This window comes from Pelecanus crispus, chromosome 5 (genome assembly GCF_030463565.1).
Source record: "Pelecanus crispus isolate bPelCri1 chromosome 5, bPelCri1.pri, whole genome shotgun sequence".
NCBI lineage: Eukaryota > Metazoa > Chordata > Aves > Pelecaniformes > Pelecanidae > Pelecanus > Pelecanus crispus.
Genome location: NC_134647.1, coordinates 18,603,144 through 18,670,609, shown reverse-complemented (window position 1 = coordinate 18,670,609; position 67,466 = coordinate 18,603,144). Strand labels below are relative to the sequence as shown.

Here is a 67,466-nt window from a genome sequence, read left to right as displayed (position 1 = left end):
GATGAGTGTACGTGGCATGAGAGGTGTCCATAGGGTATGGAGAGAGCGTGCACGGTGTGGGGTGTGTGGGGAGTAAGTGTGCATGCAGAGGGTAGATACATGGGGCATGGCGTGGGTGAGCATAGCATGGGATATATGGGGGGTATGAGGAGTGGGGATGAGTGTGCCCATGGTGTGGGGCATGCACAGGGTGCTGGGGGTGTGCAGGGGTATCAGGGTACGTGCATGGGGACTGGGGGTGCCTGGCACGAGCTGGGGGTTTGCAGGAAAGTGTCCCTGCCGGTGTGAGGCACGTGGGTGCCTGTCTGCGTGCACAGGGGTGTCAGCATGAATGGCAGGTGCTGGGGGTGTGAATCTGGGTGTGCGGGCACAGAGCATGGCCGTGTACAGCCCATGGAGGCACTAGGCCTGTTTTGGGCTCCCCCAACCCAGTGCCAGGGCCGGGAAAGCAGCGCTGCGGGGCTGATGCCTCGGGAGGAGCTGCGCCTGTAGCTCTGGCTTCCCTCAGTGGGGCTGCTGAGCGCTCCCTGTCTCGTTTTCCCTGCAAGCCCTCCCAGGCTGGGTACCCCAGTTGTGCCTGTCTCCTTGGTACCATCACCCCAACGCTTGGGTACCCCTCTCCCTCCTGGGGTCCCACTGGGCAGGGTGTCTCCCATCTGGAAGCTGTGCGGTGGCCTTGCAGGCTGTCCCTGTGTCCTGCTGCTGCTCCCGTGGAGATAGGAGGGTGTCCCTGGGAAAGCCCGGGGTAACTCAGCAAACACCATCTGCCCCAATGCAGCCCCTTCCTAGCTATGGGGACACTTGGTGTCCCCTGAGTTTGAGTCCCCACCCTGGGGCTAGGGGGGCTCTTCTTGGGCGCTGGTGGCTGGGGGGCAGCAGGCAGTGCCCCCGCAGCTCCCCGGTGTCCCCAGCCACTGCGGCCCACGCCACGCTGGCGTTCGCGCTGTAAACAGCCAGGCGGCAGCTGGCAAAGTGCTCTCCCCCTGGGCGGGCACCGCGCATCTCCGCGCCGGCACAGCAGCGCTGGCGGGGGCTGCCAGCACTGCTTGCATGTCGGTTCCTGTTTGCACTGGGGAGGAAAATGCATTTCCTTTGGGAAATGAGTTGCAGTCTGGGGTTGGGCCCGAAGGCTGTGCTGTGCCCCCTGAGGACTCTGGGTGCAGGGGGGTGGCATCCCCACTGAGGTCCCTTTTGCAGTCCTGGGGGTGCTGGCTGTTCTCCTGCCCGCAGCTCCGCTCCAGAACTGTGGGCAGGTGGGAGAACTGGCATGGGGCTGGCATCTACCCTTCAACTTCCCTGCCCACGCAGCTTGGCAGGAGGGGGGTTGCAGATTCTTCTGTCCCTAAGTGCACAGAGAGGTCCCTTGCACAGCATCCCCTCAGCACCACTGCTCCCTTCTGAATCCCCCCCAGCACCCAGCGGGTGGTGTGGGGTGTCCCACAGGAGTTTGGTAGTGATGTCAGGACCCACCCCAGCCACCCTGCCACCATAGGATGCTTGTCCCCTTGCTGTGGACTTTGGCTGACGGGAGGTGCGGTGTCAGGGCTGGACAGAGCACACCGAGGGACTTAGAGGGGTGGCACTCACTGGACCCCAATGTAGGGGCCACTGCTCCTGCCCTCCCCACCTCCTCCCACCCAAGACCCAGCTCCCGTGCTCTGTTTCCCCTCCGCATCCTGGTACAGGCTGGCTGGACCCTCCCCTTAGCAGGTGGGGGGAGGCAGGGGAGCAGCCCCCTCTGCCAGGCAGCATGCTGGCTCGGGGGTCCCTAGCAGGTCATCACCACCCCCTGCTTTCCCAGGCCACCCCAGGGGTTACACCCAGGCATGCACTGCCCTTGACCTGGACCCACTGGAGGGTGTCCTGGGGGCTCCTTTTGGGTGTTCCCTGGCAAGAGCAGGGCTCCTTCCCACCGGAAGGCAACTCCTGTGGCTCCAGGGACCCTGGCGCCCGGGCTCCGTGAGCACAGATGTTTGTGTGTTCATTAGGATCTTGCGCACAAATAAATGCCAAGGCAAATCAGAGGGGAAACGCTTTCATCCTCCTCCAGCCCTTAATGACATAATCGCTTCCAAGAGCGGGTGTCTCACTCACACACTCCTGCTGACTTGGGGAGGAGGCCGGCCGCTGCGTCCCACCATCTCAGCGCTCACAGCGGGGACAGGCGGGGGAGGACCTGTTTCCTCATGTCCCAGCAATGTCCTGGGGCTGAAGAAGAGCCAGGTGAGCCCTTGCACCAGCCTTTCTTCTGCGTCACACCGGCAAAGCCCTTAAGCACAAGATTAAGCATCTGTTGTGGCCTGGGTAAGTGGGGACCTACGGGACAGGATCTGGCCCCTCCGAGCAGGGGTGGGTGCAGGCAGGCATGCAAGGCTGGCAGAGGATGCTGTGGTCCTGATGGGAGCATCAAGGCTCAGGGCAAAAGCTGGGCCTTCTGTGAGCACCACATCAGCCTTTGTCACTGCTGCAGCCCCCTGGTTGGGCACACAGGGCCACGGGGCGGTGGGACCTGCCACCTCCCAGCTTCTCTCCTATCTCCAGCACCACCCAGCAGCCCCACGCTCTGCAGAAGCCAGCCAGGGATGTGGGAAGCGCTCAGAGCTGGCATGAAGGGTGTTGCTTGCCAGGGCCAGGGGGTCCCTGGCACAGGGCACCGTGGGGACACCCCTTGGAGCTCCCCTGCCCAGGCCAAAGCACCCAGGCAGTTCCCATCCTTCAGCAGCTTACGTGGTGCCCCAGCATGCGCTTTGTGCAGGGGGCTGGGGAGGCATCCATCCCTCTTCCTCTCCATGCTCCCTTCCCTCCATCCTTCTATCCCTCTGTCCCCCCCTCCCTCCTATCATCCCTCTGTCCCTCCATCCCTCTTGCCATCCCTTCATCTCTACACCCCACATCCTCCTGCCCAGCCCCCAGGCTGCCTGCACTTTCCCTGCTCCTTTCCCCATCCCTTGTGCAGGAGCGGGGCTTGCCAGCACCCCACGCTGCAGGCTCCACACCCCCAGGAGAATGGGTCTGGCTCTTCTGTTGTTTTCTGCATCAGGACCCCTTTCCAGCACCTCTCTACACAGCCCATGGCTCGCTGGCTCCATTCCCCCTTCCCTCCTGGCAGGTGCCCTCCTTTAGCCCCTTCTGCCTTGGGATAAGCAACCTCCAAGCCCTGTGCCCTGGACAATCACGCAGTGGTTTTCACAGGCACTGGATGGAGGGTCTCTGGCATCTCCTTGGAGCCATGGGTCATCTCTCTGGGACTTTGGCATGTCCAAGGAAGACCCCTTAGAGACCCACGGCAGGGAAGGGCAGGGGTCAAGGTCTCTGTGCTGTATCATGCTGCTCCGACTTGATCTCACAGACTGGCTGCAGTCCCAGGGATGGGACCAGGGGACAGCATGGGGAGAGACCAGCCTGCTCCAGCCAAGCATAGTCCTGGCCATGCCACAGCCTTGGAGGGGCTGATGGCCCCTGGGACCACCAGGTCCAACCAGTCTGTGCAGGATGGGGTGGCTCTCCTAACACAGAGCAGGGGTGCAGGGAGAAGCACTCGGGGACCCCAAAGCATGGTGGAAAAGGAGGATGGAGAGAGATGGAGAAGACCAGGAGAGACAGCCTGATGCCACCAGGACCTGGAGGCCAGAGGGGAAGGGTGCTGGGAGCTGCGTGGCTTGCAGTCTACAGCAGGGCATGCAAGCTGGTGAGGAGGAGGAGGGAGAGGTTCTCTGGGAGCCCATGCAGCTGGCCACTCACCCAGCCTTCACCATCCTGTGGCATGGCTCTCCTCACTCCCCTGCCCAGCAGCACCCATGGGACCGGAGCGACGGCTGCGTGAGTCAGGGCTGGGCGTGGGGTCGGGGCGACCCTGCCTTTTGCGGCAGCGTTAGTCACCGTGCCAAGCTGCCCCAGCCAGGCAGCACCAGAGCCCCCAGCATCGCTGCCCTCCCGCTGGCTCACACCCCGTGACCTGCCCGAGTCTGCTCGCCGTGACTCAGGAGCCAACCGCACGGCCACCTGGCCGGCCCGGCCAGTCCTCCTGGCTGCCTGGGGCTGGGGCGCTGGCAGTGCCCAGGGCAGCGGGTGCACGCCAGCCCCAACACCGGCACCCAGCCACGCTACCCCTCGCATCGGGGCGGAGAGGCAGGATCCGGCCGCCTCCAGCCATCCCTGGGAGCATCCTTGCAGTGAGGCAGAGCTCCCTTCCTCATTCTCCTCCCAGCACCCGGCAGTGGGTGACACCGTGGCAGCAGGGTGCAGGGAATGGGTTGAAGCCCCGCTGTGGGTAGCATCACATGGGACCCTCGAATGTTGGGGCTGGGGCAGGCCCCCACGCACGCTGCCTCCCCCACACCGCAGGGACTGGCTCTGCAGGGGGACAGCCCGTGGCAGAGCAGCTTCTGAGCTGGTTGGGGTGCTGGTATGACCGGGATGGGGGATCCCAGCCCTTGCACTGCCTCTGGCAAGGAGAGCGCATCCCCAAAGGGCCAAGCCGCCAGCTGGGGCGGTGGGGAGGTGGCTGGATTGGGTCTGGCCAAGCGCGTCTGTGCGGCGCTGCCACGGGCACCTCTCCCCCGCAGGGAGGGATGCACGGCCCTGGGGATGGGTGGAGGGTGCTGGTCCCCATGCAGGGTAAGCAGGTCATGGAGTCATCTCAGCAGCCCCTTCTCCCACGGCTCCCCCCTCCAGGGGTAGGCATAGTAAGAGCCCCCATCCCAGAGATGGAAGATGGCTTGCTGCCTTCATTACAGGATGAGTAACGAGGCTGTGGGAGTGGAGGGGATTTGGATAAGGTGAGATGTTGGTAGTTAAAAACAGAACCCAGGAGGGGGGGGGGGGGTGTCTCTGTGGTGCCCCTCTGCCAGGGGGGGCTGAGGGGTGCCCTGGGGGTGGCCCAGCTCTCTGTCAGCCTCCAGAACCCACCACCCTCGCAGGTGCTGCTGCTTCATGTGCACCATGCTGGCGTGACCAGCCCTGGCATGTCGGAGCTGCACGGACAGAGCAGGGGCCAGACACCAGAAAGGGTCAAGGAAGGGAAGGCTGGGGTACGCAGAGCCCTCGCATTCACAGGCAGCATCTCCAAACAGCATGCCTGGGGGTCCTTCACACCCCATCTCCTGCCTGTTGAGGGCTCATGCCCACTGTCTGCACCCTGCTTTGGGTGCCCCAGGTCCCAGCGCATCCCCTTGCCTGGGTGCTTGGAGATGCTGCAGCAGGGCTGGCCTGGACACCCTTCCCAGCACCCATCTCCGCCCTGCCAGATCCAGCCACCGCGCGCACCAGAGCCATCCCGGGAACAGGGCAGAGCTGGGAGCAGGGGGCTGGGGTGGGTCAGCAGAGCCCCCACGGCAGGCAGGGCTGAGCAGGACCCTCCTGGGCAGATCAGGGTGGATGTGACCCCGTGGCTGCATGGGTGACATCTGTCACTGGGAGCTGGCCATGGGGACAGAGGACAGTTGCAGGCAGCTCCCTGGAGGGAGCAGCAGAGCCTGGAGAAGGAGAGTTGGAGGCCTCTCGGGAGAGCAGGGCTGGGCGGGCAGCAGCCCTGGCCGGGACCCAGCTCTGCTGGCTGAGCAGCCCCCTGCTCAGCACCCAGCAATGAGCAGGCAGAGGGACCATGACCACAAGAATGGGGTTTGCTGGAGGTTTCAGGTGCTGCTGTCTGAGCCTTCCCTCGGCTGAACTGGTATCCGTTTTTCTCAGCCTCCCCCTCATAGGCCTAGCTGCGCTACTCCAAACTTTCCTAAAAAGCTGCTTTTTTTGGTAAAAATGTTCTATTTTTGGTCTCAGTCCAGAAGGGTTTTTTTTTTCAAGTTTGATTGAATTAATCTGTCTGTCTGTTTTCAACTTGGGCAATTGAAGGGAAAATTGTGCTCTTCCCATTTGAAAAAAAAAAAAAAATGAAGCCATTAATGTTACAGAGGTTTGGGATTCCTTTTTTTTTTTAACCCAAATATTATAAACTTCCTTTTTTTCCCTTGGGAAGATCCTGCAAGTTTTGCAATGTAAACTGCCCAGCACCAGGGATCTGGGCTACACACGCACATGTATGGCTACACCCCCAGACTCCGCAGCCACACGTGGCACCCGCATGGCCACCCTTGTGCACCCCTGGCTCACACCAGCCCCCCAGAGCTGGGCCCTGCCTGAGCACTGCCCCCAAGAGCATGGGGCCAAGAGTCTGGGAGGGAATCAGGGGGCTCATACCTGCTCACATGCACACTCCCATGCACTTTCTCCCAAGTACAACCCCACACACCCCCATATGCATACGCCCCCATACACTCAAGTCCCCATGTACAGCTCCCCAAACACAGCCTGCACATCCCCATGAACCTCTGCTAACCCCTGTGCACACCCCCATCCATGCAGCCCCACGCACATTCCCTCCTGCGCACCCCTATACGCTCCCCACCGTTCCCTCCCGTACACACCCCCATGCAAACTCCCCGGGCATGCCCATGCCCCCCACGCACACCCCCGTACACCCCCCCATGCCCTCCCCCACGCTTCCCACGCGCACACACCCCCCTCCACCCCCATGCCCACTCCCCACGTTCCCCGTGCACCTCTCCACCCCCCCATACCCACTCCCCCCGTTCCCCGTGCACCCCTCCGCCCCCCCATGCCCCCTCCCCGAGCCCCCCCGACCCCCCGCCCGGCCGGGCCGTGCCGCAGCTCCCCCTGGCGGCCGCCCGGCGCCGCGCCGGCCGCCCCGCCCCGCATCCCGGGTTGCCAGGGCGACGGCGGGGATGCTGCGCCCCCCTGGCTGGGGGCTGCGGGCTTTTGAGGGGGTCTCAGCGGGTTCCTAGGGGTCCTGGGGGACTTCTAGGCATGTGGGGGGCTCCCGGGGCATTGCTGGGGACCTGGGAGACTGCTAGGGGGATGAGAGGCTTCTGGGGACTGCTGGGATGCTTCTAGGAGATGGGGTTCTAGTGGATGGGGAGCTCTTGGGGAGCTCTGAGGAGCTGGGGGGACTGCTATGGGGGCTGGGGAGCTGGGAGATTGCTAGGGGGCTCTGACTGGCTGTTCAGCCCTCTCCAGACCACTGGGCCAGGCCCAGACCCTGCCTGGCTACCAGCATCACCTGCCTATGCCAGGGCCTCTCCTGGCTACCAAGGGAATGGATTTGGCTCTGCCAGCTCTGGGCCAGCAGGGAGAAGTCGCAGGGAGTTCGCAGCCCCCACAAGAGCTAACCCTCCTCCACAGCTGGGCAGGGCACTTGGACATATCCTGGAGGTGCAGAGGAGTCACCCCACAATCAGTAGCCATGTGCCTCTCTCCAAGTGAGAACCCTTGCCCCCGCACTAGCTCCATTTTCCAGCTTCTTCCACCTCCACATTTTTGGCTTTTGTGGTCTCCAGCCTTCAGAAGCTGTGATTTGGGACAATAGCAGAGAGGACACAGGTCAGGTCCCCTACTCACAAGAACTACCTGTCTTCCCCAGGTTTTATCCATGATCCAGACCTCCAGAGCCCTGCCCATGCGGCCAGGAGCATGAAAGTAGCCCGCTGTGGGGAAACTGAGGCAGAATCCAAAGAAGGAGCTTGCTGAAGGTCAGAGCTGGGATGGAGCTCTACTGGGCTCAACCCTTGCACTCTGACATCTCACAGAGAGATTCAGAATCACCTGGTATAACTGGCCTCAGCCTGGGATGGCTCTGGGGGAGAGCAGGGGTGGCCCAAAGTTTCACAGGACCTGCCTGAACTGAGCTCCCCTGATGGGCAGCCCAGGGCTTGAGGTGTGCTCCGGTGTTCCTAATTCAAAGGGACCTGCTCAGCTTACAAAATGGGTCCCCACGTCTCCCAGCACACAGACCCTGCATCTCTGCAGCTCCCATCCTGCAGGGCCCTCCTGCACCCACGCATGTCCTCCCTGTCCCAGACACACCTGCACAAACACAGTAAGACATGTGCAAACAAACACGCTCACACACAGGCACACACAGGAACAATGTCACCAGCACACACACGCTGACAATTTGCCATGTATTCATAGACGTGCATGAAGACACACAGGCCAACTTGTTTGCACACCTATGAGGGGCTCACACGCATGGTGATGGGTGTGCACACAAGCTCACATGCACACGTATGGTCGTGAACATGTGTAGACGTGTTATCTGTGCACGCACAAACATTCACATGGAGCTGCTTGCATGTGCAGGTACCTTCACCCGCACCCACCCAGCCCCGCTCACACCCATCCATGCATTCCCACGGGCAGGCACATGGCTGGGAGTTCCCGGGAGCCCCGTGTGCCTCCCCTCTCTCAGCGCCGCTGTGGGCAAGCCGGGAGGGAATTTCCAGCTGCAAAGCTGCAGCTGACAGATTTAGAGGCTCCCGCCCCAGCACTCGCTGGGCCAAGTTAATGGTTCACCAGCACCCTGCTTCCCCTGCCCTTCCCCACCGGCTGCCTGGGGGCAGGTGAGGAGGCACCCGCTGGTGGGCATCACCAGCACCCTGCTGCAGCTCCCCTTGCCCTGCAGTGTGCCCAGCGCTGCGCGCTCTGCTCCTGCCTTGCCTGGCAGTACCCAGTGCATGGGGCATTGCCCGCCTCAGCTGAGAGCCCCGGTAGCCCTTTTGCAGAGGGGTGGATGGCAAAGACCCCGTGCCCTGTGCTGCTATGGTGTGGAGGGCAGCCACAGTAGCCTGGACCTCTCTGGCCAGGCTCTGGCTCCACTGACATCCCTTGGGGGATCCTCTGCCCAGTGTGGCATTGCCAGCTGAGCAGGCACTGCGCACACACGTTCCCCTCTGCAGTTACCTAAACCCCCACACTGGGTAAGGCTGGAGAAACCACTTCCCACAAGCTCCTTGCAGCATGGGAGGGACCCCCTCAGAGATCCCCAGAACCTCTGGAGCAGAGGGATGGCAGCCTGCCCTGCTGGGCAGCCAGGCAGGCGGCTCCTTCCCTGTGTTTGCCCATGAGGGGCATGGGCTGATCAGGTTACCAAGACATGCCTGGCACCGTGCCGGCCAGGTGAGGCTGCACGTGGCCCACGGCATGCCAAGCAAATGCCTCGCATGCCACCAAGACAACAGTGTCAGCACCGCACAGGGCTTCTCCATGCCAGGCCCTGCCTCAGGGACTGCAGCGATGGTGGCTGAAGAGAGAGTGAAAAGAACAGAGGATACTGTCAAGAAACTCGCAGCCCATCACCATGGTGTCAGGGCAGCTAGCCGCACCTCCTGCATGAGAGGTGAGTGGAGGGACCGTGGACTGCAGGTCACCACAAACATCCCAGGTCAGGTGGTGGTGAGACACAAACTGGCATCCCCAAGCCGTGGTGGTCGCGGATGATGGGAGGAGAGCACCCACCCAGCCTGGGTGCTGCAGAGCAGGGCAGGGGAGCGCTTGCCTTCCCCCACACTCATCTCCTGGCTCTACAACCATGGAGAAAAGCAGACAGCAGATAAAAAAATTAGCTGGGCTCTGCCACAGGTCCCAGAATGACCAGCATGGCCAGCAGGAACAGGAGGCTGGAGGAAGTCCGGCTGATTGGGACTCATGGCCGGGGCAGGACAGCTCTCGGGCCTGTCCTGTCCCAGTACGGCGGTCAGCACTTCCCAGCCCTCCCCAGGAAGCGCTGTGGCACACCGGCTTTAAATAGCTTTATTAGTGGAAGCTCTGTGCCTGCAGCCCCCACCGTGGGAGCCATGGGGATGCCAGGCAGCCCCATGCCATCCCCTGGGGAAGCTGGGACTCCACAGGGCACAGAGCTGGGCTCACCCATGCTGTCGCTGCCACCGGCTCAACCTGTCTCTGTCCTGAGGGGGCTGCAGTGTGAGCCTAGGGGTGGCGCCCCAAATTGTCCTCACCCGATCCCAGGTCGTCAGACGCAGAGGCTGAGCTCCTGACGGACGGAGCACTTGCGGCACTGCACCACGCAGCACCAGTGGAAGCGGCAAAGGCAGTTCTCCTCCAGCACCACTGTCTCGTCCCGGTGCCCTCGCCCGCAGCACAGCAGGTCGCACCCGCTCGTGTCCATGGCCGTGCTGTTGCAGACGCGGCCCCGGGTGCCCAGCGAGCCCGTCTTACGGTTAGCCGAGCAGAAATCAGGCGAGTCGGCCGAGTAGATGAGGTCCTGTTTGTCGGGAGGCTTGATGTTGTCCCCCACAGGGATGAGGGTTTTCCCGTCATTGCCCCCCATCACCTTGAAAGCCCCGTTGAAGCGCTCGAGCAGGCGGTCCCCCACCTCGCGGAAATGGGGCATCTTCCGCCAGCAGGTCCGCAGGGTGCAGGAGCCCGACAGCCCGTGGCATTTGCACTCTGTCCTCATATAGCTGCGCACCGCCTGGGGAAGAGACAGCGAGGCTCAGTCCTCGGACCCCACCTCCCTGCCCAGCACCCCCAGCCAAAACCCTGCCTCTTGGTGCTGCCCTGGCCTGGGGAAGAGTGGGGGGGACGGAACACACAGGGGGTTTCCAAAGCACCTGCAAAGGGGTCCTGAAAGATATTGGGTCAATATTTCACCCAAAGTTGGTGCAGATACGTGGCTTGGGGGAGATAAAGGTGGAGGGATGAGCTGGGCAGGGGCACAGGGGGGTGATGCTTGTGGAGGGCAGGGAGTGTGGGGGCCTTACCAAGCGCCCGGCTTCGTTGTTGTGCAGGTCGATAAGAGCTCGGATGTCATTTTTGCCTTTCTTGCTCTTGGCATCCATAAACTGCTGGGATTTCTCGTAGCCGAACTGCACGTCATCCCCACAGCCCCCCCACTCCCAGGCTGTGCCCTCTGTGCCAGGACCTGCCGTGGGTGAGGGGGGAGCCCGGCTCCGCGTCAGCTCGCAGCCACACTGCAGCAGCTCGCCCATGCTGCAGGCCTGCGTGATGGCGTGGCTCACCCCGGCCGCCGTGATGGCATACACGAAGGCTGTCTCCCGGATATCTGCAGGGGAACAGCCAGGGCCGGGATGCGGGGTCAGCTCTGGCAAAGACTCTGCAAGCAAAGCATCCCCCCACCAACATCCCATGGGGGCTTGGACCTCCCCCTTCATCTGTGCTCGGTGCTGTTCCCTGGGTGATGCACCCACCCTGGAGCGGGCTGCCTGGGGCAGAAGCTGTGTCTTGCAAGCAGATATGCAGAATCTGGGGGATGGCCAAGCCCTGCTAGCATTCCTCCACCTCACCTGTAGGGTCCTAGGGGCAGCAAATCTCCTGCCTCCCCTTGCAAGGATGGGTGCTGCCCCACAGGAAAGAGGGGAGCTCGGAGAGCAGGGGGGTCCCGGGTGATCAGGTGGTACCCACAGCTTCCCCACACTACCCTCCAAGCAGTAAAAATCCCATCCCCAGCTGCAAGCTGGCACCTGGAGAGAAGTGCTGCAAGGAACACCACGGGTGCCACTCACCCCTCTACAGGGTGGCAGCAATGAAACTGTGTTGCCCGCTCTCCCCCCATACCCACTTTGCCACGGGGTGCTGCCTGCCCCCCTCCATCTGCCGGCGCAGCCTCCACCCTGCAGGATTATTTATTATTAGTATTTGCTCCTGTCTCTCTCTGCTCCGGGACATGAATTCCAAGCATCTTTCCCCTGCCCAGACCTGCCGCTCTCAGCCGCAGCCAGCGGGGGATTCTGGCAGCGGGGCCGTGGCGCCCTGCTTGGGGGGCTCCTGTGCTCCCCCCACCCCATGCCAGGTGAACCCCTGCCCACCCAAATGCCAGGGCAGGGCTGGCCCAAGGTTGTGACACACAGGGGATGCCTGGGGCATGGGGATGGAGGGGAAGGTGTGTGTTGGGGGGTGCCCCATCCCTCCGTCTCCAGCACTCCGACTTGGGGGGGCTGTGGGAAGAGGGGTTCCTGTGCACCGGCTCCATGAGCAGATCCTTCACAAGCCCACGCAGCACCTGATCCCCACTGGTGTTGGTAGGAACTGGGCACACTGGTGTCTTTCCAGCAGTGCCACCCTGGGGATGCGTGTCCCCTGCCCTAGCCCTTTTGCCCCCCCTAAGTCACACGACCACCCGCTTGCTCCTGCCTGGGGCTGGCAGATCCCTCGGCACGCAGCCCGCAGCTGGCAGCAGTTCCTGTGCCACCCTGCCAGCCGGGGCCCCGGGGGGATGCCGCTCCTCTGACAGCTCTTCCAGACACGTGGCTGCCCCCAAGCCAGCCTGCCCTGGCACAGCCTGCCCTAGCACGCCGGCACAGGCGGCAGGGAGGGAAGGGGGGACGACCGCGACTGTGCTGGGGAGGCCATGGCCAGGAACTGCTGCAGCATCCTTGGAAAGAAGAGGCTGTCAGATGGGAGGTGCCCAGCTGATGGCAGCAGGGAACCCCAAAAATGCTGGGATGGTTTATGCAGTCCCTGCAGGCTTACAGGGAGGCTGGTGGCTGCTGGCATCTCTCAGTGCAAGGCAAGCTGTCTGCTTCTGACACCCACAATGCAGCCCTGGGGACCTCCACACCTCTAGCTGGCATGTCCCATGTCCTCAGAGTGCCAGGGGCTCCCAAACTCACCACTGTCCCCAGGGCATTGCTCATCTCCGCTGCCCCAGCAGTGAGGCTGGGCCAAACGGAGCGTGGTGGCATCCCCATGCCTGATGCCCCTGCATCTCCTCCAACCCAAGCTGCCTCTGGGTACCCAACAGCTCATCCACCAGCATCACCCACTTACCACCCTGTCTGGCCCTGGCATCCTGGCACCACCCCACTTCCAGCCTGGAGCCCTGCCTGGCACAGATCCCACCTGCCTCGCTGCCAAGTTGGTATGAAAATAGGTGACTCCAGAGGCAGGAATGTCCTTGTGTGCCCTGGCTCTCTGCCACTCAACTGAATACACCTCCCTGTGTTGGGGGAACCCACAATGCAAATCAGCTTCTTAAATGAGCCTGCCCCCCCGCCATGGGCCGGTGTCTCCCTCGGGGCCCCAGCTCTGCCCCCCACTGCTACCCGCAGCCGTTGGGTGCCCAGGGCACTCTGCCCTTGCCAATGCCCCCAGGGAGGCTGCTCTGACCCCCCTGCAAGGCCCAAGAGCATGCCCACTCTGCCTTGGCACAGCAGATACTCCAGCAGAAGATGTGTTGGCCAAGGAGACTGAGGCTTGCTCCAGCACCTTCATCCGCCCCGGCACAGGGACCAACATGGGAACAGAGGCAGGACTAAACTCACCACCTACTAAGTGGCCCTACCAGCCCGAGGTGCTTTGAGCATCCCCCCCTTCCCTATTCACCCTCCAGCCTCTGTCCCTGGGGAGCGCGGCAGGGCTTTCCCATCCCTTACAGACTCAGGGGTGCCCCCTCGCTCTGCCCCTGCTCTGGCTTTGATGCAGCTGGGCTGGGCTTGCAGCACTGTACTCAACTGGCTGGGACCTGCCCATCCCTCCCTGCCACCCTGCCCCTGTCCCTCGGGGGAACATCAGGGTACCCACCCAGGGACACAGGGATGGGAGGGCAAGCACTTCTCTCCTCTGCTCCCTGCAAGGCCAGGAGGAGGGATCTGCAGGGCACCCATGGGGCGAGGGGCAGCTCCCAGTGGCTGCACGCTGCCTCCCACCCGGGCCCCTTCCCCCAGCACACCCCGGGGTCCTGGGGGAGCAGTAAATCACTGCCAGACGAGGGTGCATTCTTGGGCTTTGTGAAGCCCCGCGCTGTCTGGGAGCATCGGTAATTGCTTCATTACAACACGGGGAGACATGTCCCAGCAGTAAAACCTCAGTGTAACTGCACTGGGGAGCACTGAGCAACCCCCTACACACACACACACACACACTCCCCGAGGTTTGCACATCCAGACTCTGCTCCAGGAGTCCCGGGGAGGCACGTGACTGGGTGGCTGGAGGCTTTCTGGGAGATGGGAAGCCGAGGAAGTGCTGGCCTTACCCTGCTGCAGGATCTTGCCAAAGTACTTGCTGTGGCTGGTGCAGTTCCAGCGGCGGAAGCGGAATTGGTACTGGCACTCCCGGACACCGAGCTTGGTGCCTTTGGCCACCTCCTGCACGATCTCTGGCTCCAGCTGGCACAGCTCCGCCTGCTTCCCCGCCAGCCGCTTCGTCTTGCGGCAGATGCTGTTGGGGTCCATGACCAGGGGGCTCCCCACTGCCCTGCAGGAGGGACAGCGAGCAGAGCAAAACCAGCATCCAAGCCCGGGGGGGACCAGGGTGGGGATGGGAAATGGCCACAGCTGCTGCCAGGGAGAGAGCGGGGCCACGGGGCAGTGCTGGCTCAGTATTGAGCCTGGGTGACAAGGGGACAGGGAGAGGTATGCAGGGAGGGCAGGACAAAAGGTATGGGTGGCACCTGCATGGCAGCACCCAGCGGATACCTTGCCCTGTCCAGCCAGTCAGGGAATGGGGGAGATCCCCAACTGTGGGGCTGGCTAGACGATGGTGCTGGAACATGTCACTCCACACCCCGAAGACCTTGGGGACATCCCTGGGGGTGATGGCGGTGTCCCCAGTGGGAGGTGACAGAGACATTGTGCTGCTCAGCATCTGCTCTTCAGCTCTGGCGCTGAGCCGGCACAGCCCTGGCATCGTGGTGTGACCGATGCCCCGTGCGGCTGCAACTCTCAGAGCCCCGTGGGCACAGTGCGCAGCCCAGCCAGCGCTCTTGGTTGGCCTCCCCGTCTCTGGGGGGGCTTGCTGCTTTACCCTGTGGGAGACCAGCCGAGTGACCTTGTCGGCGATAAAGCCCCTTGGCTGCTGGCCAGGCTCCTATGCTCGCCTCCCCCTCCCCAGGCACCGGTCCCAGGGGAACAGAGCAGTGGGAGGGTGTGGGTGTGCGAGGGAGGGATGCAGGTGGCATCGCCAGCCCTGCCCATGCCAGCGCGGGAGGGCAAGTCTCAGCTGGGCCCGTGCCAGAGGCGGCTGCTCCTCGCCAGCACAGCTGGAGTGAGGTGCCTGGCTCTCCGGGCTGGGAGGCAAATTCTGAGCACCACGCTGCGCTCCCTGGTGTGCTGCTGGCTACAGAAACTCCTGTACTTTCCCCACACATTTTGCCTGGAGTGCCCTCCACGGCACGGCTCGTGCAGCTGCGCAGCCTGCCGGCGCCGTGCCCTGTGCCGGGGCGGGCAATGCTCCAGCTCTGCCGTGGGCAATGCCGGAGCCACAGTGGGCAGAGGGCAGGCACGCCACGCTGACAGCCTCCCACCCACGCTGCCCGTCCTGCAGCATGGAGACCACGTGGCCATGGGCCACCGGAATTTAGCACACCCCAAACACAACCCCTCTCCACTCCGCCTCGGCTCCGGCACCGTTCCCACGGGCTCAGAGTGGGCCCTGCTCAATAACATGATTTTCCTGGCTGCGGATGCCCACAGGACCCCAGGGCTGGACTCAGCATCCCCCAGCACTTTGGGATGCCGAGGACTACGAGGCCACATCCCCTGGGATCCCCTGCGGAGCAGCGCCTGGGCGGCCCGTGCTGCCGGCAGCTCCGCTCACTGGGGAGCACCGGCTGCGCTGCAGCTTCCAAACCCAGACCTTTATAGTCTGGCCAAGCCCTGGGGGCTCGAAAATCACAAGCTGAATCTTGGTGTTTAACTATGTGGGTTTCCTTTTCACTCTCACGCAGCTGGGGGGCTGAGTTCAGGACACCAGGCTGCAGGACTTCGCTTGCCATCCTGCCCTGGTGCAAACCCCCTCTGAGCCCCTTGTTTTAAGCTTGAGGTCCTGCCAGGGTCCCCCTGCCCCATGTCAGGCTCCCAAGATGCCCCCATCTCCTGCCCACCAAACCCCAGCTAGGTTTCAGGAGGACATGCCCTCTCGCACAGCCTTATGCTTTGGCTGGAGGTTGAAAGGGTTAAACGGCTCAGCTGAGAGGCACAGCCTGGAAAGGTGACCTCCAGCAGGGAAACTGAGGCAAGCCCACACTGCTGCTCGGGAGCACCCATCTCCCTTTGCTCCCCGCAGCTCCGTTTCCCTTTGCTGTGTGATGCATGAGCACCTCTGCAAAGGGATGGGGAAGCATCGTGGGGCTGTGGCTGGGCTGGCGCAGGTCCCCCATTGATGGGGAAACTGAGGCCCATATGGAAAGCCACCAGCGAGCCTGTCCAGTCCCTTCCCACGATGACCACATGGGGATTCAAGCCTCCATGCTGGGCTCTGAGCTCGCCCTCCTTAAGGACCACGGGCTTCCAGCATCCCCAACGGGACAGCGGAGGTTTAGCCGCCTGCTCCAGTGGGGTGGGAAAGAAGGGGAGCCGGGACGGGACTTTCATTAAGAGACGACTCTTTGTACTCATATAAAAACGATGCGCCAGCCCCCCGGGGCCTTCAGATCAAATGCTGAACTGCAGCTCACCCCGGCCCGCCGGATCAGGCCGGGAAGAAGAGCTCAGCCCCGCGGGGCTGGGGGGCGGCGGGCAGCTTGCCGGTACCGCGGGGGTCCCCACCCATGGCCCAGGCGGCAGCGGGGCCGGCAGGAGTACGCGGGAGCTCGCCGGCCATGCCGACGAGGCGTGGGGTGGGCTGCCTAAGTCCGGCGCGATATTAATTTCCGCTGGGCTCCGCTTTCTGGCGCAGGAAGGCTGCCGGGAGCCCGAGAGCTGTTTTGCTTTGGAGGGTTTGGGGAAGGGGGGGTGGGGGGGAGACAAGGGCAAGAAAAATGCTGCCAAACTGCTACCGCTTTGGCAAGGGCTCCGGCGCGGGGCCCAGATCTGCCTGAGCTTGTCCTGCTCCAAGGCCTCATGCATCTACAATTAAGGTGCCCCACCTCTGCCGCCGGGCACTCCTCCCCCTGCCCTGGTGAAGGAACCGGGTCGCCAGCCCGGCTCCCCCCAGCCCGCCCGGGGCACCCCGGCCCCCCGCCGCCTCCTGCCCAGCAGCCCCTAGCCGGGCTCGGCGCCTCGGCAGCATCCCTCCCGCCTGCCCCCGGCGCCCTTTGCCTGCTGCCGAAACTGCCGCCGCATCGCTGCCGCCTCGCCGCAAAAGGAGCCAGGATGACGAGATCCACTTCGCTCCCTGATTCCCAGCACCCCTTTGCAAAGGAAACAACGCATGTTGCTGAAAGGGAAAACTGAGGCACAGAAGAGGAGCTACAACGTGCTGCCAACCTGCTGCCGTCATCCCTTTGGCTGCTGGCGCTGCAGCCTGAGCCCAGTCCGGGTGACACACGGGAAACAGGAGTCACTGGGGCTCCTAGTGCAACCCCTGTGCTCTGGATGCGATCCCCACTGCGACAGAGTTGGGGGCTCCTAAAAGCCATAAAAGCTTTTCCAGCTCAGCTCAGGGTCATGGAGCCTCCAGTATGTCCCAGTCTGGTACCCAGCCAAAATCATAGACCAAGGAGCCTGGAACAAGTCCCCATCTCCCCCTTGGGTATGGGGATGGCATGGAGCAGGGGTTCCCCTGGCCCCTGCCAATGGACCGTGATTGAAGGGAGCCAGTGGCATCCCAGATTGCCGGGAGCCGATGGAGAGGGGCTGGCAGAGCCATGCGGCAAGGAAGAGGATGGTCAACCTTCACGAATGGCACCTGCATCTTGGGTGGAAAAACATCTCCTTTGGTCCTGACAGCCCTGAAACCCTGAGGGAGAGCTGCGGTTGTGCTGTGCCAGCTCCACATGGGACCAGCCAGGTCTGCACCCATTGAATACTGCTGCTTGGGTGTTCCCATGCAGCAAGGGGACCCCGCTGTGGGGTAGCAAGGGCATGGCTTGCCTCACATCCAGATCTCCATCCCAGCTCCCAGACGCCTTCAGGAGGGGGATGCAGGGTGCCAAGGCAGCTGGCCCACCGCCCCAAGCCCACAGGCACTTCTCCACCTGCTTGGAGAGGTGAGAGCTGCAGGATGCCAGCCCTGGAGAGCTGAGCTCCATCCCCGAGGGGTCACCTCGCATCCCACCCAGTGGTGTCACGCTCAGTGACGGCCCTGCAAGGAAATCGGACCCAACAGGACCCCGTCTCTTTCCAAGCTGTGTGAACAGGGTGAGGGAGAGACACACACGAATTTTCACTCATCCAGCTTTCCCTTCATCCCACGCAGGCGCGCGGCGGGTAGCTAGCCCCTCACCCGGGGCAATGCGTGGGTGCTGCCACTAACCGGGGCAGCCGGGTGTGGAAAGCGAAGCAGGAGATGCATGGAGGGTGAGTAAGCAGCAAGTCTCTGCCCTGGGGGGCAAGGCCAGGGTTCGACTGCTGAGCAGCACCGGGGGCATCGAGGGAGCGGGAAATGCTGTGGGTCAGGGAGAACGAGGGCACCCCATTCCCTGCACTCCTTCTCACACCTCCTCAGCGAGGATGAGATGCAAATAGCTGGGAAGCTTCCCAAAGGAAAGAGGCTTTGGTGTGGCGTGGCATCAACCCACGGACCTGCTGGCTGCAGGGTCACACCGAGGCCGGGTGCTCGCGAGCAGGAGCTGCCCAAGCTTGTGCTGCAGGTACCAGTGGGGGGATGGAGGGAGCATGTGCCCACAGAGGCGGCCATCCCAAGGCCATGTCCAAATCCTGGACGGGCTGGGATGAGAAGAAAGGAGTCCACCAACTCCTGGTCACTGCATCCTTGCTCCGGGTGCTGGTGGAGGCCAGAGCTGTGGTGGCATGACGGGTGGGCCAGCATATGGCAAAGTGTGGGTGCCACATGTGGTGGCAGGACCCTGTATGTCCATGACCCCACCTGAGTGAATATCGAGGTGCACCCAGCTCTGCCCAGCACCCTCCTGCACAGGGGGGATTTGAAGGGGTCAGGCTTCTCATGCAAAGCCCAGCTGAGCCCTCCAGCTTGGGGCATGGGCAGGGCAGGGCTGGGCAGCCTGGGTGTCACCGTGGGAGAGTGGAGGTGACCAGGAGTAGGGACGAGGGATAGCATGGGGGAAAGTTCACTTGTCTTTGGGGGAGGACACAAGGAGCCCAATTCTGGAGCTGTTACCATCTCAAAGAGCACAAGAGAAACAGTTTCCCTTTGAAAAACCCAGCAGGTCAGCGGCTGCCGCAGGAGGGGCACAGGGAGATGCCGCTGGGCAGGGGCTCCCACTCGGGGAGGTGCTTTGCTGCCCACATGGAAACTGGCCTGGGGCTGAGGGCATGCCCGGGATGGCTGGGCAGCCCAGACTGCCAGGCACCATGGGGGGCCGTGGGCTGTGGGGTGGCGGGTATGGGTCAGCAGGCCCGGGGGGTGACTCACGATGTTCACCCCAAGGTGCGCAGGCAGGGCCCTACAGCCCAGCAGCCTGCCCTTACAGGCTCCGCGCAGCGTGGGTGCTGGTTGGGGCAGCGGAGGAGGAGGGGAGGCCATCGGTGCATGAAACCCACCCGGGGGTGTGTGGCTTCGGGAAGCATGGGGCCGGGACCCCCTCGAGCAGGGGTGCAGCCAGAGGTCTCAGCAGACGGGTCCTCCCTGTGCCGACGTCTGGAGGAGCTGTACAGAGAGCTGGAGACGTACTGCCTGTGGGCATGCATGGGAAGGGGACACAGGGCAGGCGTCTGTCCCTCTGGGCCCCCTCAGACCCACAGCTGGAGCAGAGAACGTCTCACCCAGGGTGGTTTTCCCTCTTGCTCTCTCTTCCATCTCCCACGGACTGCTGATGGGCATTGGGGCACTGAGGAAGCCCGGCTTTGCTCGCCTCCATCCCCACAGTGCCTCCATCCCTGCGAGCACAGCCCAACCACAAACCGGCTCAGCTGAAATCCTGCCCTGAACCTGCCCAGGGCTCCTGAGACATCAGATTTGCCTGCCCCGTATCCCTGCACCCTCCAGGCCAGCCCGGGAGCCCCAGGCTGTCCCTACCTGTCCCGCTCAGGGAGGAATCACTGTTGCACAAGGAGCCAGGTGAGAAACATGAAAAGATTAATGGTGGAGAGGGAGGAAGAAAGAGATTTTACAGGGCTGGTGGGAGCAAGGGAAGCCTATTCACTGCAGCCTGGCACTAACCAAGGGACTGGCAGCACCCGAATGATGCATCTTCCCCATCGGCACTGACCATAGCTGGCTCCCCTCTGTCATGGAAAGGTCTGTGTGTCTGCCTGTCCCTCTGCCTCTTCTTAGACACAGGGGCACAGAGGGTATAGGACAAGGATGACTGAATCTTCAGTGAGCCCTCTGGGGACATCCCACCACAATGAGGACGCTCTTTCTCAGGCTATGATGTCATCAGCATGATGTCACTGCTCGGACATCGCACCTGAACCTTGCTCTGTAGATGCAGCCATCTGCCAGGATCCCAACTGGTGCTGTTACCACGCCCGAGAGGCCGAGCCCTGCTGTGTGCCCGGGCTGTGGACTGTGCCCCACAGGACCCAGCCCCGCTGCGCCGCGCTGTGCCATTCTCACAAATCAGTTTGCTTGTCAGCAGCGTGGGAAGAAATGCCTCAAACAGGCAGCCCCTGTGTCCTCCCCCCTTGCACAGCCAATGCACCCAGGGGTGGGATGGGGCGGGGGGGGGGGGGTAAAGACTTTCCTTTCCTGCCCAGGGGAACACATTCCCTTGGCTAAGCACCCACGGATGCCCCAGGTGAGCATGCAGAGATGCACACACGAGGGCGTGCCACCAAGGTCCCTATGCATTGGTGATAGGGACAGTAAGGAACAGCTCTACCAATGCCATGAGCCCCAGGGCTTCTAGGAGCCCCAGCCCAACACACTGCTTCACTGCTGAAACCCGTCCTCACCAAAAGCAAAACCCACAGACACCAGTGCTACCCAGACCTGGCAGAGGGGATGGATACCAGGAGCAGGCTCATGGGAAGATGCCAGTCTCGGGCTGGCTTGAAGGGCCAGGCAGCACGTGGACCTCTCTCCCCCGCACGGGAAGAGCTCCCTGGAAAAGAGGAATGATCTCAGCCGGGGGCCGGAGATCCCAAGCTCTGGGGGAAGCAGCTCATGAATCAGCCGGCTGCTCCAGTGCCCCATCCCGGGAAGCCCGGTGCGTCCGTTTGGTGGTGCTGGTGGCCTCATCCACACATCACCTCCTCCCGGCTCGCTGGCTCCGGGCTCCGGAGCGAAGCAGAGTGCATGCTGGTGATCCCCCTGCGGCCGCTCTGCTGCCCGGCGCATTTGGCTGCACTGCGTGCAGCTGGGTTATTATTCTTAAATTAAAGGTCCCTTTTCTTCTTCATTTTTAAGAGAAGAAACAACAAGTTTGACCCCTTACCCTCCTCTGCTAAATACTGCTCATCTCCCCAAGCCAGCACTGCCAGTGCACGCATGGCATGGTCACGGCACCAGCAGGACCCAGGCTCGATGGCAAGACATGGCTCTGAGCGGCCGGGGTGGGGGGTAGCGGTACCCCACCACCCTGCCCTTGCCAGTGCCATCTGCTTGCCCCCAAATTGAAGGCAAAGAGAGCTCCTGCTTCACCCCATCCGCTTCAGCCATGGGCTGTGTGATATTGATGTCCCCGGAGATGGGGTGTGGGGCACAAGCTTGGGGGTGAGGGCTCACCAGGTGGGTAGTGAGGATGGGGCAGAGAAAGCGGGGATAGCTGAAGGGAAAGCCTTGCGTGTGGAGCAGCAGTCTGAGAATTAGCCAGGGGAAAACCAGCAGGATGGACCATGCCCCAGGCTGGCGCAGCTACTCCGAGGGGGCTGGTGGGGAGCAGGGGGACCCTCAGCATGCACCCTGCCCCGGCCAGGGCTCGCCCTACCTTGGTCTCCCCTCTTCTAGCAAAAAACCAAGGCAAGCCCCTCTCAGACCCGCGTTAACCCTGTCCCCAGCAATAAACACAGTGCTTGGGCTCTGGGGCCAAACTCTCAGCTGGTGTAAAACCACCCATAATGGCACGATTTATACCCACCAAGGGCCCCCTGCCTTTTGCCCTGCACCCCTGGAGCCACAGCTAGCAAAGGGGATGGAGCCACAGAATAAATCACTGGCAGGCAGGTGGGGGACCGGGAGGGGAAAGGCTTACGGAGAGCTTTATTTTAGGGGTCAAAAGAGTGTGACAATGTGGAGACGAATAGCCTCAGATAATGAATGATAGCCCGGACGGCACGCCGGGGAGCTGGAATCTAAGCACTTAAAACCGGATAAAGACAGGCTGGGTGAAATTCTTAATAGATTTAAATAGTTCATGTTTCGACAGATACCTGGGCTTTCCAAGGCTGGGTCCCAGCTCTGCGCCTGTAATGAATCCCCCACCCCCTCCGGTATCCTGCAAGGCACCGTCTCTGCGTCTCTGCCTTTGATGAAGGCACTATTACAAACAGGGGTTTTGTCCCTGCCGTGTCCAGGCCAGCGCTTGGGAGGGGACACCATAGGGACCCTCGGGCTTTTAATTAAAGTAGACTTATTGGAGGGGTCTGGAGGACCCTACCCCCCCCCCCCTTCCCCACCCCACAGGCACAAAACCCTCCCAGGCTGTGGGGTTGGGGTGCAGGATGGCAGGCTGCCGCTCTCTCCACAGGACCCGGGTGCCCCGTACTCCCGGGGGTCCCCCAGCCTGCTGTCCCCAACACGCTCATGTGCCCGAACCCCGACAGTGTGGGGGTGCCCCCGAGCTGGATCCACCTGGCCAGCGAGCAGCGGTCCCCACCCAAGAGGTGCCCTGGGTGTAGGGGACTCTGTCCCCAAGCTGGGGTGGGGGGACCACCCCCAGAGAGCAAGGGACCCTCCTGGCACCCACCCCGGGATGTCCTACTCACCACCAGAGCCCGATGATGTTGGCGGGGCAGAGGAGGATGAAGAAGAGCCCCATCTGGGTCCGCGAGGAAGGCAGCATCCTGCCAGGGCTGGGGGGGGGGGGGGGGGAGCGCCGAGCCCCCTCCGCGCCCCCCGCGGGGAGCCGGGCAGCCGGGCTCGCCGCCGCCCCGAGGGTCCGGCCGGGGCCCCGCGGGTGGGTGCCCGCTGCCTCCCTCCCTCCGCCGGGCCGGGGCGGGCGGGCACCGCGGCCGGCGGGGCTGGGCTGGGGCTGGGCTGGGCTGGGCAGGCACCTCCGGGCGGCTGGAGCGCGGCGCGGAGGCTGCTCCGGAGAAGGAGGAGGAGGGACGGGGCTGCGAAAGCATCTGCCTCCGACAGGGAAACCGGAGCCCGGGGGGACGGACAGGGCGGGCCGGGCGGGGGGACTCCTGGGTGCCAAGCTCGGCTCCCGGCACGCAGCCACGGCCACGGCGTGGGCACGGCCACGGCCACGGGCACCCTCCGGCAGCGGGATGGTGGCCCGCAGCCCGCCCGGCCCCGCGTCCCGCCACCGCGCCTGGACGCGCACCGCTTTAGCGGGGTCTGACTGGCACAGCCCCGGCCCCCGCAGCCCCGGGGACCTGGCGCGGCCCTGCCCGGCACAGCCCGGCTCAGCCCTGCAGCCCTTGCGGGACCCTGCCTGGCACAGGCCCGCCTGGCTCCGCTCGGGCTCCTGGCACGGCCCTGCCAAACTTGACCCGGCTTCGAGGTCCCCCCCAGCACCTGCCCGTTGCTGCTCTCCTGCCCGACTCTGACACCCCTGGCATGGCCTTGCCCAAACCTGGTGCCCCTGCTTTGCCCCCCAGCACAGCCCTGCCTGGCCCCTGTCCCTGTACTGTGTCCACCTGGCACAAGCCTGGCTCTGTGGCACTGCCTGCCCTCGGACCTGTCTGTCCTGCCTGGGGACACCGGAGGAGTCAACCCCAAGCATCTCCCAGCACTCGGCTCCAGCTCCTCTGGGGAGACGTCCCTGGGGCAGGGGGACACGCAGGTGGGTGACAGGAGCAAGCCCCAGGAGCAAAGAGACTGGGAGAAGAGTGCGGGTACTGGCAGCTTGTTTACACTGATCTTGTCTCGGGTGCAGCCGGGACCCAGGAGCGGGGCAGACCCCAGCACTGCTCACAGCAGGCAGCAGGAGCTGCCTGGGGCAGGAGGAAGCTGAGGGGCCTGGGAGGTAGCAGGGGGCCACACCAGGGCTGGGTGGCTGGGGACAGGAGGAGCCGGTGCCCGTAGGCTGCCATCCCAATTTTCTCCCCCCTGTGCAGCCTCGGGAATGGTTTCCCAGGGCTCTTCCCAGGTCCCTGGGTCTCTGCTTCCTCTTGCACCATCTGTGACTCACAGCAGAGCTTGTGGACACAGCTCCCAGCTCCACAGCGTCGGGGCCACGGATCCTGCGGCTGGCACAGCCGCCCTGGGGGACCCTGATCCACCTCTGCACCCACCTCTGCCAAGCATCCATCCAGCCCACTGGGTTAAAACGGGGTGTCTGCCAGCAGTGAGGGGCAAAGCAGAGCACCCTCACTGCTGGTGAGCTCACCCCTCCCTCCAGGAAAGATCTGGGCTCTGTCCCCCTTACTGGCAGGGTACCACCCCCATCCCCTGCCCACCTCTAGCCCCTGGCTTGTCCATCAGTGCTCCCCTTGCCCCCATCACTGACGGCTTCTCCCCTTCACCTGGGCACATTTGCTCCCCATCAGCAGCGGTTGGTGGTGAGTGACTCAGGTTTTATCTGCGGCTTGGCACGGTTCTCCTCTCCTGGGTGCAGGAGGTAGGAGACTCCCACCACCTCTGGAGGTTTCCCACCTGCTCCTTCCCTGCCCTCTCACACAGCAATCAGGCTCCCAGTCTGCACCCTTGGCGTGGTGACCAGGATTGAGCTGTCGTGGCCACAGCATGGGGACACGGGGACCTTCCCTGAGCTTGGCACTGCATCTGGGCTGCTGCATCGTGTCTGGTCCCCAAGGTCTTTTGCTTTCACCCACCAGCTTCCATCCTACCTGCCCCATGGGAACCCTGTGGCCTCAAATCTAAGGCAGAAGTCACCAACAGGCAGCTCTTGGGGAGGGGACATCCCTGACAAGGCTGGGGACAGGCTGACACTGTGCCCGGGGCCCCAGCCCCTGCGGGCAGAGCTCCGTGGCGGCTCGCTGCAATGCACGGCTCATCTGCCGGCGTGTTGAAAGTGCCTGTTGTCCCCGCTCCCTGAGCGCCTGGCCTCCTCGCAAAGGCAGCAGCGGGGCAGGTGAGAAGCTTTTATCTGATCTCCTAAGGGCAGAAAAATCCCTTTGATTTTGCCCCGAAGAGGGGAGCTGGAGGAGGGGGAGCCCCGTCCCAGCGAGCAGGTGCAGCTGGCGCACAGCGACTCGCCTTATCACGTCCCAGTCCGCGTGAGGCTGGAGGGGGCCGGGGGGGTCTTGGTACCCCCAGCATCTACGTGGGAACATCTCCTGGGTCCTGAGCAAACCCCCCTGAGAGGGGCTGGTGGGGTTGGGTGGGCAAAGGTGAACTCCTTGCCCTGTGCTTGTAACAGGGTGGCTGGGACCAGGGGGACACCCAGGGTTCGCCCCTGCCTCCGAGCTTTTCTCCCAGTTGCATAAAAATCCCCCTTTAGCAAGGGGGAAACTGAGGCATGGAGATGCTGAGACCTGCTTAAGCAGCTGGGGGATGATTGGCTGCTCCCCCAGTCCCAGGATTTTTCTCATCCCCTCTTCTGCAACAAGACCCAAAGGGCCACATCCTTCAGGGGACAAGGCCACGATGGTGACTCTGAGCCAGGGCAACGGGGATGCCACTGCCACCCCGAAGCAGCCTTCTCCGCTGCGGCTGATCCTTTGTCTCTGCCTTGCCTTGCCTCTCACAGCTCACACACACACACCCCCCCGCCCCGGCTTTTGTGTTATTACAAATTATAAAACAATTTTTTCCTGCCGTCCCGCATTCTTCTGCCTCCTGCAAGAATTTTAATGTATTTATTTTTGCTATCAGGGGAAAGCGCCGTGTTCCTCGGCCACCCCCGGGCAGCCCCAGCCCCGCTTGGCCACTGATGGAAATTAATGATGGGGGATGCAGGGGGAGAGCAGGCACCCCTGCAGCAGAGAGGTGAAGGGACGGGTGTCCCCCCCACCCAGCCGTGGTTTCCCCAGTGGCAAGATCTGAGGGCGGAGGATGGAGAACCGGGCTGTGGCAGGCAAGGGTGATGGGGCAGTGGGGGCTGGTCCCCAGGAGATGCTGCTGGTTATGGCTGGGGAGGGGACGGCTGTTGGGTGGCTGGGCAGGGCCAAAGGGTGCTTTGGGGTCCAGCTGCAGGGTGCTATGATGGGGAATCCTGTCGCCATGTCACAGCATGGCTTTGGGCTTCCCCTGGGGAAGAGGAGACCTCCCCCAGACACCAACACACCCTGCCCCGTGTGACAGCATCCCCAGCGGTCCTCATCCTGCTCCTGGGACAAAGCACCCCCTGAGTGCCCCATCCTGCTCTGGTACACAGCCCCCCCCACAACGCCCCTCTGCCCCTAAGCTGGTGCCCCAGTACTGCACAGAGCTCCGGCTCTCGCTCCCCACCGCACGGCCCCAAGGGCAGGGATGGGGGTGCCCCGCTCCCCCAGCCCCCCTGCCCCGCAGCCGCAAGGTTGGGGGGACTCTGGCCGCTGGGAGGGAGCGGACGGGGGGAGGAAGGAATGGGCATTTCCCGCTGCGGGGAAAGCGCGGCGATTTCCAACCCAAACACCCCGGCGCTCAGCAGCCGCATACTTTCCCAGCGTCCCTCCCCTCCTTTATTCCCGAGGACATTGGCAATCAAACCCAGGTTGGCCCCATCTCCTGCTCCTGCAGTGAGGTCATCGAGCTGTGTTTGTGACATCCCGGTGTCTCCATAGCAGCGCACTGTGATGTCATAAGCCCGGGGTTGCAACCTCACGGCAGGAGGAGAATGATCTTATTAAAACAACATGGTCCCCATCCGCGGCCGCTCGCGGCTGGGGGACTCCAAGTGCAGGGTAATAGCTGGTGGAGGGGCTGGTGGCAGCCGGGGGGATGCTGGGGACAGAGCCCTCCCTGGGGTCGTGTCACTGGTGGGAGCAGGTGGTGACACAGGGCACGATGCGGTGCCCAAAGCAGAGGGCAGCCCCCAGGGCTGAGCTCTGTGACCGATGCAAACACACAAGCCCCATAGTGCTGGGGTGATGGTGAATTTGGGGACAGCCACACCAGGGCTCACTACTCGGGGGTCCCCCAGGCTCGGCCGCAGTGCTGCCCACCTCTGGGGCTGAGCGTGTGGGGCCTTATCGGGGTGCAGAGCCCTTTCATGTTGGGCCGGCGGGCGGCGAGCGGAGCTGACGAGGACCTGTCCCCAGATCAGAGCCGCCCGGCGCTGACAGCGACCGCAGGGCCTGTTCTTAAATTAGACAGCTCCCCCGCCTCCCCCCGACTGGTGCTCCGGGCCCCTGCCCCATGGCTGGACGTAGCCTGGGACACCCCTGCCCGTGGTGCTCTGCATGGCCAGCGTGTCCCACACACATGTGTGCACATGCATGGGCACACATGTGTACCCCCCGAGGAGGGCTGTTCAGTGTCTGGGCATCACTCGGGCACTGCCAGGCAGGTGATGGATGGATGGAGGGGCGAATGGGAGGATGGACAGATGGATGGGTGTGTGGCTAGCTGGGTGGATGGGCCTGTAGGTGTGGGGATGGGTAGGAAAGGTGATACACGCATTTGTTGATAGATGGATGGGTGAGTGCACAGGCAGCTCAGTAGATTGATGGAGAGATGGCTGTGAGATAGAAAGCTGCATGCAAGTGTGGATGGATGGATGGATGGATGGATGGATGGATGGACGGATGGATGGACGGGAAAAAGGATGGCCCTAGCAGTCTGTAGTGAGCCCCTGTGGCTCTGGACATTGTTGCTCTTTCCCAACAACCTCAGTTTCATGCAGCAGCAGAAAAGGCCCAGCTCTGTCCTGGGAGAGAAAGGAACATCCATGTCCCAAGGGGACAAAATTTGCCTTTCTCTCTGCGCAACAACTCGAGGGCCTGACCTTGTGCCGCTGCAGCAGTGCTCCCTCTCTGCTAGCACAGGATCCACTCTTCATTGCCCAGAGGGGAAACTGAGGCCGGGGGGGTGGGGGGTGGCTTGCAGTGCAGCAAAGCTGAAACCACCCCTCTCTGGGCAGGCGTGGTGCTGTGGCCGGTCCTGCTCCCTCCAGCTCCCCGCACGTCCGTCTGTCCAGCCACGGGAAGGACACACATTGCTTGGGCTGGGAGCAATGCTGCTGGGAGGGGGTGTCCTTGGGCCCCCGCGGGCTGTAAACATGATGTCATGTGGCAGCGTACACAGCCCGCTCTGTGCACGGGTCCCCGAATGGGCTTCACAAGTTCTGCGTGGGAGGCATCAACCATGGCCCACAGCCAAGGGAACTGGAGTCGGGAGATAAAATCAGGTTTGCTTTGGGTTCGAGCAAACAGCCTTTTGCAGGAGGAGTAAGGGACAGGGAGAGCAGCTGGATGGGGGGGGCACCTCCCCGCCTCAGAGGGCTTGGCGGGGAGCAGAGGCGATGGGGGACTCCCCAGCCATGCCCGCCGCTGGTCTCGCCAGTCCCAGGTCGGCTCCCTTCACGCCTACTTGACTTAGAATAACTCCATAGGCACTTGAAGTCAGTAATCAGTCAGGACCACTTGAGAGCAGCCCAGGGCTGCCTCCCGTCTCCCACGATAACGGGCCGCCAGCCCCGGGCTCGCTCCGGCGTCCTGCTCCCACGTCCTCGGGGAAAGGTCCCGGCCTGCCAGGGTCCCACGGGGCACAAAGCAGGGGGAGCCTGGAGCAGAGCTCGCCACTGGGTCCTGAGCCCTGGATGGTGGGGGGAGACACCATCGTGCCGGTTGATTTACCTCTTGTTTCAAAAGCTTTATGCTGTCCCCAAGCCCCTGCCCAGGTCCGAGGGGTCAGACAGAGGGAAATGAGGGGATGGGGACCTTTGGGAGAGGAACAAGAGGGTCCCACTTGAACCCTCTATGTGGGAGAAGAGCTGCTGTCTCCAGGCCTGGGATCTGTCCCCATCCCTCTGCATCTCCCCATGTCCCCCCTGTGCAGTCCCACCGGCCCCAGCATGGCTCGTGACTCAGGCAGTGACAGTGTGGTGACACACAGCTGGCGTGACAGGCCATCTCCAGTTAAATGCTGTGGAATATTTACAGTCCCTGGGACCCCGGCCTCAGCCTTCTCACAGCCTGGGCTTTCCTGGGGGTGAGTCAGGGGATGCCCTCCCCTGAGACACCCCCCTTCCCCCCCGGCTGTGGGAGAGCAAATGGGGGTTAGTGGATGCAGCCCTGGGAAAAGTTTCCAGCTCATGGGTGACACTGCACAAGTCACGTAAATAAGCTGTCACTCTGTCCCGGCAGCCAGGACCCTCCATGTTGGGGGCAGCACTCCATGAGCAGTACGGTGGATGGGTTGAGGGGCAGAGCAGCGCGGGGGGTCCCACAGTGCCTGCCTCTGCACCCACAGGTCCCACTGGTGAGGTGAGGTCCAGACCTGATGGTGCAGCTGTGGGACGAGCAGAGCCGCAGCATCCCTGGGGCAGAGGGACACACAGGAGGGGACCTGCCACCCCCAGCTCCCCATCCCCATGGAGAAACGCAGCATTTGCTCTCCTGCCTCCGCCCCGCTTGTCACCAAGTTGTGACACTGGGGGACTTCCCGGGAGCTGGCGATGCCCCCGGCTCCCCGCGGCGTCCTCCGGCTGCGGATGTGTCATGGCCCAGCCGCTTCCCTTCGGAAGTCCCCGCCGGGCGGCTCGGAGGGGGGTGGGGGGGCTGACTCACCCGACCCCCCGCTCCCCCCCCCAGCCCTGGCAGCCGGCCCCGGCGGAGCCCCCGGCCGGCCCCCGCCGCTGCCCGCCGTGCGAGGGCGGGGAGCACAGCCTAGCGGCGGCGGCTGGAAGGAGCGGGGCCGCCGGTGCCCCCCGCCCGGGCCCGGCTGCGGGGGACAACGGGGACCCCCCCCGGGAGCCGCTGCGGGCAGCGCTGCGGTGGTAAAGCCCGCCCTTCCACAAGGCCAAGTGCGAGGGTCCTGCACCCTGGTCGGGGCAACCCACGGTACCGGTACAGGCGGAGGGAGGGAGGGAGGGAGAGCAGCCCTGTGGAGAGGAATCTGGGGATACTGGTGGATGAAAAATTGGATATGAGCTGGCAACGTGTGCCCCCAGCCCAGAAAGCCGATCATAGCCTGGGCTGCATAACAAGAAAAGTGACCAGCAGGTCGAGGGAAGTGTTTCTCCCCCTCCACTCCACTCTCTTGAGACCCCACCTGGAGCACTGCATCCAGCTCTGAGGCCCTCCGCACGAGAGAGACGTGGACCTGTTGGAGCAGGTCCAGAGGAGGGCCACAAAAATGGTCAGAGGGCTAGAACAGCTCTCCCATGAAGAAAGGCTGAGAGAGTCGGGGTTGTTCAACCTGGAGAAGAGACGTCTTGGGAGACATTATAGCAGCCTTCTAATATATAAAGGGGTTTATAAGAAAGACGGGGAGAGACTTTTTACCAGGGCCTGTAGTTTTTACTGTTTTTGCAAGGGCAACAGTTTTAAATCGAAAGCAGTGGTGGGGTCCCACTCCCCAGCGAGGGGAAACGCGGCCACAGCAGGCTGGGCTGGGAGGGACCGAGGCATCCCCTGCCCCGGGGAGCGAGGGCAGCAGGGTGGCCGCAGGGTGCCAGGCTGGAAAGCCCCGAGCAAGGCTGGGGCCTGGGCTCTGCCGCTGGCCCCGGCCTCTCAGCGCGGCTGGGGCAGGGCGAGCTGCAGAGCTGGCCCTGAACAGCCATGAGATGGCGGCAGGCACTCACGCTTGGCTGTCCCAGCCTGGGGTGCCTCACGGGTGTCTGCGGGCACACGAGTGCCGGGATCCTGCACCGCCAGCCCCCGCAGCGCTGGCAGGGAGCAATGGTGCCTGGAGCCCAGCCCGGGGCATCCCTCGTCCCCCAGTGAGGCAGGACCGAGGGGACAACGGCCACTCACGGGGCTCTCAGATGTCTGTGCCCAACGTGGGGACAAAATCTCCCCGTTCAGGACCTTGAACCCCCCAACTGATAAGGGTGGTTAACAGTCAGCGCTGGGATGTCCCAGCCAGAGGCACGGTGCTGGCTGCCCCAGGAGTGACACCTGGCAGAGCAGTACCCTGCCCCATGACCCCAGGACCCCGCGGGCAGTGACAGGCTGGCCAGAGGGGACATGCCCTGCACCCATGGCCCCAGAGAACGCCGCAGCAGAGCCCTGCTTATCGGCTGGACAGCCTGGGTTGGGCACCAGGTTGGGCAGGAGCTGGTGCCACGCTCTCCCTGGTGTGAAGACAAACCAAACCTGCCTCCGGTTAGGTTGCCAGCAGCCACACTGGGCATGCTGAGGTGTCCTCATCTGGGGTCCCAGCTGGCAGCGCCCAGAGGAAGCGCTGAGAGAGGCCCTGGGACAGCTTGGACCCAGTTCCCTGGGGCATCGTCCTGCACTGCAAGGGGACGAGGCAAGGACAGGGGTATGACAGGCAGGGGATGGAGGCAGGGCAGGAGGGCTCAGGCCAGGAGGGGCAGCGCCCAGAAGAGCAGGCCCAGCGGTACCCAGTGCCAGAGTGCGATGCTGGTGCTGGCACACGATGCGCGGTGCCTGCTGCCCGCTGCCCATGTGCAATGAATGCCCGGTGTGCAGTACCAGCTGCTGGTACCAGTGCCGGTGCCACGCACTACATTGTGCCCAGGGTGCTGTATCTACCGTGCCGTGCCAGTGCTGGCTGCCAGCTGCCTGGTGCACGGTTCCATTGTGCGCTGCACAGCAAGTGGCACCCAGAATCTGGTAGGTGGCACCGGGTACTGCTGGTGCCAGCTCATGCTGTGTGATGCCAGTGAGCAGTGCCCGGTGTACGGTACTTGGTGTATAGCACGTGGTACCCGGTGTGCCAGGATCAGTACCCGGTATGCTGTAGCCGGTACCCATGGCCTGGTATAAGGTGCACGGTAGCTGGCACAAGGTGCCCGGTACGCACCGCCCAGTGCCCGGTCCCCGCTGTGCAGCAGCCGGTACCGGGGCCAGTACCCAGTGCGCGGCACCCGGTGGCGCGATGCTCAGTTCCCGGTGCCGGTGCCCGGTGCGCGATGCTCAGCTCCCGGTGCGCCGTGCCTGGTACCGGTGCCCGGTTGCCGCCCCCGCGCCGCCCCCCGCACCGCCCCCGGTGCCGCCCCCCGCCGCCCCCGGTGCCTCCCCGCCCCGCCCCGTCCCGTCCGCTGCCGACGGAGCATGGCGGGCCCGAGCGGCGGGGCCCGGCGCCCGCTGCTGCCGCTGCTCCTGCGCCCCCGCCCGCCGCCGCCGCGCAGGACCGGGGGCTCGGCAGCGGCGGCGGCGGGGCCGGCGCGGCTGAAGGGACCAGAGGAGCTACCGGGGCCGGGGCTGCTCCGGACTTTCGTCTGGCTCTTCCTGCGCGGCTACCTGCTGCACACGCACCGGCTCCAGGTGCGCCGGGGCAGCCCGGCCCGGGGGGCTGCGGGGGGCCGGGGCTGCGGGGTGTGCGGGGGCCTGGGGAGCCTGCACGGGTGCGTGGGGGTTGGGGGGCTGGGAGGGTTGCGTGGGGTGGAGGGGCTCCCGGGTGGGCTGCAGGGAGGGTGCTGTGCGGGGCGGGGGGGGGCTTTGCAAGGGGCGGGGGGGAGTGGGTGCGTGCTGGGGGCAGGGTGAGATGGGCTCCGGGGGGGGGAGCAGCCTACAAGTGACGGCAGGGAGCTGAGCGGGGGCGGCGGGGCGGGGGAGAGCAGGGGCTGGGCGGTGGGGAGCATCCCTGCACCGTGGGGTGATGCTGGGGTGAGCAGCACGGAGAGGGGCCAGCACAGAACCCGGTGGCCCCGGGAGGGTCCTGCCAGCCCAGGGCTGCTCCAGCATCCTCAAGCCAGCCAGGCAGCCGAGGGCAAAGGTTCGGGGGTGGCTCATAAGGTCCTGGCATCCCCGGGCAGCCCGAGCTGCCCTGGCCATGACAAGCCGGAGGAGCCACGGTTTGGGGGCCAGGCAGCCAGGCAGGTGTTTGGGCAGACGGTACCTAGGCAGGCAGGGGAGGGATAGGCAGAGGTGTTTGTTTTCTTCTGTCAACATTTCCTCATGCATCGGATGAAGCAAGCGATGGGCTTGGCTGGCCACGAGCCAGGCGGCACCTTCCAGTGCCCTGGAGCTCTGACCAGCTGGGAGGAGCGCACAGGATCAGGCCTCCCTGGCACCGCAGAGCACGGGGCACTGCTGTTTGAAGAAGGGGCTGTCACGGGGCAGCGGGGTCTCGGGGACTGGGCATGGGAGCTCCCTGCTGCTCCCTCCTGCCCTTGGGGCTCCAAGCGTGGCCTGGCTTTGCGGATAGATGCCCACATGCTCCAGAGGTGCCTTTCCCCAGATCCTGGCAGCTCCAGCTTCTCTCGGCCGTGCTCTCCCAGGCCTGTACTGTGCCGGGTCCCGGCTGCCAGCAGACGCCGGTGGGCAGGCTTCAGCCCAGGCCACGGCTGCCCATGGCCCCACGCAGCGTGTTTGCCCAGTGAGCCGCTTGCGGCACTGGGGCGGCCGTCCCTCCCCCTCTTCCTGCCACCACGGGCGAGGAACGTCTCCCCGCGGTGACGAATCCAGCTGAATCCGGGCGCAGGCTGCGATGCAGTCAGTCACCAAGGGAGATTGTACCACGTGCATCCCCGCAGCCGCGGGGAACGGGGACCAGGGCTTCTCTGCTAGGTTCCCCACAGCCCCCTGGGCTTGGCCCCGCTCTGCAGGGGCTCTGGCAGTGCCTGGGTGGGATGGAAAGCACCCTTTGGATGTGACCCTGTGCAAATCCACTCACAAAGGGGTGCCCGGCTGCCCCCGAGGGATGTGCTCGGGGGTCATGGTGCTCCCCGGCAGGGAGGCAGGCATGGCACCCTTGGGTGCGGCAGAGGAGAGGGGAGCTGTGACCAGTAGAGCCGATGCTGATGGATGTCCCCTGGCTGGCTTGTGAGCCTGTGACCCCAGGGCCATGCCCCAGGGGTGGCAGCCTGTCCTGGGAGCAGCCCAGTCCTGCCCCAGCCTGGCACTGCCTTCCCAGCACTGATCATTAACCACCCTTATCGGGTGGCAGATTCAAGGACCCACATGGGGACTGTTGTCCCCAGGTTGAGCAGAGCATGGCTGGGGCCATGCTGGAAGCAGCGGGGCTTGGACCTGCTGACAGCCGCTGCAATGGCACTGTATCTCAGCAGAGCCCTGTGCTTGGCAGTTTTACTTGTCCCTACTGTCCCCTCTTGGTCTTGCCTCCCCAAAAGACCCATCAGGCCCTCTGTGCACCTCTGGGGTGGGCGAGGGATGTGCCAGCCTGTGCCGGGGGTCAGTGCCTGGTGTGCCTAGTGCTGGCAGAGGACATGTGCCTGGAGACACCAGCCCAAGCGATCTGCAGAGCATTTCAAGGATGGTGCCAGCTTGGGCGGTCAGAGGCGGGTGCTTGAGTCCAGCAGATGCTGAGGGGTCCCTGGGATGGGTGCAGAGCATGCTGGGCACATGCAGGGCAGGGAGGGACCGATCCAGCCCTAGTGCTGCCCGTGTCCCGTTCACCCTGCCATGCTCTGGTGCATCGCAGCTGATGTCCCGGCGCATTTATGGCCCCATCTGGAAGTCAACCTTTGGGCATTATGAGAACATCAACATCGGGAGCCCGGTAGTGCTGGAGCAGCTGCTACGTCAGGAGGGCAAGTACCCCATGCGGAGCGACATGGCCCTGTGGAAGGAGCACCGGGACACCCGGCGCCTGCCCTACGGACCCTTCACCGAGTGAGTCCTGCCCTGGCTGTGCTCCGCAGGGCAACAGGCAGCTTCTGTCCCTTCCTTGGGTGTAGGGTCTGGGTGGCAGCTCACGTTGCTCCCTCTCCTGCAAGCAGCGTGTCCCCACTAAGCAGAAGGGCATGGCCATGGAGGGAGGAAAGACCCCCGGGGTGGTTCCAGTCTGGTGTTCGGAGGATGCTCCCAGGGATTGGGAAGTTGCTGCCAGCCACTGCCCCTTGCCCAGCTGTGCCCCCGGCGCTGAGCCCTGTCCCCGCGCAGGGAAGGGGAGCGCTGGTACCGCCTGCGCCAGGTCCTCAACAAGCGGCTGCTGAAGCCCTCGGAGGCGGTGCTGTACGCGGACGCCATCGGGGAGGTGGTGTCGGACCTGATGGTGCGGCTGCGGGACGAGCGGAGCCGCAGCCCCTCAGGGGTGCTGGTGGGGGACGTGGCCAACCTGCTCTACCGCTTCGCCCTGGAAGGTAGGGGGGTCCTCCCCCTCACTCCTGCCCTGCCCCACTCTTCCCATCCCCGCGGGCATCTGGATGCAGCCTGTCCCCTGCAGGGATCTCCTATATCCTGTTTGAGACCCGAATTGGGTGCCTGAAGCAGCAGGTCCCCGCTGAGACCCAGCGCTTCATCGACTCCATCAACCTCATGTTCAAGAACTCTATCTTCGCCACCGTCCTGCCCCGATGGAGCCGCAAGGTGCTGCCCTTCTGGGACCGCTACCTGGACAGCTGGGACACCATCTTCGCCTTCGGTGAGTGGTGATGATGGGAGCCTGGCGCGGTGAGATCGGACCCCCTAAGGACCCTCAAAAGTGGGGCAGTCCCTGTCCTTGTGTCCTTTTGGCCGCCCTCTCTCCATCAGCGCTGGGTCCCACTCTTATGTTCCCGCAGGCAAGACCCTGATTGACCGAAAGATGGAGGAGCTGGAGGGGCAGGTGGAGCGGGGCAAGGAGGTGTCTGGCTACCTGAGCTACCTGCTGGCCAGCGGCAGGCTCAGCCTGGACGAGGTCTATGGCAGCGTGGCTGAGCTGCTGCTGGCTGGCGTGGACACGGTGAGGGCTGGGCAGCTGCTGCCGGGGGATCCCTGCCGAGCTCCATGCTGGGCAAACCGTGGGGTCATGCTCAGGCATGTTCCCCAGCCCCTGCGAGCTCTGGGCTGGTGGGTTGATGCCCCATAGGGGCAAACCCTCAGGGATCAGTCAGTACAGACCCTGTCCTCTGCTCTGCTCCCTGCCCTGCTCCCTGCCTTGGTTTCCCCCGTGCTTGCTGCCCCTCACCCCTGGTTTCTCTGTGTACCAGAGCAAGGGCTGTCTGGGGCCATACTGGTGCCATGCTTGGCACAAGGCTGCTTGGGTACCGGCCCCATCTCCCTCATTCCCCTCTGTGCTCTCCTCCCCCAGACCTCCAACACACTGTCCTGGGCCCTCTACCACCTCTCCCGGGACCCGGGCATCCAGGAGACCCTGTACCAGGAGCTCAAAGCCGTCGTGCCCAGCAACCGGTTTCCTGGTGCTGAGGATATCCCCAAGATGCCAATGCTTCGGGCTGTTATCAAGGAGACGCTGAGGTACAGCCCAGCTGTGCCCCTGCCCCAGGGTCCCTGTCAAGGGCCCCTTCCCCAGGGCTGGGGGCAGCCCCTTCTCCCCCTGCATCAGGGGATGCACCAGTCAGGGTGGCTGGTGGTGGAGGACATGGAAGCATGGGCCAGGCAGGCTGCAGGGCTGGATTTTAGTCCCTCAGGGCTGCATCCATCCACCTCCTCCTTGCGGAGGGGGACAGAGCTGCTGAGCAGCAGGAGATGCTCTCCCTTGTCCTGCCTGTGGCTCTCTCCCTCTGGGGTCCCCAGATGGGTCCTGCTCCCCCACAAACTCTCCCTATATCCCAGGGTCTACCCCGTGGTGCCAACCAACGCCAGGGTCTTCTACGAGAAGGACATTGTCATCGGAGACTACCTCTTCCCCAAGAATGTGAGTGGGGCCTGTGCTGTGGGGACCCCCGCTGCACTCAGCAGGGCCAGGCGGGGGTCATTAAGCCCCTCCTTCTTGCCCTGCAGACCCTCTTCGTCCTGGCGCATTATGCGATGTCCCACGATGAGACCTACTTCCCCGAGCCCGAGCGGTTCCTGCCCCAGCGCTGGCTCCGGGGCCACGGCTCCCCCCACCACCCCTTCAGCTCCATTCCCTTTGGCTACGGGGTCCGTGCCTGTGTCGGCCGCCGCATCGCTGAGCTGGAGATGCACCTGGCCCTCGCCAGAGTGAGTAGGGACCCCCCACCCCAGGCAACTCACCATGAGCTGGGATGGGGGCCCTAGGGAGTCCCCGAGGCACTGCCACCCCCCCTGTCCCCACAGATCATCCAGGCGTTTGAGGTGCGGCCAGACCCCCGTGGTGTGGAGGTGACGTCCGTGTCCCGAATCGTCCTGGTGGCCGACAAGCCCATCAACCTGGAGTTCATTGCTCGCCCAGGAGCCCCCTGACGGCACACCGCCCCCCCCACCCTGGGTGCCAAGCGGGAACCCTGCTGCGCCACGAGGAGGGGCAGGAAGGCAAACCCACCCCAGCACCCACCCCCTGCCTGTCTTGGGCTGAGGGGCTCCCAGCCCCACTGTGGGGCAGGTAGGGGGGGATGAGAGATGCATTCAAATAGCCCCTGGGGCACTAGTGTCCCCCCTGCCCCAAATCAGCAGGAGGCTTGGGGAACTGCTGTGCCTTTCACACGCCATGAGGGGTTGTGTCCCCTCCCATCCCGTGCCCAGCTGGGCTGTGTCTGGGACCTGGGAGCTCTGCCGGGGTTGGGGGGGATGTGGGGAGGGGGCTTGCAGCCATTTGGTGTCTCCTTCGTCCCGTCCTTGTGTAGCTGCGTGTGGATCTGTGCCTGGAGCCAGGACATCTGGGTCCTCTCTGAACAGCTGACCTTGGCCTCAGCCACTTCTCCGTGCCTCAGTTTCTCCCCTGCCTCCCTGGGGAGGGTCGAGCCGCAGGCGGGGGTTTGGGGTTTGCACCTGGTCCCGAGGGACAGAGCCAGCCCTGGCCCCCGGCAAGCAGAGCAATAACACAGTATGGCCCCCGCAATGGGGAGGGGGCCTGTCACCACCCAGCGCTGGCACCACGTCCCCTGGCAGAGCCAGCCAGCACATGGCGGGTGTGGAGCACCCAGGACCTTTTGCTATCAGAGGTTATTTCACCAAGATGCTGATACGGAGGCACGGGAACGGGGGCAGGAGTCGCTCCAGGCAAAGCAGCCGGGAGAGGATTGGCTCAGCTCCCCCAGTCCCCAAGAGGGGACATGGGGCTGACACCCAGGGCCATCACAGGGGCTCAGAGCTGGCAGCAGCCACAGGCAGGGGATGCATTGCCACTTGCCTGGGCTCCTGGACACCTGGGGTACAGGGCACCCCCAAGGTGAACCCCCTCCCTGCCTTCCTGCTGCTGGGAGCCCAGCTGGACTGGGGGAAGCAGCATGCAGAAACCTTTCTGGCCCCAAGGCTGCTGTCCCCAGGGTGTCCCTGAGGGGACCCATTAACCACTGCCACGGTGGAGCGATCAAGGCTACGTGACCTGCAGTGAGACAATGTCCCTATTCCCCTGGCTCTACCCATACGGGCAGAGGTGCCACCCTCTGCCCCCGCCACCCTCACGGCAGCAGGCATCCCAAGCTGGGTGCCCCAGCCCTGCCGAGCAGCTGTCACCCCCTCCCCAACCCAGCTCTCTCCAGAGGAGCCGTGCCCGGCTGCACCCCAGAAAGGCAAGGTGGCAGTGCCTGGAGCAGGCTGCTTTATTACAACAAGGCTGAACAGACCAGCAAATAAATAAATACCCCCTGCGCACCCCAAAATGTGCACAGGGTCCCTGTGCAAGTGCCCGTCCTGGTGCCAGCTCCTGTGCAGGCTGTGCCTCTGCCAGGGAGCTCCAGCCCCGTGTGACCCCACAATAAACAAGCCAGTGTGTGCAGCTGAGCCTACGCTACCGGGCACAGCCGGTGGGACCATGCTCACTGGGGGGGACCCGCGGCTGAAGTGCTGGAATCCAGCAGCAGGATGGGAGCAGGGTAGCCAAGTCCCTGGGGCCATGTGGGTCCCCAAGCCCAGCTGCAGGCATGGCACAGCTCCTCGCAGCACGGTGCCCATCGAGCGTCACTGTGTGCTCACTGGTGGGAGGCACCCCTGGGCCCCCTTTTCCCGGCTCCCTGCTTCCCCAAGGCCAGCAGGATCTGGCCCCGGACTCAAGACGAGCCCCAGGGCCAGGGCGGGCAGGTGGACCCTCCCCATGGAAAGCGTCCGTGTCCGAGCCTCCTTCCACGACCCCAGGGCCACACGAGAGACCCTGAGTCGGATGAGACGACTGCACTTCCCTGGAGTCTTCAGAGTGAGGCTCTGTCGATGCCTGCGGGGCAAGGGAGCGGGTGAGGCCGTACCCCCCTGGAGGGCACCAGCACTGGGCTGGGCACCCTGCGGCCATGGGGACAGCACAGGGGACAGCGGGGTCTTGCCTCCATCCCTGGCTTGGATGCAAGCCCTGGAGTAGGAGGGGGGGTGCTGGCCCAGAAGGGGACATCAGAGTGGCCCCCTGGCAGCTCCTGGCACAGCCACCTCCCCGTGGGCACCAGGGTTGGGGTGAGTGAAGGCACCATGGTGGGGAAAGGGGGGGTGGTGGGGGGTCGCATGTCTGGTGTGGTTAACACCCACCACTCCCAGTCTCTTTCTGTGTGGAGCAATTGGACACTGCTGGGGGAACTGGTGGGTATGGGGTGGTCCTAAGCCCACTCCCCACCACCCCAAAAAAAGTATCATTACCTTTGGGAAGCAGCTGGGCACCAGGGCCAGCTCCCACCTCCCGAGTTCACCCCTAAATGGTTGCCATGGCGGGTACCAGCGCCGTGCCCACCCATCACCAGCAAGGACTCACCAGGCAGTGGGTGAGTGGGGGCAGGTGCAGGCAGCCGGGCAGCGTGGTCCCAGCGTGGCCTGGGACAGAGCCCCGGCCCTGGAGCAAGCAGTTTTGGGGCTGCCACAGGTGGAGGGGGCAGTGGGCTCCGCCAGCCGTGGCCCGTGGGTCGGCCACGCTGTACACATGGCTAGCAGTGGGCAGCATGTCCGGGGTGTGCGAGTGGGGGTCTGTCCTCTCTGTGTGCCCCGGGAATGGCACTGGAGGCACTGAGGTCTCAGGGGGGGCCTTTGAGGCAAGGTCAAAAAAGGGCTTTTGTCTTGGAGTGCATCACACCCCAAACCCCTCATCCAGCCCAAAGCCCAGCGACCTGCAAAACCTGCGTCCCACACGCTGCCTGGATGGGGGTCTGGGGGTGTCTCCGTGGCAGGTGCCCCCATCCTTCCTCACGGACACCAGGGATCAGAACCCCAGAAGGGACCCCCTGTGATTCTTGTGTCCCTGGGGACAAGCAGCATCCGGGTCCTGCCATCCCCACCTGGGCACCCAGTGCTGCTGGACCCCAGCCCCAGTCTCCTCTGTCCCCTGGGGCCAGTTTGGCTGGGGTGGAGGAGGGTGGCCCAAGCAGGAGGTGCAGGTGACCCAGTGGTGGGGGGGGGGACAGGCGCGCAGTGGCGGGGGACGGCGCCTACCTGAAGTGGAGAGAAATGGAGGGTGCAAGTGGAGAAAGATGGAGCGTCGCGGGCTAAGAATTAAGAGCATCGATACCTGCGGGAGTGAGCACAAGGGCCTGGAGGATGTCGGAGAGGGAGACGATGCCCCGCGGGTACTGGTTCTCATCCACCAGAACCAGGCGATGGACCTGTGGGTGCAGGCAGAGCATCACAGGCAGGTCGGGCAGCGGGCAGGGGGGGCCGGCGCTGGCACGAGGTGCCCTGGCCACTCACCTGCTCCTTGGCGATGCGGTCGATGATGTCCTCCATGGTTTCGTGTGGGTAGCAGGTGAGGACTCCCTCCAGGCAGGTGGTGCGCTGCCGCAGCGCCTCCCGCACGCTGATGTCCAGGTTGTTGTAGGTCTTCTGGGCTGCCAGGTGCTGCGGGAGAGGTGGCCCCGCTCAGCACTCCAACATGTCCTCTCACCCCGTTGTGCTGGCACCGAGGGGGACACCGAGCCCTGATGACACGCAGGGCAGATCTGCACTGGCACATGCATCGGTGCACGTGGGGCAGGTTTTCAGGGGTGCAGGCATGTGTGAGTGTCCCACCAGCAGCGTGCAAGGGGCTGCATTCATGCCCAGGCATGCAAGCGCACAGGGTACTCACAATGACGTCAAACCGGGAGTAGAGGCCGACCACTTGCCCTGCAAGGAGAGACAGTGCAGGGGCTGGGGAGGGGGCCCTGAGGACCACCTGCTGTGCTCCCCCTGCAACCCAAGAGCCAGGCTGGTGGGAAGGGAGATTTTTGGGTGGGGATGGGGCCAGAGCTGCCGGCAGAGGGAGATGGGAGGGGGTCATAGAATCATAGAATCGTTTAGGTTGGAAAAGACCTTTAAGATCATCCAGTCCAACCATTAACCTACACTACCAAGTCTACTCTAAGCCAATCAAGGGTAGACTAGACTAAACCATGTCCCAAAGTGCCACATCTACCCGTTTTTTGAACACTTCCAGGGATGGTGACTCCACCACCTCTCTGGGCAGCCTGTTCCAATTCTTGACCACCCTTTCAGTAAAGAAATTTTTCCTAATTTCCAACGTAAACCTCCCCTGGCACAGCTTAAGCCCATTTCCTCTTGTCCTATCGCTAACTACATGGGAGAAGAGACCAACCCCTCCCCAGGTACCAGCATCATTGATGACGGGCAGGGCAGAGACGCGGCGGTCCACGAAGATCTCCAGGGCGGTATAGACAGGGGCGGTCTCAGGCACGACAGCCACGTCGCGGAAGGTGCCAATGCACAGTTCCTGCACTGTTTTCTTCAGGAAGCGTGGCTTGGGGATGGTGGAGCCCTGCAGTGGGGCGGGGCAGGGCTGGGCTGGCACCTACACACACCCGGACACCCTTGCCTGTGCCCTTCCACAACCGTCCGGAGTGTGCACACACAGCCGCAGTACTCACAAAGATGTGGAGGAACTTGAGGATGCGCTTATGCGTCAGGATGTGCAGGACATTGCCCGAGACAGGCTCGATGACAGGAAGGCGGTGGATCTTGTGCTTGATCAAGGAGTAGACAGCGTCAAAGAGGCTGCAGGTGACAGGGACACCGTGGGGGGAGGATAGGGCTACTTCCCGAACACCACCCCATCGGGCATGCTCTCCCCCAGCGAGCAGGCGCTCACCTATTGCTCGGAGAGATGTAGACCAGTGGCTTGAAGGAGCCCTGCAGGTACACCTCTGCCAAGGGAGAGAGGTGGGAGAAGGGGTCCCTCAACCCCCTCACGCAGCCCCGCACCCCCGGAGCCCACCTCCATGCCCTGCGCGACATCCCCAGCCCAGCCACCCCCATCACCCCGACTTTTTACCTCGCCAGGTCTCAATCTTGTGCTCCTCCACCTCGTAGATCTGAACCTGAGGGCAGGGGGGATGCCCTGGTCACAGTGGCCCCACAGAGGACTGAGGGGGCTCTGGGGCACTGCCCCCTTCCCTGGGCATCCCACCCCATCGCCCTGAGCGCAGGGATCACATCTTGTGTGCCGGGCAGAGGGGCACCAAGTGGACGCTGGGCTGGCCCAGAGCATTCCCCAGTCATGGTCTAGTGATGAAGAGGGGACCGGGAGAGGTGGGAACAGCCCCTCCCTGCCCCATGCCTGCCCCAGCCCCCGTGCCCTCCCAGCCACACTCACCAGGGGCGAGCGGTAGTAGCGGTGGAGGATGTTGATGAAGTCAGTGATGGTGAGCATCCCTGCAGACACGTGTGGCTGGCAGCGCTGCCCGCACCCCTCGCTGCCAGGCAGGGGAAGGGGCCAGGCGGCACTGCCAGCACTCACCCACAAAGCTCTGCGTCTTGCTGTCCCAGAGCGGGGCGGCACGCACCCCGTTGGCCACCAGCGCCACGAAGGCTTTCTTGATCTGCCAGCAGAATGGGAAGGGGGTCAGGGGGTCTCCAAGGCCGCTCCCCACCTTCCCGTCCCTGCCGATCACCCGCTTTGTCACCTCCAAGGAGATGTCAAAGACAACAAGCTTGCAGCTGGTGGGGACGGCATCGTAGCAGCAGTGGCTCCTCATGAAGTGCATGTAGACCTCAGCGTCGGGGCTCTGAAACTCACTCTCCGGGCCCAGCCCCAGCACCTCGTTGCCCAGTGTGAAGGTGACGGGCCTTGGGCTCCTCCGCCTGTCCTCTTCCTCTTCTTCCTCCTCCTCTTCTTCCTCTTCCTCCTCCTCCCCCTCCTGCCTGGGGCACAGGGCCTCCAGGAACCCTGTGGGCAAACCCGCCCCAGCCCTGGCCGGTGAGCTGAGCTGCCAGGTCTCAGCACCCTCCTGCCTGGGGGGAGTGGGGGGATGCTGCAGGAGGGGTGCTCCCCACAGACCCCCCCATTCCCCACTCCACAGGGGCAGCACACAGCAGCACTGCGGCTCTCCAGCCTGGGGGCAGCGGGAGCCGCTGGGAAGGAGCTGAGGAGTGAGGCGAGGAGGGGTATGGGCAGAGGACCGACACGTTCATTGCATGAGTGAGCCAGCCCCCCCTCCTGCGCTGCCTGCTACCTACCTTCCTCCTCGGGGCGGGCAGCGGCATCCGGCAGCGCCACCTGAGGGGGCACACGGCGGGGGGGGGTCAGCAGGAGCCAGCCCGGCCTCTCCCCCACCCATGGGTGCTGCCTGCACCCACACGGCTGCCCCCCACCCCAAGCCGGGCAGAGGGGACCGTCCTTTCAGGGTGGGGATGCGGGCTGGGCTTAGCCCCCAGCCCCCGCGGGGAGCCCCCCGCCCGCCCCGGACCCCCGGAGCCTGCTGCTCCCGTCCTGCTGCTCCCGTGGTGGCTCCGGCCCAGGACTCCCAGCTTGTGCCCCGACTCCGGGGGGGGCAGCGGGGGCCGCCGGGCCAGGGCAGGGGATGGCAGGACCCCCCGGCTCCTCTCGCCGCTGTCGGAGCCCAGCGCGTCCCGCAGCGGCTCCGCGCCCGTCCGCTCCCTTCCCCGACCCCAAGGTGTAAATCCCGGTCCGGCTTCCTCCCGTGCCGGGAGCGCCGCCAGCCCCACCTGCCCCCCGGGGTCCAGGTCCGCCCCCGGGAGTCCCCACAATAACAAGGGGGGCAGCCCCAGGCAGGAGGGAGGCGAGCAGGGCCGGCCGGCTGACCCCGTGCCCCCCGGTCCCCAGGAGACCCTACCATAACAAAAGTGGCACGCGCGGCGGGAAGAGCAGCCCCGCAGCACAAACCCGCTGGCAGAGCCAGTGTTTTCGAGCCACCCTACAATAACACAGGCGCAAGGACTGCCCCCCCAGGGAGCCCAGAGCCAACCCCGGGAAGGAGGCGACCCTACGCCCACGTCCCCCAACCCTTCCCAGGGGGCTGGGGCAGCCGGGGCAGGCAGGCGGGCCGGGCTGCGCTCCGCGTCCTTGTCCCCACGGCTGCCTGGCTGTGGGAAGGGGGTGGCCAGCCCCCCACGCCCCCCCCGGGGGTGGCTCGGCCCCAAGCGGGGGGCTGTCGGGCCGGGCCCCCCACCCACCCCGGCGGTACCTGGGGCGCGGCGGGGCCGGGGAGTCGCTCCATGCTGACTGCGGGGCAGCGCGGCTATTCTGGGCCCGCGGCTGGCAGGGGCCTGGCAGATAGGGTGTCAGCGAGCAATGCCAGCCATGCCCCCGCCACCGCCGCGGGGGGGGCAGCGGGACGGGGACAGCACCGCCACCGCCGTGCAGCGCCCGCAGGCGCCGCGCCAGCCCGCGACCCCGCAGCCCCGGGCCGGAGGGGACGGCCGCGGCCCCGGGGGACGCGAGGGAGGGGGTGATGGAGAGGTGGCTGGGGACAGAAAGCCCTGTCCCCCACCCCGCGGGCCCCCGGCCTGCAGAGGCGGTGCTCAGCGCCTGGCAGGATGCGGCCCTGCCCGCCCAGGTGCTGCCCCCACGCCGTCCTGCAGCAGGAGCGGGCGGGGGGCACAGCATCCCCCCGCTGCCCCCGGGATGCTGGGCGGGGGGCTGGATCCCGCCCCGGGCTGGGCAGCAGCCGGAGCAGCTGGCGACCCTTTCCCACCTGCCTGCCCCTGCCCGGGGTCCTGCGGCCGCTCGGTCACCCCCGGCCACCCCGGGTCTCACGGCGGGGGCAGCCCGGAACCTCCTTCCTCGCCCGCGGGGCCACCCCCTCCCGCCCGCCCTCCGCTCGCTGCCGGCTCCATTTCTATTTCAGGAAGGTTCAAATAACCCCTTGGCCGGCTGCCGTGGCGGCCCGGGGAGCAGCCGTGGGCGAGCGGGCTGGTAGCTGCTGGGCCGCGGGGACCAAGTGGCTCTGGCTGACTCCCGGGGGACAGCTGGAGCCTGGCCCGTGGTGGGGTGCAAGGGGAGCAAAGCCCCCGTCCCCTGGTGCCACCCCAGGGCAGGGGGGGAAGAGGAGGGGTGAGGCAGGGAGCTCAGCGCTGGGGCCAGGCCAGCAGGGCCGGGGTGAGACGAGGCCACAGCGGCTGCCCGGGTCGCCGGTGGCCCTCGTCCCGCAGCGGTGCGGGGGGTGGGATGGGGCTGGGCAGCCTGGCTCCGGCCTGGCCACCGCCGGGTGCTGGCAGCAGGGAAGGGAGCAAGCATCTCCACTTTCGGCGGCTATTTTCAGGTGCTGGAGAGAAGCCGAGGAGCGACGAGATTGTCACCAAGGAGACCGGAGAAACAGGGCCCAGCTCCAGGCCGCGGGGGGCTGCGAGGAGGGAAGGGTTTCCTGCGAGCCCCAGAGCCCGGGTCTCACCCCCTCCCCTGGCCCCCAGCAACCCGCCCAAGGGCCCAGCATCCCCCTGCCAGGCTTGGGGGTCAAAAGGAAAAGGGACAAGGGACAGCTCAGGGCACCCAACCCTTCCTTCCCCTGCTGCAGGGCTGGGCTGCTCTGTCCCCCTTGGTTAATCATCTGTGGGAGAGATCCCAGGACATAAGGCAGACCCCAGACCCCAGCAGCTACGCTGGAAGCTGCTCCCCCATGCAGGGGGGCACGCTTACCCGCCACGGGGCAGCAGGAACAACCCCCAGCTCTGGGAGGGACAGAGGAACCATGGGGTGGTGGCACAAACCCTACCTGCACCAGAGCCAGGCAGACTGCAGGGAGAGCTGAGCCACCCCATGGACCCGAACGGGCCAGGAAAATGGAGGCAGATGGAGGCCAGGAGAGCAGCTGAGTGTTAAAACTTTTATAGAAATCCTTGAGAAACAAAGGGAAAATAGAGAGCAGAGCCCAGGAGAAGAGCACCAGCCTGCAGTCCCCACACACACATTGCAGGTCACTCGCAAGAGCCTCGAGCCTCGAGAGGACGCTCCCTCGCTGGCAGCCCGACTGTCCCCCCGACTGTCCCCACGACAAACCAGAGCCACGCTGGTACCCACGGTGCCCCCTCGAGCGGTGCAAGCCCAAGGTTTCCCCAGGCCCCGAGGCTGGGGGAGGGCAAGATGTTGGCACAGGCGTTCAGAAAGGTTGAAACAAATTGGTTGAAAGTGCCGAGCCCTGCTCCTTCCAGAGAAGCAGGGCGCTGGCTCGGGACTTTTCTCCATGGCACAGGCTGCAGGAGCAGACTCGGCTCCCAGCAGCTCAGGATAAGTGCACAGAGACACAGGCAAGCAAGGGCTCAGCCCATGCTTGTCGGGGACAGGAAGGCCAGGCTAAACTCCAAGCTCAGCCAGCTCCCACGCAGCAAAGAAACCACCACCACCACAGCAGGCTTGAAGAACAGCCTAGGACAAAGGCCAGACAAACTCAACTTCCCCAGGCTTTGCCATTTGTTCTAAAAACAGAAGTTACACAGCTCTCTCCTTCGTCCAGTACAACATCCCTTTCTAAAAACAGCCCCACAGGCAAGCGTGCAGTGCAGGGGGCTCCCACAGCCCTTGCTCTCTGGAGCCAGCTCCTGTCTCTTCCTTTGAGGTAGGTTGAGGTGTCCCCGGGGAGGGACGGCAGCTGCCTGGTCACATCACCAGGGCGGTGTCCGAGAGGCAGCCAGCAGGTTTCTGGTCGGCTCCAGCAGTGCACTTGTTGAGAGGTAAGCCCTGAGTAGGGCTGAGCTCCAGGCACCTCGTGAGATCTTCATCGGCTGAAGGGAGGAGCATGCTGCCGGAGAAAGGAGACCCCGTGCTGCTTAGGGACAGTGAGAGAGGATCAAAAGGGCCATGGTGCAACATTCACCTGTGGTAGCACCATACGCAGGCTCAGAGGCGAGGCTGCCGGGCTCACCTGCTCCATCCCCCACCCTGGGCAGCACCAGTCACCCCAACAGATATCCAAGACACTGATGGGACTTTAGGGTCACAGCTTGATCTCCTTCACTGCACACAAACCCAACTCCATCCTGGCCTGGGCACAGGAGCAGGGATGTCCTTTCCCTTAACATCAGAGACCAGGGCTGTGCCTGCCCTCCACTTCGGCTCACCCAGATGAACCCCCGTCCTCCACCTCTCTGCAGGAGGCTGTCGGGGCCAGTAGCACCCATTTTGCAGCCCAACCTGACTCAGGGAAGCTGGCAGAGTGCAGCAGACCCAGAGGTCTCGCTGCTCCCCCAGCCCCACGCTGTGGCTGAGACCCTCTGCTCACTGCTGGCCGCATCAGAGCCCACAGAAGCAGTGCAGGTCCCTACGGGGAACATCTTGTCAGCGTGTCCTGACCATGACAACCCCAAACATCATCCAGTCTGGCTGTTCTGGGCCTCACTCCCATCTAAGCTGGGTGTACAGTGCCAAGGAGACATGCCCAGTCGCGTAGACATCATGCCAGCCCCACCAGTTGGCTCTCCAGAGAGTAGAGGCTGGCTTCAGAGCCTGGAAGCCAACCTGTTCCTCTGCCCTTAAACAAAGCTGCTTTCCCTGCTGCCAGTTCTGTCTCAGGACACCAGTCTTAAAGCCACGCTATGAACATCACGCACGTCACGGCCAGTGCAAACTCACCCCAGTCTGCTCAGTTCCAGTTTGCTGAAGCCATTTGATTGAACACTGCTCTTCTGGAGGAAGAAAGACTTTGGCAACGACCACTGCAGGAGGAGAGAAAGACAACCAAACAGCTATGTAAGTTGTGGCAAAAATCGCTCAAGCCTGCTGGGCTCTGCTGTAGGCTGCCCTAGTGCGCTTCAGCTTGAACTGCCTCACACTGCTGTGCATCGTCACTGCCACCAGACTGTTCCCAGAATAGCAAACAGAGCAGTCTTTGCTCTCTGCTTAATGAATCCCTCTGCTGTAAGTGGGAGCAGAGCATCTTGAGGTCAAAAGAGTGGGTTTCTTTCACTGGATCAGCCTGCTGTAAGGCACAGGAGCGACAGACGGAGATGGCTCCCTCACGGACAGGAATAAAGGGCAGGCCAGGTGCCAAATATGTAGGGCTGTGCCCAGTGCACCCAAGCGTATTCAGATGCAAAGTACTTGCAGATCTGATATATTGGGTGGGCTTCATGTTGCTGGGAGATAGAGAAGCGTGGGTTTTTCCAGACTCCTGGAGGCCATGGCAGAGAGGGAAGAGGGCAAACAGGTAGGGCAGGAGCCACAGGAAGCAGAACAAGCAGGCTCTCTGCCCAACTCTGCCCAGGCAAACAACCACCTCTCCCTAAGTTTACCCACAGCCATACGCACCATTGGGGCCAAATCCATCCCTGCCCCAGTGTGGTACCCTTTGACGCACGAGTTCTTCAGCAGCTCCAGACCTGGGAAGTGACAGAAAAGACAAGAAGCGAGAATGAACGACCGAGTTTGCAGAGAGTTAAGCCTTCCAGCTTGGGGCACGCAAATATGCTGCATGGAGTGAACTGACTGTGAAGTACATGCTACGCAATAACTACTTGAACACATGCCTGAGCCCCAGCAAACGGGGTAAACCAAGGGCGTTCACCCTTTGTACGAGCAAACACTAGCAAACACCAGCACGTGGGCTGCCGCAGTGCCTGCCTTCCTCCCAGGGAGCCAGACGCACCGTGCAGCAGGCTCAGCTAAGCAGGGAAACTGGGGCAACACGGGATTTGCCAAATTAGACCAGACTGGCTGTCCCCCTGAGCCCGGTGCCTGCCAACAGCAGCACCTGATTTGGGCTGCACCGGTGAAAGTTCCTACAGTGCAAATGTAGAGCAGCTTTGCTGTCACCAGCCCCTTTCCCAGAGTAGGGCAGCTTGGGCAACCTCCTCCTTGCACAGCACCGATCAGCTGCAGCATCCCAGCGTGTTGTCTCCTCCCTGCACAGACCCATCCAGAGCTCGATGTGGGCTGAGACCTGGTCTCCATCCCTGGCAGAGGGCGAGGCTGGCATGGACCAAGCTCACCGGCGGTGTGACTGGAAGGCACCGTTCCTTCAGACACACACAAGATGTGCTGCTCCAGGGCACAGGGGGGTCACCTTGAAGCAGAGCCATGTGTCCGACTGCACTTCCTCCAAGGCCTCCTCCTGCTAGCTGTCCCTGCTACAGCCAAGCTCCCTGCTCTCTACTAATCCAGAGATCTTGAGAAATCCAGGACTGCTCCCTTCCCATTTTCTGTTTTAAGAACCTTAGAGCCACAGCACAAGCTAAGGTGCCTTAAGATTTAAGAACCAGCAGAGCAATGGCCAGGAACTCGATGCTGTCCAGCTGGGGTTACTGTGGTTTGCTACATGATACCAGTCCTGGCTATAGGAGGAATCCTTGCTGCCCAAACTCTGCTCCTCAGTGACCTTTCAGCAAGCCCCAGGACTTTGGGAAAAAACCCCACGTGTTGGGGGCTGAGGGGAGCAGGGCAGCTCGGCAGCCCTGCCCCAGCTCTGTGCACCAGCCCGGGCTTTCCACCTGTCTGGCCAGGGAGAGAGGAGGGCTGTGTGGAACATACGTCAATGGGAAGGGGCCAGGGAGGTTGGGTTTTGATCAGAGGTGAAGAGCAATGAGGGGGTGGAGCAAATCTGCTCGCTGGGCTGCTTCAGAGAAGCTGGAGCACTGAACCACCACCCTGACTGGAGCGGCAAAGTTCAGGGCAGCACTTCAGTGCAGACGATGACAGGATCTTTCTTCCAGCTGACAGGAGAGCATCCAGCAAAGGTATTAGCGAAGCAAAGGATGACACATGCTGACAGCGCAGCTGGAAAGGGCTATGAGGTTACTGTTTCTCTGTGAAAGACTGTTACCAACCCTTTTGACATTTGCTTTAACACCAGTGAAAAGTGACAAAAGCTTTTTTTTTTTCTCTGCATGACAGCCAGGCTAGGAGCACACATACAATTGCCTCAGTAGAGGGTTGGCTCCTGCAGAAGCCTCTCCGGGTAGATCAGATGCTGGATGGAGAGCCCTGAGCCACAGCTGCTTTCTTTTTTATGTTCTCTAACCCCTCACACTAGACCTCACTGGTTCTGTCTCCTAAATAGCCTTTACTGCTGCCCTGATAGAGACAGCCCTGGGTGAGAAGGAATTGGTCCAGCCCAGCTATGCCTCATTAAAGGATGTTTTTTATTAAAATACGGAGTTGTGTCCTGAAAAGGTGGAAATGATAGCTAGATTTCTAATGTTTAGGAAAAATTCTTCTGTGTGCATGCTGACAGTTTTTCATCAATTAGAAAGCAGCAGGAGACCAGGGAATAGGCCCAATTTTTCCTTCACTGCACAGATCACCTGTAAGGAGCAAAGCCCAGTGACTCCAGCTGTTTCTCCCTCAAAAGAGGGCAGAGAAATGCAATAAGAGGCCAGAGCTACAGGTTGAAGGCAGAATCCCAGCCCACTTCAGCCCCAGGGCACCTAGAAGTGCTGGTGCTGTGTTACCAAAGCAGTCAGCATGTCTGATCAACTCTGAATAAGCTTTTTATGATATTTGAAGAAGTCTGGGAGGGTAAGGCATTTCCTACAGCTAGTGTGCAGGCAGGCAGTGCCCCCTCAACACGCATAGCTCAGAAGTCTCCCACGAGCGCCAGCAGGCAGCCTGCCTGACTCAGGTGACTGTGCCAGGCTCTCAGATGGCAGTTACCTTTGTGTTTATTCAAGTAGTATTTGAGCTCCCACTGGGTCACCAGGATATTGAAGTAACGAGGCTGCTCGAAGAAGCGCAGGTACCGCATGGAGATGTGGGTGGGGAACACCCGCTCGAACTGCCCGCGCCGGGAATACTCGTCCTCTGTCTCCACCAGGATACGAATATCATCTGGGGTCAGGATGTCCAAGATAGAAGAATAAAAATCCTGCAGACAAGAGCAACCCAGGGTCAGGGAGAACTGAACATTTTGTCAGACCCCCTTCTCACCTCCCCACTCCTCAAAACCTCTCAGGCAGAGGTGTCCATGTGTCTGAGATCTTTGGGACACAGACCAAATGGAAAATGAAGAAATCTAGGCTCAGTGGTGACATCAACACTGCACAGAGCTGAGGAGATTCATAGTTCTGCAGCCCAGCCTCTCTTACAGACACTGCCAGGTGGCACACAAGGCAAGCGTCCCTGCTAACCTGCATGGGGTCAGCAGGCAAAGGCTATGAGAGCTGTGCAGAGACACGAGGAGGAACAGGCAGTGCTCAGACCCTGTTTGGGGACTGGTGGGTAATGTGCCCCTCAGCATGTGCCTATTTTAATATAAAGATGAGCCAGTGCAGCGGTGGCTTAAGCAAAACCAATTTATTTGTGTCTCGTAACCCACCGGAGCCCAAGTGCTCCCCATCATCTGGCTGTCCCCACAGAGGGGTGCAATCTGGAGAGGGACAAGGGACAGACATGTGGGACTGGTTGGGACAGTGGTTTGGCAGGATGGCACAAGTATCAAAGGAGATTGTGTCATACCTGGTCAGGTATCTTCTGCGTCAAGTAATAGGCCTTCTTCATCTTCTCTGCTATGGAATGCTCAGATGCGGGCTTGGGCTTCTCCTTCAAAGCACTGCCCAGACTGAGGACACAAGAAGAGGCAGTAGAGCATTTAAGTGGAGAAAATGGGGTCCTGTCATGGACAGAGATGCTCCCAGAAGCTTCTGAGAGAGCAGTGACACACTCAGGAAGATGCTGTGGGGGAGAGAACGCTTTCTCCAAGGATTTCACTAGTTCTGAGATCAATGATGCACCCACAGCCTTGTGCATCAGTACGGGACTCAGGAAGGATGCGGGCAGGGGAACAGGGAGTGCCCTGCCAGCTCCTCGCTAAGGCATTTCGGTGTTCCTTCATCTGAAAGGTGAACCATCACCTCGCATCCACATAGGATGCAAGAGGGCCAAAGACACACCGTGACCCGATTCATGGCACTTGAAGCCTGGTGGGATCTCATGTTTACATCCTGCTTGGGATGCAGCTTCCTAAGTGTAACAACAGAGCTAGGGGTACAAGTACTCAGTACTGATACTGTGCAAAGAAGGAGAGAACTCTTAGATCAAAACCTTCTTCCTGCAACATCCAAGACTCTCAAGACTTGAATTCAGCTCCAGCTCCACATGCCATGGGAAATCCTGGCCCTTTGTACAATCTGACCAGCAACCATCTAAACTATTCTAAGCACCCAACTAAACCATTTGGGGATGCCAGAGTCTGGGAGATACATGTCCAACACCTTTTAACACTTACATCAACGCAACTAATTTGTTCTGCTGCTGCAAAAATAATTAGTTGTGTGCAGATCCAAACAGGGAGAGCAGAGCCTCGAGGCTGCGCTGCATGGTGCTTGGGGAACATACAGACCTACTGGCATTATGCCCATACACAAAAACCCCCTTCATAGCCTTCCCAAGGCAGGAGATATGGTTAAGCAAGCTTGCCGCTGGATGCAGGAACTCTGGTAATGCATCATCTGAACCATGTTAAGGATCCGCTTAATCCCCTGCAGGTCCCTCCGAGGACACCTGCCCTTCAGCACCTCCGTCGCAAGCCGTAAACGAGCGTGTGATCAAAGCGCCGCAGATGAGCTGGCGAGAGCTCCCCAGCTGGAACGGGCCCGCACTCCAAGCCTCTCCCTTTGCTGAAGGCACAGGACACGCAGAGGGCAAGAGTCCCATCTTTCGGCGTGCCCATACATCACCGCATGCTGGTGCTCATCCCAGCAAGCTGCTCCTTCAGTGACATACAGCCAGCAGGCACTCTGCTGCAGGGAACAGGACTGGTTCCCCCCCACCATCAGGTCTGACACCATTATAAGCACAAGCTGTGGTGAAACACAGAAGGAGCAGGGGCCTGGGTGGACACATGCCCAGGAATTAGCCTTATGCAAGGAACAGCCATGTTAGCTGCAAGGGAAGACTGCGCACACCCCTACCCATAGGTCTACAGCCTCTGACACCTTCAGTCCTGCCTAAAGAACAGATCACTCCAGCCTTTGCAAAATAACAGGTGCTCCTCTTGCTCAAGGCAGCAGCACGTCAGCCCTGGGGTAGAGGGTAAGTGGATCCAGCCCCAACACAGCCAGACAGCCCTCCAAGCAAGCGGAGAGACAGCGTGGCTCAGCATCACGTTCGTTCTGGCAGGGGGAAGGAGGAGAGAGCATGACTCGACTAACTGCAGAGCAAGCACAAATTACACTGGCCTCACTTCCAACTATGGACCTGTGGAGAGGGCATAAATCCTTATGCCTTGAAGAGGCTGCAGGAACCAGATACCCAGGCAATGATGCAAGTCCCTCAGACCTGTAGCTGAAGGACCAGCAAGCACAGGCTCTCAACAGCATAGAAAGCAGTGTTTGCTGGGCTGCAAGCAGCCCCCAGATGAAATCCCCCAAGAGAAAAGCCTGCCTCTCTGACAGAGAAGGGGGCTGACCTGCAGGTAGAGCCACTTCTTGTCTGTGGCCTTGAGGCCACGCTGTCTGGACTGGGCAGAACGAAGCCGGCGATGTTGAGGAGGTCCCGGATCATCTGGCCCTTGATGCTCACGTCCAGTGGGGAGTTGGAGTGGAGGCTGTGGGGAAGAAGCATTGCAGCAGTCTGAGTGCTAGAATGGAGGTGCTGAGCTCCACAGCCCCGAGATCACTCCCTGGGTTAATACCAACTGGGATACAAAACCCAGCCTGTCCTTTGTCTCATCACAGACGCCTCGAGACATTGAGGGAACAATCCTGACAACAGCTCTTTGAATGGGGGCTCCCAGCAGAAATGGTTAATTTCTCCACCTCTTCCCAGATTTGCTGGAAACCTGCAAATCCATCCCCAGAGCCCCGTCTGGGATCATGGCTCGGTCCAGCTCATGCCCACCCACTCTCGCAGGCAGAAGAGGCCACGCTCTGCACTGCAGCTCCCAGCCCTGCCTGCACAGCCGACACCACACAGCCGGGTGCCGTCAGCAAGCAAGGAACAGTGCACAAGGAAGTGGAACCGCTGATCACTTCTGCCCACGCAAAGAAGAAATCTGTGCCGTCAACTGTTCCCTACATGACACATCCCTCCTTGGCCTTCCTTTTTTAACATACTTTTTTTTTTTAACATACTCTTCCCTGGCTCTAGCTGGAGCATGCCCAGAGAAGCTTTCTGAGCTGCGGATGGATGTTGCTTTTACAGACAGGGAGGACTTTGATTCCTGCAATCTGGAGAGGGAAACTTCAAAACCCACAGTCTTTCAGCACAGGGTGCAGGGGACATCACGAGCCAGATTCACTTTGTGGTAAAAGAAAGGCCATTATACACTCTGCTGTGGCTCAGAATCTGCTTTACCTCGGGGAAATGTTGACCTCTAAGATCCAGGGCTTGAGGTTTTCATCCAGCATGATATCAAACCCAAACAGCTCATGGCAACAATACGGCCGCCGCACATACATCTTCACCAGGCTGTTCACGTAGGGCTCAGATCTGCAAGCCAAGGAAAAAACGCTTGTTTCCAACAGTCAGACAGCAGAGCTCTGGCTGTTCACAGCACGCGCTGCCGGTTCTGACAGCGTATGCAGCCACATGGTGCGGGAGCGGGTGGGCTGAGAGACTGCTGCACTGAGTATGGATCCAGCATTGCATCCTGAGCACGCCTGCTCTGTCAGGCAGGATCCACCTCTGAACACAAGATCCATCCTGCACCAGGGCACCTTTCTTCTCAGGCACCCTGGCCAAGCAGAGGAGTGGGTGGCAAGCTGGGTGGAGTGTCAGGTACACCACACGCTCTTGGCCTCCCCCCTGCACTGCAGGCAGACCCAGGAAATGTAAGGTCTATTTACCCATTGCAGCTACTGCAGCATGAGCATAAGTAACAGGATGAAAGGAAGGATTCGGAGAGAAATACTGAAGCCAACAGCAGTTGTAGCATTTAGATTAAGAGCAAAAGGACCAGGCTGAGAGAGGACTGGAGAGCCAGAGGGGCCACGGTGCACCCCACAGCCAGGCACAGAGCAAGGGGGGCCAGGACTCACGCAATTATGGTTTTGATAACGATGTCCTTAATCTTCTCCCAGATGGCCTCACTATTAACTCCCTTCTGGGTCAGGTAACTCCAGAGAGCTTTGAGTGCCCTGGGAGAGAGAGAAAACAAAGGAAGTAGCTCTGTAGCCTCTTGCTGCCCAGCCCTGTGAGGGGAGTGAAAGGAGCAGAGGGGAGTCTTGACAAAGCTCTTCCCTAGCACAGCCATCCTTTTGCCATCCCCAAACCCCTCAGCTCCTGGTTGCTGCCCTCTCCAGCTTGGCCCCTGGTCTTGTAGGCCCAAGCTACTAGGAACATAAATCTGTCATAGACTTGTCCCAGCACTGGAGTAATAGGTCCCAAATTAGCACATGAGCAAGGTATGTCAGGCCCAGATCTTCTCTTCCCTCCCCCTCCGTGTCCTCAGCAAACCTCCCCTTCCTGCAGGCCTTCCCCCGCAACACTGCAAAGCGGCTCAGCAGGAATCCAGCAAGACCCCCATAAATCTTTTAGCTAGAGCCATTTCACTGAGGCTTCGGGGGTGGAGAAGAATCTTTGAAAAATGTGGAGAACAAGATGGTGGGGTGAGTCTCTCTGCTTTTACAGGAGTTTCCCACACCACACTGAGTGCTGCAAGCTACCCTGACACTGAGCCAAGGATGCTCAGACATTGCTCAAGTGAGACCATGTGGCTAATGGCCAGGAATCCAAAGGTCACACTTCCTGCATACGAGATGGAGTGGGTTACAGCCACTCTCATCTTTAACGTGGGAGCAGCCAGCTTGCACTTGCATGTGGCGGTACCAGAAACCCACACAATCCCACCCCCATGGGATTTCAACTGCTGGGGGACAGCAGACCCTTCTCAAAGTCCCAGCGGAGGAACAGACCACTGAGCAGCAGGTCCAGGTCTGAGAAAGCAATTCTACCACAGCAAACCACCTTCTGCAGCTCCCTTTGAAGTAAAGTAGCCCTGCCCAGGCCAATGAATTGAGAACTCTATCCTGCACTATTTTTAAGAGTTCAAACACCGCTGTGGAATCAGAGACAAGTGCCTGGGGCCTTGGATCAGTCCACCCATGGGACAGCAAGGAACAGCAACTCCTGCAAGACACAGCCCTCCTCCCAAAAGCTATTCACACCGAGCAGCACATACATTATCAGTTTTGCACCAGGACTGTCCCTTTCTCTGCCTCCACAGGGAAGTCAAGAGCGAGATGGGCAGAAGCTCCCAACTTAAGCATCACAATTACCCATTCAAGTTCTAACAGCAGAAGATCAGATTCTGCTTTAACCACATCCCATTGCCCCCACAGTGGGGCAAGGGGATGAATGAGCACAGATGAGAGCAGTGTTGGAAGCAGGGAATGGCACAGACACAGGCAGGATGAACAGCAACCACAGCCCAAGCAGCAGAGGACAGGATGAGCCACAAGCCAGGGAGACCATCCAGATTCCATCACCACTAACCCATGCTAAAATCACTCTGCTCCTCCAGTTTCCCCAATGTCCTGGTTTCGGCTGGGATAGTTAATTTTCTTCCTAGTAGTTGGCATAGTGCTGTGTTTTGGATTTAGTAGGAGAAGAATGTTGACAACACACTGATGTTTTTAGTTGTTGCTAAGTACTGCTTATGCTAGTCCAGGACTTTTCAGCTTCCCATGCTCTGCCAGGGGCACAAGAAACTGGGAGGGGGCACAGCCAGAATAGTTGATCCAAACTGACCAAAGGGCTATTCCATACCATATGACGTCATGCTCAGTATATAAACTGGGGGAGGTTGGCCAGGGAGCAGCGATCGCTGCTCGGGAGCTGTCTGGGTATCGGTCGGCGGGTGGTGAGCAATTGCATTGTGCATCACCTGCTTTGTATATTGTTATTATTATTATTATATTGTTATTATTATCATTACTATTTTACTTTATTTCAATTATTAAACTGTTCTTATCTCAACCCAGGAGTGTTTCTCACTCTTACTCCTCTGATTCTCTCCCCCATTCCATCGGGGTAGCGGGAGTGAGAGAGCGCCTGCGTGGTGTTTAGTTGCTGGCTGGGGCTAAACCACGACACCCAAGCAGGAGCAGATGATACAGGAAGCACCTTCAAGTTTTGGGTAGGAATACTGAAAAAAGGCTGACATAAGAGGGATAGAAAGAACTGCCCTGTGCCCTAAAAGCAGCACCCACCATTTGTGTCCTTGACAAGCAGTCTCATCTGAGTTGGACTTGTATTCCATGTTTTTCTTGTTCACGCTGTAGTTGGTCAAGTGCACAAACTTGTTGCTGAGGCTCTTCATTGAGGAGGAGTACCTGAAGGAGGCAATAGGAGCACAAGCAGTCTGAGCTCGAACTGTCTGCTCATGGCACAGGCAGAAACTCTGTTCTCATCTCAGACCACTCTTGGCCACCCACCAGCCCTGCTGCCTCCCTTCCCCAGGCTGTCTGGAGCTCTCTGTCCCCACAGGCCCAGAGCTGATGGCACAAAGCATGAGACACAGAGCAGGCTGCCTTGGGGCAGTGGGATGCAATCCCACCCTTGCAGCATGTCCTTAAGAAGAGCATCGGTGAGCAAAAGCACTGACAGAACAGCAGCAGTCTGAGCCAATATAGTTAAAACTGGAAGAAACATCTCAGTTTCTGGTATGCCAGCTCTTATGCAGTATGAAGCACAGACAGCATATTTCAAGAACTGCTTTACACTAAGCTGATCTTGCCTTGGGAAAGCTGGATGAACAAAGTATCCTCTCACATTCCCTTTCAAATACTGTCACCTGCAGCGACCCTGTATGTTTCCAGACTGTTTCTTAAGCAAGCAAACTACAGCTTTAAGCATCACCATCTATGGGATGACTCCCTCTTGCCCCAGCCAAGGTAGATACCACAGCCACACATGCCTCAGCACTGAGGCAGCCCCCCAGCACCACTTTCCCACACAACCTACTTGCAGCTAGCAAAGCGAACCAATCCGTCTTTGAACAGGTAGACCCTGAGGGGATCATAGCAAGTGACATAAACGTAGATCCTCAGGTCGAACTTCTTCCCGCCAATGAGGTAGGGTTTGTGCAGATATCTGCAGAGGGAAGCAAGCACCGGTGGAGCGTTATGATTCCATGTGCAGGAACATCTCTAGCCCCCACCTCAGAAGGCTTGGCAAAACCAGGGATCAATGCAGAAGCCCTTTTGTACAGCATTTCCAAGTTAAGTGCATTACAGTCAAAATGAGAGACAAAAAAGCACTCCCATGCATGGGGAGATCCTGCAGCACACGAGCAGTATTCCTTTCTGCTCGGTTCCATTTTGAAGAGATTTTTGCTGGCTCTGAGGCACCACAGCTTTTCCACACCCACAAGACTGATCACAATATTCAGGAACATCCAAGACATGCAGTGGGCCACAGATGGTTTGGTTCAGTGAACAGAAACAGTTGGAAATTTTCATCCAAATCATTTGACTATTCACCCCAGAAGTTCATGATTTTCCATAGGAAAGCTTATCACTTTGCATGGGAAGCGGACAGTGGGAAAAGGCAAGCCAACACAGCAGTTCCCTGTCTGCCAAACACCAGACAGTTTTCCTGCCCTCACAAGGGCCTTCTCAGAAAGCAACCTCAAACCAAGAAGAGCTATTCCATTTTTCTGCAGAAGGGGAAGGAGATTCTGAAAATCCTGCTATTTCAAGAAAACTCTTTGACCAACATCCACACACACAGAGGCTCTTACTGACCCATTCTAACTTGGATAAGAGCAAATCTTTGACAATTGCCAACTCTTCCCTGGGACTTCTCCCACTGTGCTTGTGGGCACTGGATAAGGTTTGTTTGCCTCCAAAGATGCCAAACCCCAGAGTACAAAACAGTGGTAGCAGGATCACAGCAGAGCTGAAGCTGATTGCCTGCCAGACCGAAGCTCCAGAAGGCCTGTGGAGCCAGTTTGTATCCGAGACCTCAAAAATCTGTGCAGAGACAGCAAAGCTCCAGTAAGCCCAGCTGCAGCTGACAGAGCCAGACTTTGAGCAGCAGCATTACACCCTGGCAGTCAAGAAGTTTCCAGAAGATGCAAATCAGGTGCTTCTGCTCTGCCACACAGTGGCAGCGGCCCAGACCTGGCCAGAGAGACTAGACAGTAGGAGGTCCCAGGCTGTGTGTCAGCCTTGCTTTCCTTCACTCACCTCTGTACCAGCAGCGGTCTCCTTTTGGGGAGCTGGCTCCATTTGTGGATGACCTGGATACCAATGCCTCTTGCTGATGCTGGCTGCAAAACACAAACAAGAAGGGATCAGATCTTCTCCCTGCAGCTACAATGGGACAGAGAACTGAGCTCTGCTTTGCACTTACTGGTTTCACGATCCATTTCTGGCGGCTAGCTCCTTCTTCCCATGCTTTCCTGAGTAATTTGATGTCCTGGGGCAGGATGAAGGACTGGGGAAAGAAGTTAAACTCCTTCTTCCCACAGCGAGCCTGCATCTTCAACAGGTTGCGCCACAGACGGTCCTTTCTCCCAATTTGAAATGAACCGGGGAAGTGGTTTAGCTGGAAAGGAACCCAGATGCTGTGAGATCTCCCTGCTTCCCCACCTCCCTGCCCACCCCTTGCTGCTCCTTGGCCAGAGGACACATCCTTTCTGAACACACTGCAGGGTAATGCTCTTTGCTCTCCTCCCAGGATTGCACCAAGACAGGACCCACCTGCTCCTGAAGCTTTGCAGGGACAAACACCCACACGGTGACCCACACCAGCTACAAAGCCAGCAGCTGCCACCTCATCCCTTCCGACATCTGAGCAAGCAGGGCACTAATCCTCAGCCTTTGAGCTTCGTCTGGCAGTATCCTCCACCCCAGTGGTTTCCCACTTGCTTCTAAACTGCATGCCAGAGTCCTGCCCATGCAACACAAGCCCTGGGGACAGAAAGACGCCACAGCAGGACAAGAATAGGGCTGGAGGCTGCTAGCTTCCAAACCTGGATGCTGCCTCAAGACTGTGCGGTTTGGAGCATCACGGCTCTCCAGAACAAGCATGTATGTGTGACAGACATCAAACCTCTGGTCCTTCGCATGTTCCCCAAGCCACGGGCCACTCCTGACCCTCTTGTGATCTGAGTTAGGTACAGCCCCTCTGGCTGCGCCAGCAGGGAGGGCACTGGCCATACTGCTCTGTTCTGCCAGAGGAAGGACTGCTTTAAGCAACAATGACTGGATTTAGACAAGCTCACAAGTGAACATGGCTTGGCTACAGCCTCAGTCTGTACAAGAGCCATCCTCACAGTGAGGACGCTCACCCAGCTGTCCCTGTCTCTTGGGCTCATCTGCCAGCACAGGAATGCCAGCTGCCACACTCTGGAAGGGACACTGCAGGGACAGCCTGCACAGCAAACACCTGGCCCTGAAAAGAGGGACACTCAAACTGCTCCCAGCATGCTCTCCATGCATGTGAAGGAGGTCAGCCCAAAACATCCCCTACCTTCTGGTGCTCCCTGATGGTTCTGAAGCTGGGGGATTTCATGTGGTGGCCCCAGCAACCCAGCCAGTCATTGCTTTCTGCAGGAAAAACAGAAAAGTCCATGACCAAGTACCCTGACACCCACAATGCCCTCACAACCCACCAGCACCCCATCTCCTGGGGCTAGCAGAAGTGTGCCAGGGATGCTGCACAGCAATTAGTACAAAGTACTCATACTGACTACTGCGAAGCTGCCAAACCAAGGGCTGTGAGTGGGATCCAGTTAACCAGGTAGGTCATATCCTTGCAAACATGATTGTTGCAGGGATCTGGGCAAACACAGGGTCAAAGGAATGGCTTTAATCCCCCAGCACCCTGACTTCCCTGCTTTACAGCAGGTGAATGAAGCAGTTGGCTACTCAGCACTGCACCGCAGAGGGACATACAGGATTGCAAGACCTCCTAGGTCTTGCTCTGCCCTGCGTGTCCCATTATAGCCCCAAAATGGTCTGCGCAGAGGTCTCCTGATACACGCAGGAGCCCCGTAAGCACTGCTGGGAGATCACACTCCAGGGTATGGATCATAGCTGCAAATGCTCAGTGCTTCTCAGTGCTCCCCAGCCCCAGCCCTCTCCTACACATCTCTTCCGTGACAAGATCCCAACCCTGAGAACTCTCTGACTATGTTCAGAGAGGATGGCTTCTTCCTCAGCACATGGGGACAACAGACAGTGGTGCTGGGGTTGGCACCGGATGACTGCCAGCCTCCTTAGAGTGGCAGCACCATCTAGAGGCACAGCTCAAACAAGCCAGAGCACAGTTCTGCTGCCCCACATGCTGCCTCAGCTCCTGACAGCCCAGGAGTAAGTCCTTGTGGTCCATGCCAGGGACAAGCCAAGAGGGAGATCAGGCCCTGCCATGACCCACAGAGCTTGGATATTGCGGGTCAGACAGGCAGAAACGGGAACCCAGCATCCTGCAGTGCCAAGCCTGTATTGCTCCTGCTCTGCTCTTTGCAGGCAGTCTGCCTTCTCGTGCTCATGGGCTGGAGGACATGATGTGTCAGATGCTGCCAGCCTCCCACAACTTACTTTTGCTGACTCTGAAGTGGGACCTGCCGATGGTTTGCTTCACTATGTTTGGCGTGACTGTGCACATTTTCCATCGCAGCAGTTTTCTCTGCTCCCAAGGCAGCTTTTCCACTAGGAAGGCAAAAAGATAGGGACAGAAGGAAAACAAACACAATACCCAGATTTTCTACAGCTGCACCCAAGGAAATCCTTATGGTTTGCTGCACAGGCACCAGGCCTGCAGAGGAGGGTGCACAGCCCCCTTCGCAGAACTAGCATGGAGCAGAAGACTCCATGGCTGGGCAAGATCCAGGATGCTGGAACATTTGGTGGCAGCCTGACTCGTGCTCCAGGCTGTGGGAGCCTGGAGCTCCACTTTACTCTGGCCCTTTGGATCTCACGTCATTTTACTCCAGCCCTTTGGATCTCACAGCAGTGCTGGGTCTCATCACAGGAAGGGTGAAGGGGAGACGCTGCCAGCCAGCTCCTTGCTGTGTGCTGGCACTGCTGCTTGCTAATAATGAGCTGGCCACTCTCACCCTGCACAGCAACAGACCCCGGCTCACCTCTCTCATCCCGAGTACTAAAGTAGATGGTTGGAGGCACATTAGGGAATAAACTGCAGACAAGAGCTGGTTTGAGCACTTTCTCCTGAGCCTCAGCAGGCTGGGCCAGGCACTCAATGCAGTTCCTAGGAGAGATGAAGCAGTAGGTGGTTGGCTAAAGGTGAAAAGTAGCACAGGGAGGAAGGGGGAAGCCAGAAGGAGCCTCAATCCTGGTATTGGGAATTTGCATCATTGCAATGTGATGCAAGCAATGGGTGCTAAGGTCAGTAACCCAATCTGCAGTGACGAAGGAGCAAGCTTGCAATGAATGCACATGCCAAGTACTATAACCCTGCGGGTTTTGTGTTTTGCCAGGGCAAGGGGTGGAGTTTGTTACATGACAAACTCTATAGCCTAGTCCACAGGAACAAGGGGTGGAGGTTGTAATGCATGTATGATTCAGCTGTTGTAACCCTCTTGGTTTTGGTGTGTTGCAGAGAAGAAGGCTGGAATTTTACTGACTGTATGTACACCTTCTTACCACAGCAATCCCTAACACCTGGGAGGAAGGGTAGGATTTATAATATATCTATTAAGGTTGTAATGACACTGAAAGTAGAGTTTATAATGAACATATATTCAGCTAAATGCCTCTGCAGCCAGTGGAAGAAACCACACCAGAGAAATCCACTAAGGAACAAAAAGCAGCAAAAGAAAAGGAACTACAACACATTGACCCCAATCTCCCAGGTCACCCCTTGCCTTGCTGGAGGGACTGAGTGTAGCCTGCAGTGAGTGGGTCGAAGACCAGGACGGTGGAAAAAGAGGTGTTTTCCCTAGGTCCTGGTATATATGGTTTTTTTTTTTTTCAATACTAGAATCAGTAATTAGAAGATGGTTAATTGGCAATAAATTATATTGATTAACATTCCCTGGCACAAAACTGATTTTGCCCACAACAGACCGAAGGCAGGAGACAGCTGCAAAGGCTTCGAGGCCAGCCCAGCGCACCGCCTGCACAGAGAAGTGGCCAACATCCCTCCCTCCCCGCTGCAGGAGGCATTTGGCCCAAGCGCTGCTTCCCCCCATCTGCCCCAAGAGGCCAACCAGCCACATCCTGCCAGAAACAGCTGCTGGCCCAATTTATGTCACCTCTGCAGGACTTTCACAACCACGTGTGCACACCTAGAGCCCTGCAGCACACTGAGATTCAACACTGGCTTGCAGGAAGCTTCGTCATCTCCCAGGTGAGTTATGGCATGATGGCAGCAAGTTGTCGGGCAGACTGCAAAGCCCAAGGCAGCCCTGGTGCAAGGGGCAGCACAGCTGCAAGGACCAGCTCCTGCTGCTGGATGGGCAAGGACAGGTCCCACAAAGGTCTGCCAGGAGTCACGGAGGCAGGGCTTAGATGACCACAGGCTGACCAATCCTCCCCAGAAAAACCTCCTTCCAAAAGCTAAAGAAAAACTCAGGCTCCGGGACTTGTTTCTAGGATGCAATGCTGAGACTCAAGACTCCAAGGAGGTTTTGCAGTCTCTGGACCAGGATGCCTCCATTCTGCTTCATCTGCAAGGCAGCAACACTGCAAGAGCACAATTTAATCCAGTAAACCTAACCCAGCAACTGGCAGTGGCAGTGAAATTAAGACCCCTGTTTTGCTGTGGTGGATGCACCCTCAGCACTTTGCAGGCTGCTGTCTGTAGCAAGAGAGGTAGCTTTGGTCTGTAGGGTAGCAAGGAAGCTCATTTTAGTTGGGCAGCCTGTTGCTACCTTCACTCCATTCCCCTACATGCTACAGCTCTCCTCTGTCACCAGGGAGGGCAAAGATGGACACGTTTGGACAAAGATGCCAAGTTCAATGCACTGTTTACAGCTACTAACCTGGATACAAGAGCCACAGAGCCACTGGATGACACACCAGCGACAGAGGAAGCATCCGAGTCACCTGCAGGAGGAGACAGACTCAAGTTTTGTCTCCGTGGGGAGCAAATGCACACAGAGTTAGGAAGGGAAGACAGAAAAAAAATGCTCCAGGGGACAGACCCTTCCCAGCTGCCCTGAATCCTTGGATCCTGGGTTTTGCCCACTAATTGGTGGCATAAAAGGCAGGGCAGGGGGTGGAGCTGACAGCCCTGCACAGAGAGGAGATGGGGAAGATTTGGAGCAGGTCAGTGGTGAACCCAAGCCTGCTCCCCAGAGGAACCCATGCGGCTCCTCCTTGCTGCTACATTGCTTTTGGGTTCAGCACAATCTCTAGATCATCCTGAAATGACAGCATGAATGTAAGACAGGAGGGCAGCTGTGCTCACCCCCAGCTCCCAGACAGCCCCTACACTCCCCACCTCGAGGCATGGAGCACAGCCCTCCCCAGGGAACCAGCACTCACTGTCCTCGTCCTCTTCCTGACTGCAGCTCTCATCCAGCCCATCAGGAAGTTCTTCTTCCACTTCATCCTGGGAATGGCTTGGCTCCAGCGGCAACTGCTCAGCAGTGACACTGAGACAAAGGACATCACATCAGAAGGCACCTGCTTTCTGGGCCCAAAAGACCCAGAAGCCCACAAGGCAGCATGAGATAACGTGGGTGGTGGGGTGACAGCACTGCCTTCCCTTGTGCTGACGTACAAGCACTCATCCCAAGCTAGCAAGATGGAGAGGCCCCAGGGCACCCTGAGAGGGAACGTTTTCCAGAGCAGCCAGAAAGAAAGAGGCACAAGGACACCCTCTCCCAGCAGGAGAGCAGGAGCAGAAACTCCATGTCCTTGTGCCCTCCCTGTCCCGCATCAGGTCCGTGTTCCTTTAGGAATCTGTGTCTCTGCCCAAGAAAACCTTGCTGGACCTGGCTCAACAGCAGGCTTTACCCAACACATGTGCAGAGCCTGCCACAGCAGGCAGGGCCCCATGACTGTGCGGGGAGTGAGCTAGAAATGCCACACAGCAATTCCACGCTGTGGCTGAAGGAGAAGGTGGAAGGGCTCGGAGCCATCCCAAGTGCCTGCATCAAGCTGGGCACAGCAGGAAGGCTCTCCCCACACCAGGATGCCACAGATGGGTTTTGCTCAGGGACACAGCCCATGGTTATCCTTATGGCCACCCCCGTAGTCCCCACAGTGCGTCCTCTCCCAACACACATGGATGCAATGGCCTGGCCAGCCCAGCCCAGCCCATCCTGCCACGGCTCCTCCTCCTGGCTCTACTTACTCGAGCCTTCCCGGGGGCACAGCCTGGGCCCGTTTCTCCTCTTTTTCCAGTTGGATGGTGGACATCTGAGTTGCCACTTCGGAGACAGCAGCAAGGTGCGGAGGCTCTGCTCTTGCCACCTGGTCCCTGCCGCGCTGGCTCAGCATGCTCACAACCTGGCAGTCGGCGTTGCGGTCGGGAAAGCCAGCGCGCGAGGCCAAGAGATGGACACTGATACGCTTAGTGCAGACGACGGCACCATCGGTGCCTATAAGGCTCGAGTTACCGTTAAGGCAATGGCGACCCAGCTCCAAGTTCAGAGGAGCAATGGTTTCTTTCGGGGTGTGCTGCCCCCACCTGCTGTTCCAGTTGGACAGGCTCCCCACGTTCGTAAGGCCAGAGCTTTCGACTTTGCGTCCAAAGCCATTGCATGTGGCAGTCTGTCCGGCTAGCTGCTGCACAGCCTCTGTGAGGCTGACCTCCGGCTCCTTCTCTTTTAAGCTGTGCACTCTCCTCTCAGCATCCTCCTGCGAGCACCGGTCCTTCCTGAGGACCGCACTGCTGGGCACAAGGGTCAGGGAGGGGACCGTGGTTTGCTCCAACACAGGGTCGCTGCTTTGCACTGCTCCATTGACTAGGCTGCTGGGGAAGCTGTCTCCATCATCCCCAGAGGAGGGTCGCGAGGCAGCAGGGAAGCTGTGGGTGTTTTTCACCTTCTTGATCTCCAGTGACTGCAGCAAAGGCACTTTAGCACTGCTTGGCCGTAGGAAGGAGTTGTTATTGAGCACTGGTCTACAGGAGCTGGAAGCCTGCTGACCTGAGCTGAGGGCAGAGCCTTTGACCCCAGGCCCAGAGTGCTCCTCTGCCAGCGCAGGCAGCAGGCAGGGCTCCATCAGCAAGGAAGACATCACCCTTCCCGTGGCAGAGCCAGTGTCTGGAGGGCTTCGGAAAGGAAACCCGTAGGGCTTGGGTCTGAGGCAGGAGCGTCGGTAGAGCAGAGTGCTCCCGCCCAGGTCCAGGCAGGGCTGGGCTAAGGGCAGGCTCGGGAGGACGTCTTCAGCAGGGTGTGTGTGGCATAGTGACGGTGGGCACAAGAAGCAGGATTGCTGCAGAGGGATCCCTGAGGGCAGCCGGCTGCGATCCTGGAAAGCACTCACATACTTCTCTAAATTCCAGATGGGTTTCGCCTGCTGCTGAACAAGGTGCCAGGCCCGTTGTGGCTGAGCTTTCCCTGCCAGAAGGGTGCCTGACTCAAGCCCGACGCTCTTCTCCTGTTTGGGGCCCAGATTAGCACGTTCTGATCCTGCAGAGGCCATGTAGAGCCATAGCACATGAGGCACGAGCGAGTCAGTCATCTACAGCAGCATCTTTGCTGGCCTGAAACAAGACAACAGCATGAAAGGCACTGTTACCCCGGCAGGGCAAAGCACCCGGCCCAGTGCAACGGGAGGGGAGAAGGGTGAGCTGCTTTCCCTGCAGGATGAAAAACCATGTCCCCATCTGCTGAGCTCCCCGAGAGTCTCCTGGGACCAAGTCAAAGGAAGAGCTGGCATCTCACATGAAAACAGAGGCTGCAAAAGACAACTTAGAGAGGACCCTGGGAAAAGTGCCATCCGCAGGAAAGCTTGTACCCTGCAAACACGCAGGGGTGCCTGGCTGCCAGCCAGGGCCATGGGACAGCAGCCCCAGCACAGCAACCCTGGCTGCAAGGACAGGCCGCCTGCCCACCTGCCTTGGACCTGGCATGGCAGCCGGAGGGAGCCCAATCCCACAGGTCTGCATCTCCAAACTGCACCATGTGCTCCATCACCAGCTCTCCCAACTCCACCGCAAGACCCAAAACATCTGCTTCTTTTTCTTCTCCCCACTCCGTAAAGCTTCAGCTCCCAAGGTCACACAACTAGGTGAGAACCTCAACCCTCACTTTTAAAAGGAACAAGTTTCTCACTTTTTTAACCCCATGGAAAAGCTCAGCGAGGGCTGAGGGCACCCTGAGGAGCTCAGGACTGAGAAGGCAGCAATGCAGGGCTGTTCTAATATCAACAGCTTTGTTTCCAGCAGAGACTGTCAGTACCACACACACACACATTCCTCCCCATTGCAGTCCTATAGAAAAGCCTCTTGCAAGGAGCAACTGGCAGACCACAGAGCTGCAGACGTAGGTGTCCTGAATCCTGCTAAAATGAACTATTGCACCATGCCTGTAAGATCCTCTTGCCTGAGGAGAAGGGAAAGAGAAAACGAACCATGAGCCAGGTATTTGTCTTGCTTTAACACATGCCTGGAGGGCCCTTGGATACAGCCGCGATAGGAATTTGAATCCCAAGCAGGCTGGCTGGCTGGCTTGTTCTTCCACCTTCCAGCTCTCACAAGCTTGCATGTTTAAAAAAAGTAAAGTATAAAAAGAAGGGTAAGCAGAGCATCAACCATGACCCTCTTAGTTTTCTTGCAATACACATACATACTCCTTTCTCACCTGAAATTCAAGCCTCAGCTGCAGCAGTTAAAGTGTAGCTAGGAGACCCAAGGGTTGCTCTGTAGCACCATGACAGCAGCTCACACCCACCACAGCACTGGGTCAGACAGACCTACTCCCCGCACAGACCTGCACCCGCCAGACCTTCTCAACCCGTGAATCAAGCCCCAATCTC

At 60.8% G+C, this 67,466-nt stretch overlaps 4 protein-coding genes across 5 annotated transcripts; 1 reads left to right on the top strand and 3 right to left on the bottom strand.

The window, feature by feature from the left end:
• Positions 1-9,820: 9,820 nt before the first annotated feature.
• Positions 9,821-22,573, bottom strand: WNT6 (Wnt family member 6). The gene is made up of 4 exons (XM_075711137.1): positions 22,497-22,573; positions 13,802-14,022; positions 10,572-10,873; positions 9,821-10,282 (listed from the first exon to the last, which is right to left on the bottom strand). Exons 1-4 carry the CDS (start codon positions 22,571-22,573, stop codon positions 9,821-9,823), a joined length of 1,062 nt encoding a protein of 353 aa, XP_075567252.1.
• Positions 22,574-31,805: 9,232 nt separating this feature from the next.
• Positions 31,806-36,803, top strand: CYP27A1 (cytochrome P450 family 27 subfamily A member 1). The gene is made up of 9 exons (XM_075711142.1): positions 31,806-32,018; positions 34,138-34,328; positions 34,599-34,798; positions 34,882-35,079; positions 35,219-35,379; positions 35,728-35,894; positions 36,213-36,294; positions 36,381-36,581; positions 36,678-36,803. Exons 1-9 carry the CDS (start codon positions 31,806-31,808, stop codon positions 36,801-36,803), a joined length of 1,539 nt encoding a protein of 512 aa, XP_075567257.1.
• Positions 36,804-39,955: 3,152 nt separating this feature from the next.
• PRKAG3 (protein kinase AMP-activated non-catalytic subunit gamma 3) lies at positions 39,956-48,739 on the bottom strand. Of its 2 annotated transcripts, XM_075710043.1 has the most exons (12): positions 43,886-43,918; positions 42,918-42,957; positions 42,365-42,627; positions 42,199-42,280; positions 42,055-42,113; positions 41,734-41,779; positions 41,551-41,605; positions 41,330-41,456; positions 41,055-41,220; positions 40,534-40,571; positions 40,158-40,304; positions 39,956-40,072 (listed from the first exon to the last, which is right to left on the bottom strand). In XM_075710043.1, the coding sequence occupies exons 1-12, from the start codon at positions 43,916-43,918 to the stop codon at positions 39,956-39,958; spliced, it is 1,173 nt and encodes a 390-aa protein (XP_075566158.1). The 2 variants fall into 2 exon arrangements, with proteins under 2 accessions (XP_075566158.1, XP_075566159.1); XM_075710044.1 differs by lacking the exons at positions 42,918-42,957; positions 43,886-43,918 and adding an exon at positions 48,725-48,739 and having other exon boundaries at positions 42,365-42,466.
• On the bottom strand, positions 46,246-66,170 carry TTLL4 (tubulin tyrosine ligase like 4). Its single transcript, XM_075710042.1, has 18 exons — positions 64,837-66,170; positions 64,023-64,132; positions 63,518-63,581; positions 61,658-61,782; positions 61,113-61,223; positions 60,043-60,119; positions 58,921-59,115; positions 58,755-58,837; positions 57,529-57,657; positions 56,775-56,897; positions 54,603-54,701; positions 53,920-54,054; positions 53,033-53,170; positions 51,082-51,184; positions 50,281-50,491; positions 47,941-48,011; positions 47,266-47,348; positions 46,246-46,435 (listed from the first exon to the last, which is right to left on the bottom strand). The coding sequence occupies exons 1-18, from the start codon at positions 66,168-66,170 to the stop codon at positions 46,294-46,296; spliced, it is 3,333 nt and encodes a 1,110-aa protein (XP_075566157.1). The 3' UTR covers positions 46,246-46,293.
• Between the last annotated feature and the right edge of the window lie 1,296 nt (positions 66,171-67,466).

Excerpts from the sequence above, each read along its gene's own strand:
- WNT6 (XM_075711137.1), bottom strand. The coding sequence starts at position 22,573 with ATGCTGCCTTCCTCGCGGACCCAGATGGGGCTCTTCTTCATCCTCCTC. Across the intron at positions 14,023-22,496 it reads AACATCATCGGGCTCTGGTG|GGCAGTGGGGAGCCCCCTGG; the intron begins GTGAGTAGGACA and ends TCCCTCCTGCAG. Across the intron at positions 10,874-13,801 it reads TGGCAAGATCCTGCAGCAGG|ATATCCGGGAGACAGCCTTC; the intron begins GTAAGGCCAGCA and ends GTTCCCCTGCAG.
- CYP27A1 (XM_075711142.1), top strand. The coding sequence starts at position 31,806 with ATGGCGGGCCCGAGCGGCGGGGCCCGGCGCCCGCTGCTGCCGCTGCTC. Across the intron at positions 34,799-34,881 it reads CTACCGCTTCGCCCTGGAAG|GGATCTCCTATATCCTGTTT; the intron begins GTAGGGGGGTCC and ends TGTCCCCTGCAG. Across the intron at positions 36,295-36,380 it reads ACTACCTCTTCCCCAAGAAT|ACCCTCTTCGTCCTGGCGCA; the intron begins GTGAGTGGGGCC and ends CTTGCCCTGCAG.
- PRKAG3 (XM_075710043.1), bottom strand. The coding sequence starts at position 43,918 with ATGGAGCGACTCCCCGGCCCCGCCGCGCCCCAG. Across the intron at positions 42,958-43,885 it reads CCGGCCCCGCCGCGCCCCAG|GTGGCGCTGCCGGATGCCGC; the intron begins GTACCGCCGGGG and ends GTGCCCCCTCAG. Across the intron at positions 42,628-42,917 it reads TGCCCGCCCCGAGGAGGAAG|GGTTCCTGGAGGCCCTGTGC; the intron begins GTAGGTAGCAGG and ends GTTTGCCCACAG.
- TTLL4 (XM_075710042.1), bottom strand. The coding sequence starts at position 66,170 with ATGACTGACTCGCTCGTGCCTCATGTGCTATGGCTCTACATGGCCTCT. Across the intron at positions 63,582-64,022 it reads TCAGGAAGAGGACGAGGACA|GTGACTCGGATGCTTCCTCT; the intron begins GTGAGTGCTGGT and ends CTCCTCCTGCAG. Across the intron at positions 57,658-58,754 it reads AGACCGCTGCTGGTACAGAG|ATATCTGCACAAACCCTACC; the intron begins GTGAGTGAAGGA and ends TTCCCTCTGCAG.